At 39.8% G+C, this 67557-nt stretch overlaps 7 protein-coding genes across 9 annotated transcripts in view; 4 read left to right on the forward strand and 3 right to left on the reverse strand.

Moving 5' to 3' along the window:
- Positions 1-1746, forward strand: part of smtnb (smoothelin b) — a 28807-nt gene extending 27061 nt beyond the window's left edge. For both annotated transcript variants that reach the window (XM_083912498.1, XM_083912499.1), the window contains 2 exons: positions 294-470; positions 1607-1746. In XM_083912498.1, coding sequence (XP_083768624.1) covers positions 294-441 — 148 coding nt within the window. In that variant the 3' untranslated portion in view covers positions 442-470; positions 1607-1746. The remainder of the gene's footprint in view (positions 1-293; positions 471-1606) is intronic.
- A 1613-nt stretch (positions 1747-3359) lies between these two features.
- selenom (selenoprotein M) lies at positions 3360-6920 on the reverse strand. The gene is made up of 5 exons (XM_083911912.1): positions 6703-6920; positions 5391-5426; positions 5167-5201; positions 4972-5050; positions 3360-4053 (listed from the first exon to the last, which is right to left on the reverse strand). Exons 1-5 carry the CDS (start codon positions 6796-6798, stop codon positions 3823-3825), a joined length of 477 nt encoding a protein of 158 aa, XP_083768038.1. The 5' UTR covers positions 6799-6920; the 3' UTR covers positions 3360-3822.
- A 5383-nt stretch (positions 6921-12303) lies between these two features.
- inpp5jb (inositol polyphosphate-5-phosphatase Jb) lies at positions 12304-27184 on the forward strand. Its single transcript, XM_083912502.1, has 13 exons — positions 12304-12530; positions 17202-17695; positions 19214-19321; positions 19516-19624; positions 22975-23091; positions 23778-23953; positions 24098-24209; positions 24597-24706; positions 24893-25100; positions 25443-25580; positions 25699-25782; positions 25862-25966; positions 26171-27184. The coding sequence occupies exons 2-13, from the start codon at positions 17214-17216 to the stop codon at positions 26585-26587; spliced, it is 2166 nt and encodes a 721-aa protein (XP_083768628.1). The 5' UTR covers positions 12304-12530; positions 17202-17213; the 3' UTR covers positions 26588-27184.
- A 4879-nt stretch (positions 27185-32063) lies between these two features.
- On the forward strand, positions 32064-36921 carry mat2ab (methionine adenosyltransferase 2Ab). 2 transcript variants are annotated; one of them, XM_083911906.1, is made up of 9 exons: positions 32064-32291; positions 32967-33044; positions 33134-33256; positions 33347-33459; positions 33575-33718; positions 33804-34022; positions 34111-34293; positions 34402-34535; positions 35121-36921. In XM_083911906.1, exons 1-9 carry the CDS (start codon positions 32201-32203, stop codon positions 35221-35223), a joined length of 1188 nt encoding a protein of 395 aa, XP_083768032.1. In that variant the 5' UTR covers positions 32064-32200; the 3' UTR covers positions 35224-36921. The 2 variants fall into 2 exon arrangements, with proteins under 2 accessions (XP_083768032.1, XP_083768033.1); XM_083911907.1 differs by having other exon boundaries at positions 34402-36921.
- Positions 36922-44148: 7227 nt separating this feature from the next.
- cUnh2orf68 (chromosome Un C2orf68 homolog) lies at positions 44149-46534 on the reverse strand. The gene is made up of 4 exons (XM_083911974.1): positions 46351-46534; positions 45199-45332; positions 44976-45121; positions 44149-44879 (listed from the first exon to the last, which is right to left on the reverse strand). Exons 1-4 carry the CDS (start codon positions 46458-46460, stop codon positions 44757-44759), a joined length of 513 nt encoding a protein of 170 aa, XP_083768100.1. The 5' UTR covers positions 46461-46534; the 3' UTR covers positions 44149-44756.
- Positions 46535-47252: 718 nt separating this feature from the next.
- Positions 47253-55620, forward strand: usp39 (ubiquitin specific peptidase 39). Its single transcript, XM_083913220.1, has 13 exons — positions 47253-47416; positions 47979-48051; positions 48164-48258; positions 48685-48821; positions 49077-49229; positions 50210-50435; positions 50543-50617; positions 50866-50933; positions 51110-51298; positions 52808-52950; positions 53112-53247; positions 53385-53471; positions 55425-55620. Exons 1-13 carry the CDS (start codon positions 47350-47352, stop codon positions 55476-55478), a joined length of 1503 nt encoding a protein of 500 aa, XP_083769346.1. The 5' UTR covers positions 47253-47349; the 3' UTR covers positions 55479-55620.
- A 67-nt stretch (positions 55621-55687) lies between these two features.
- On the reverse strand, positions 55688-59623 carry sftpbb (surfactant protein Bb). Its single transcript, XM_083912081.1, has 11 exons — positions 59490-59623; positions 59178-59230; positions 58679-58753; positions 58229-58351; positions 57979-58113; positions 57805-57885; positions 57530-57713; positions 57292-57434; positions 57010-57090; positions 56647-56757; positions 55688-56158 (listed from the first exon to the last, which is right to left on the reverse strand). Exons 1-11 carry the CDS (start codon positions 59539-59541, stop codon positions 56120-56122), a joined length of 1077 nt encoding a protein of 358 aa, XP_083768207.1. The 5' UTR covers positions 59542-59623; the 3' UTR covers positions 55688-56119.
- Positions 59624-67557: the final 7934 nt, after the last annotated feature.

Below are 67557 nucleotides of genomic sequence, written 5' to 3' on the forward strand. Positions count from 1 at the left end.
GATATATTTGTGAACACAGAGAATGTAATGTTATTGTTTCTTTTTGTGTCATTTTCTCTCTCCCATCTATTCACCCTGAATCTTTTTCGTTTGGCCGCTCACTGCTTTATCTGCCCCCCTCCCCCTTCTTCTCTTCTTCTCTCCCACACTTTGTCCTCTTATCTCTGTCCTGTTTCTTCTCTCATCTTCCTATCTGTACTTCACCCTCCTCCTCTTCTTTGTTTCTATCTGTTTTGGTCTGCCTTTCCTTCCTGTCCTTGTCCCCCCCCTCCCCCTGCTGGGTGCGGGCACAGGAAACTAGTGGACTGCCCCCAGCTGTTGGATGTGGAGGACATGGTGAAGATGCGTGAGCCGGATTGGAAGTGTGTGTATACGTACCTGCAGGAGTTCTACAGGGGTCTGGTGACGAAGGGCCTCGTTAAAACGAAAAACTCCTCCTGAGTCGCTCCCAGCCTAAAACTGAACCCATGGTGAGAGAGGGGGGCGAACCTACGAAGGAACCTCACTTTGGTTCTGAGAGACGTGTGTGTGTGTGTGTGTGTGTGTGTGTGTGTGTGTGTGTGTGTGTGTGTGTGTGTGTGTGTGTGTGTGTGTGTGTGTGTGTGTGTGTGTGTGTGTGTGTGTGTGTGTGTGTGTGTGTGTGTGTGTGTGTGTGTGTGTGTGTGTGTGTGTGTGTGTGTGTGTGTGTGTGTGTGTGTGTGTGTGTGTGTGTGTGTGTGTGTGTGTGTGTGTGTGCGCGCGCTGTTAGATTTTAAATCAAACGGGGGTGCTTCAGAAAACTCCTTTATTGGCCGCTTTTGGATATTTGATTCTTCATGTTAATCTGAAGCTACTGAGGTCCGAAGTACCTAACATGGTATGTGTGTGTGTTCATGTGTGTATTTCTGCATAGTCAGACTATGGCCCAGGCAGAGAGCCAGGACCATCTGTAGCTCAACACTTTAAAAGGAACTGCTGTATCACAACGTTTCAAACAGAGAAGTTAAGAAACAAAGCAGGGGACAGAAAGGCTGTGTTTTCCGCTGACTTTTTATCAAGTGTGCATTTACAGGTGTTTATGCTTATAAAGCCTTTTAAAGTGTAATAATAAAGTGCAGAGTGACCCGATATAAACACTTCCTTAAATAACAAAACCGATTTGTTGACATTTTATTTTCTCATGCAAGAGATTTATCGCTCGTGTTGTTCCTGCTCCTCCGCGCTTTGTCTGTGTAGGACGTCTCCGGGGGTTTACAGTAGAGTGGAGATATAATGCCACCCTGTGGTCGCTGCCTGCATGGTTTACTATACATGTGAGGTCTTTGTTCTTCAAACTGTTTATTGAAACAAGCTACATTACTGAAGTTTATTTATAGAGAGCTTTTAAAGGGTTTTCCATGCGGTGCTTTAGAGAAAACAGAGACAAAAAAGGATTTCAAAGAAGAAGAGCATAATAGAGAAAGGACGGGCTGGAGTTTGTCAGTGCAGAGTTGTGTGTCAGTAAATTATTATGAGAAAGCACCTGATGAGGATCTCCCCCTCTCTGCTCCATCTGTGGTCCTCGACCCTGCTGTCTCCTCGTCCTCCTCTTTCTCATACACACCATATCTTGTATGCTGTTCCTCAGGACCTACTGCAACTGCATGCCTTTGCTGGAAGTGGAGGACATGATGATCATGGGTAATAAACCTGACTCCAAATGCGTCTTCACCTACGTACAGTCTCTGGTCAACCACCTGCGCAGATACGAGATGTCCATGGGTCGGCCCTGTGACCTCTGACCTGTGCTCAGAGACCCCATCCTCACCCGATGACCGCCTCCACTCTGACGGGCTGCGTCACAGAGTCTCTCATCTCTGATGGACAAGTTGGGGATTGTGTGTGTTCGTGTTTGTTTGTGTGTGCGCGTGTGTGTGTAAGTTTGCCTATTACCTTTGTTGGCAGTGGTGATGTATATTCATTGTTTCATTAACACAAAGTCCAAGTTTCGCCAAAGTTTTATAAGAGCACCTTTTAAGGTTGAATTTGTACAAAGTTTTGGTGATATTCAACATGCAGTAGCTGTGTCGCTATGCTAGTGTACTGAAAAACACATCAATATTTTTTATAGTATTTCCCCTTTTTAAGTTATTCATAGCTACATTTTTCTCTGCTACACTTTTGTAATAATTGTAATTTGCTGGCATTTCTGTTGGTAATTCCACAGAAAGAAAAATACACCCAACCTTATGACGCGTTATTTGATTTTTATTCCGGTACTTTTTTTTCATTTTTACTAAACTCTGGCTGTATTTGAATTAAGTTATTATGCATATTACTATTTAATACATGAGCACAGGTATGTTCTTGCTCCATTGTTTTGAGTAATCTCACCTGTCTGAACTCGACTGAGAACATGTTTTAGATGATTTGAACATTGTACCCCTCCTGTATCTCTGCATCATCATAATATTCTTCTAACAGCAAAGATGCTTTTTATTCAGGTAGAAAGACAACAAGAGTAGGTTGTAGTCTGTTGTCTTACAGCGTCTAACTGCTTGATTGACAGCATATTTACTAAAAAGTGTGTGTACAGCAGTGCTGCCATCATCACTATTACTGACTCGCCCTGCCCAACACACTCACACAGCTCTTTTAGAGGGCTTCTTATTTATGCTTGAGTAGATTTTTATTTTGTTAGTGTGTACATTATTCTTTTAAAAGCTTTGTTTAAAGTAAGTCAATAAGCTCAAGCTACCACAATGTTTTGTGAAGTCAATTGGACGAGTCAACAGGCCTGATGATGAAAACCGGCTTTCTTCTGTGTAATCGTGACTGAACGTAACTGCCAATTGTACATTTTACAAACATGAAGCTAAGGAAGCATTTTAACGGAAGATTTTTATTCCGATTGTAAAATTTAAGGTTCATTTGAGAAGATGTTGAAAATTTGATCGTTCCAGAGCCAAAACTTGTTCTTTGAAGCTCTGCTTGAGTAGATTTAGAGAAATTATTTGAGAATTATTCCACCGCTGCCAGATGAAAAACCTTCCACGGAGAAGTGAGTGCTGTACATAAGAGCTTAAACACATAATTTCATGTTTCTGTGCACCACAGTTAAATGTGAATTAAAACCAGTTTCAGAAATGAATGTTTGTTGTGGGGATTATTGTTGAATTGTCTCAAAACATTTGCCTTTTACATTTACCAGATTACAGTATTTCTAACAACAATAACATTCTTACATCCATACTCTTTGGAGTCTGCCAAATCTATACTGTGAAGGCACCAGACATGAGAACAAAGATCTTCAACACAGCGAGGCCCCGGGGTTGAGATGATGTTTTTCAAATATTTTTTTATTTTCTACTTTTGCAACGCTTCCACTTGAATCGTCTTGTGTGCATCAGTCCAACCCACCAGAACATGCAGCATCAGCCTCAGGCCAGCCAGACCGTTTTCAGCCTGAGGCTTCATTCGGTTTCACAGTAGGAAGGAAACAATCAGACACACAAAGGGAACTCAAGAGAGGCTGAAGACAGCTGACACATGATGTACCAAAAAAAACAAAACACACACTTCCAGTATTTGTGTAGAGTAGAAAAGCACTCACAGAGCAGCATGTTGTGTTATTTCTGCTGCAAAAATAAGAACAAACAGCAAGAATAATATGTGCAAATTCAGACTGGACCTAATGGCCTTTTGCTGATGCTAAGATTGTGCCCTTGCCCCAGGGCTGATTCACGATCTGCTGTTCTTATTTCAAAATGACAATTTCTGTCAGCTGCAATAACCAGCTGGTCGTGGAGCAGCGATGGGGTTTAGTGGTACATTAAGGTTTCTACTTTTCTCTCCTCTGATGGGTTATAGATCAGTATGCTTCACTTCTGCGTTGGGCTCTGAAGAGGCGTTTTCTGTGGCAAGAGAGGAAGTGGAGGGTTTGTACGCCGGCTCGTCTTTAAAAGGGCTGTCTTTGGCAGGAGAGAAGCGGAACTCCTCCGGCACCTCGGCCTCAGGTTCAGCCTTCTTGTAGAAACCCAGCTCTGCCAGCAGCTCGTTGATCTCAGAGCGCGTCATGTCAGACAGGGCGATCCGCTGTGAAAGACACGGGTTAGATCAAAAAATTCTAGTTTTTATGTACTTTGGTCTTAATGTTACATGAAACACTGCATTACGCATTTTGTTCAGATTGTCAGTGCAGCAGCATGTGACTTGACATCTGCATGCAACTGTTTGGTAGGAAGTTTGCCATAACAGCTTTAAAAGGTGAAGTCAGGTGGGTTTACAGCTTGGTGTGTTATTTTGTTTTTTATTTAACCTGGAATCAACTCATTGAGATTCAGAATCTCTTTTGCAAGGAGGTCGTGGCCAAGAGAGCAGCACAGTAGGTCCACATAAAGTACACACTTGAAAACAACAACAAAGCCAACATAAAAACAGCTAAAACTGTTTGGCAAATGTCACATTACATTATCACCAGCTGCGTTCAGTAACAGGACATGTTTATTCAGTAGACAAATAGTCCTTGATCCTAGCTTTAAAATCTTCCATACTTGGGAGGTGATCCAATTTAAGATGATCATTTATACCAGGACAAGGGTGCGAATGCTTCAAAGGCACTTTCATCAAAGACAGTCCGCTGACGAGTTATAGCGTACAATATCTAAATATCGAGCCTGAGGCGACAGCTTTTGGTGTTGACTTTAGGAGTCAAGAGAACAAAAATAAAAATGTATTGCAAAAAAAAACTGTTTTCAAATTATGCTTAAAGCCCCTGTGTGTAAGATTGTAAAATTGACCGTAGTAACTGGATTAGAAAGATCCACATCCCCATCACTTCAACAAATCTAACGCCTGGACTCTGAGAATGAATGGACTGAAAACAACGCAAAGACTCAGATCTACATCCTAACTGTCACATATCATATAAAAGATGCTATAATCACATCAAAGCCTAAATAAAGGGGCTTTTATATCTTTTTAAACAAGAACAATGCAAAAACAAAGACTTACTTCCAGCTCTTCAAAATAGTGGTTCAGGAGGACAAGCTCAGGGTCGGCCCCAGGAATGTGCTTCATCACCAGGTTATGGCTGAGGTGGTGATGGTCAAGGATTTGGCAAAGAGAGAAAATACTGTACTTTCATAGAATTTATAAAAGGACATATTTAAGAACATGTATCAGCAGTTTAGTTGAGTCAAAGGATACTAAAGAGGAATGTCCTGGACCACAAAGGCTTTGACCTGCGGACAGAGGAAGGGATTAATACTGTTCACTCAGGGCTCCAGATCTGTTGGGGATTATGTGAAACTCTAGACGTAAATGTAAAATGATTCTCAGTGAGCAAACACTTCTAGGCTTTAAGGGCTCTCAGGCCTTCTACTGCGTCTGAACACTGGCTCTCAGTGTGTTTGTTCCTGGCGGTAACTTACCTCTCTGAGCCTGTTCAGCTGTCATCCGCCACACGTCTGGGAAAGAGACAACATATCATGCAGGAAAATGGTTACGAGCAGCTCTCCTACTTTTGGAAATGGGACATCACTTGAATTAGCCACTGAAATGTGTCTTTATGTATGTTTTTCGTGTGGAGCTGGAGGTTTGGGGTTACCTTCCCAGTCTCTCTAATGTTGTGGTATCATGACAGCATATGAGAGCACAGATTTAGCTTCTGTGATGGATGCCTGACCCATTTAAAAAAAAAGAAAAGAAATCTGAGCTACATGTATTGAGTAGCAGGTGTGACTAACACAAATGTGCTTTTCTTCAGTGATTCTGGCAGTGTGGTGAATTTGGTGACACCCTGTCCTGAGGGGAACAGTGCACAGGTTTCCCACAAAACAACGGTTGAATTTCAGGCACTTTTGTGAAGGACTCTGACCTCCACACCCTCAGGAAAAAAAACTGGAAGTCACTGTTGCAGATTTTATGGTTATTAATATATATTTACATTAATGTTGTCTTCACAGCCTGTGTGCACAATTGGGTAACCAATAAACAGTGGTGGAAGAATAACTCCTCCTCCTAACTTTTTACTCCAGTAAAAGTAGTAATACCACACTGTAGAAATACTCTGTTACAAGCAAAAGCCCTGCATTCAAAATGTTATTAAAGTAAACATACAAAAGTATCAGCATAAATAATTTACTTAAAGTACAACAAGTAAAAGTACTCATTATGCAGAATGGCCCATTTCAGAATAATCTATTATCAGATTATATTTTTGATAGATTCATGTAAATATCACTTTAATGTTGCAGCTGATAAAGGTGGGGCTACTTTTATTTACATTATATACTGCTGTGTTGCTTTATCTGTCCTTTTTATCGGTTGATAATATTTTGTAGCTAAAGTTACCAAATAAATGAATACATTACTCCACTAGAGTAAAAAGTACAATATTTCCCCTGAAATGTAGTGAAGCAAAAGTATAAAGTAGATTAAAATGGAATTACTCAAGTAAAGCACAAGTACCCAGACACTTAATTGTAATGTTTGAGTAAATGTAACTTTCCACCACTGGTGATAAACTGTAAACGCACTGAGATCAATCCAGTTTGCGGGACTCATCCTATTCCTCTGGAAGAATCACTCACGCATGCGCCAAGCATCGAAATGTAAAGAAAAAAACGCATCCATCCACACATTCACCCAAATCGGACTCAGAAAATGTCCACCGTAAAACCCAGTCAGCCTCCTCTCTCACGTATGAGGCGTAGTGTCGTGAACGCTGCTGTGTTACTGTACCTCCACCCTCGCTTTCGCCAACCCGTCCAGTTTCTTCAGATCCACATCGTAGGCCGAGGCGCAGTGGATCAAACCGGCCAACACGATCAGCCACATTACTGCTCCTGGTTCAGATCGCGCTCCAGGACTCGCTGTGCCTCGGGTCCAGTACCTGCAGATGTCTAACAAAGCTGAGGAGAGGGTGATGTGCAGCTATGTCACGTCCGGACCTCTTGCCACGTCAAGTGTTTCCCCCCAGAGAGACAGAGAGGCGTGGAGAGCGCGCTCATTGGCCGAGATCCCCATCAAAATACAGTTAATCCCACATGTGTTAAAAGGAAAAAACTCCATTTAAAACCACACATAAGCGGAACTATCGCAAACTTCTTCTCTTGAATTATGTTAAGATCCTGCAAGCAGAAGATGACAGATGGGCTGTTTTATATTTAGAAATAACAATGATGATGATGATGATGGCTGTAATGAAGACATTATACAAACATTAGAGCACAAATAAAGGGGAATTACGCCCATTTCTAAATGTATACATATTATTCACATGGTCTAAGACAACACTACACTGATAAAAAAATATACTGCTTAAATCTCCTTTAAAAAAAGTTACCCTTTTCATCAGATTGTTATGTAGATTGAGCATGTAGACAAGACATTTGCAAGTAAAATAAACTTCATTTCGCATTTGATTTTAACATTCAGTCTATTTTAATTAAACCTTATATTACTAATCTGAAAAGAAGTGCGGCATGAGAGACAGGACCCTTCTATGTCATTCAACACGTGAATCAAAGCCTGTAAAGTAAAATACACTATTGTAAAGCAGAAATGTACAATGTCTTGTGTTTTAAACAAATTGACTTCAAAACTAGATATGTTCTTATGTTTTTATTGCTGATATCACAGATTTAATCATGCTACATTTATATTCACTCAGATTTATTTTTTACAGTGCAAACACAGTAGCAAACATAAACAACTCTCTCCTAAATCCAAAAACTGGAGCGTGAAAACTCAAATTTGTGATGTCATCGAGCACGGAGAGTGGAGCGGCTCCATGATGAGCTGGGGAAGATGTTAGAGATGACACTTAGAGCTCCCAGGGAGATGTTCAGAGTATAGAGGGACATTTCCTGGTTCAGAACTGACAACACTACGATAGAATAAAGCTCATTTGCGTAGAAAAAAAGAAAACAAACAAAAGCAGGCTCCCATTCAGTGTCTGTGGAGCAGCTCCAGACATTAAACCTGATGAAGTCTGAGACTTCCTTCTCTGGTTTCTGGCTTTGGGAGAGAGTTGCTCATGTTCACAAATATTGATTTAACCTCCCTAGGTCATGGAAATAACATATTGGAATTTAGGTGTTCCCCTTTAAAGTCCATGCGTGAATGTGGTAAACTGATCTGAAGGGTAACGAGACAATCATGAAATGCTGTACAAAGTGAATCATATGAGGAGTTACGAGTGATAAAGAAATGTGATATTTGCCATGATAAGGGATTTTATCAATAGTATATGGAAGCACATATATTTATTACAATATACTACAGATGTATCAACTGTATTATCTCATCCCTGTTAACTCTGAACTCACATAATCTTGAAACTCGCTCTCAGAACAGGTTATTGCTTCATATTACATTAATCAGAGCTGAATAGGAAAAAAAAACGCTCTCTTACAGTGCACCTTATATATGGAATAACCTGCAAAAGGCCCTAAACATGGACTCAAATGCCTTATTTCAAAGCATGTTTAAATTGATTGTAAATGCTTTTAACTATACTGTAATTTTGTCTAATTTGTTTAAACTGCATTGTTGTTTTATTGTTTGTTGTTTTGCTTGCACGGATTGTTTTACATCTCGACATCATTGTAAATGAGGATACCGAGAGCAGATAAATAAAGGTTGATTGACTGTGTTTGGCATAAAATGTGGGGAAGTGAGCTGAGCTAAAGTACATTTGTTGAATTGATGACGATGTTTGTGTCTTTAGGCAATTGATGACCGAATTACTAAGGCCTACATGATCATCTTCAAATTAATTTTCTGTCAAACACACACAGTGACTGAACACAAGTGCATTCCAACATTAGTATTTCAGTGTAATGCAACAAGCTTTATAAATAACCACAGAACTAACACCCCCAATGGCTCCGACACAGTTTCAACACAAACTGGACATTATAAGATTTACAGAGGCAATGATTATTAAAGGGTTGTACGTTGATTATGTTGTGGATAAGTATTCTATTATTTTCTGATTTTCCAATGTTAGTCCAGGATTTCAGCCGTCTTAGAAATAAGCCTGTGAATGTTCTCATTTGTCCAGGTCATCGTTATCCGCAAAGCAATTTCAGTCAAAAGCAACTGGACTTAGAACGGAAGATTTCAGAAGCAATTCTGGAAACATGAATTCGGTTTGATGAGCTGCAAAGGAACATCAGGTAGAGGAACACTGGAGCAGCAAAGAATAACCACATAACCACAACTACACACGCACACACACACACACTCACACACACACACACACACACACACACACACACACACACACACACACACACACACACACACACACACACACACACACACACACACACACACACACACACACACACACACGCACACACACACACACATATACACACACACACACACACACACACACTGACCTATATACTGCACAGATTCACTGCAGAAGAGAAAGACATACGGCACTGCTGGTCCACACTGGAATAGGCTCATTGAAATAAGATTTTAGTATTTAGCTTACATATAGTATTAGGGTATTTTTTAAACTTTATTATGTAGTATTATTCCATACTTCCCATAAATTCCCAATAACAAGTATGCACATAAGTTAGTCACCTTTTATCATATAGCAGTGTTGGAAATGCCTCAGTGTATTAACGATATTATATAAAAACAACAAAAATCTTACATCATTGTTGAGTACTATATAGTATATATGCTATTTAAGTGATGAATCATCATATGAGGATACAGTAAATGGGTTTATAGTCACTTATTTACTTCTGCAGTCTAAAGTAGCTTTAGGCAACCATCTTCACTGCATTTATTCACTACATAGCTTTCTCAACAAGCTTTGGGCTTAAAGGGCACATACACACACACACACACACACACACACACACACACACACACACACACACACACACACACACACACACACACACACACACACACACACACACACACACACACACACACACACACACACACACAGAATAGGACACAGTTATTGACTCATTAATTCTATAAAGGCCAAAGGCATTAAAGAGGTCATGAACACTGATGAGGTACCCTCAGGTGTTGCCACAGCAACATCTTATTGCAGGCTTCAGCTCAAAGGTGTTTTATCTTCCTATAAGTCAGGAGACAGTTATATGGCTTTAGGCGTCTTTATTCATTCGTCTTCATTTGTATGTGTAGTAAATTTAATAGTATTTTGGATTATAAATAATCAGCCCTTCAACTTCTCTGATGGAGGTTGAAACAGCAACATTTACGACATCAACATCACCCCGACCTTGACTCTTCCTGAAGAACTTCCAATCCAAGTTTCTAATCCAAGTCTTAGTGAAACTTAATTTAAACACAGTGAAACATGGACGGTTTATTTTTTTTGTTCTGTTCACAATCTTGAGTTTGTTCTCGTTAAGTTTGAAGCCTCCTCTTGTTGCCAAAACTGTGATGCAACTGAGTAACTTTGAAGATCTCTGCAGGAAAACAAACTGCTCAGATCAAATCTGGTGACACAGTTCCTCTCAGCCTCAAAAGTTGTATCACATGCATGTTTCTGGACCCTGCTTATGAATCTTTTCCTGCACAGTCTTGAATCTTAAGTTAAAGTGATAATAATATTAGCAGCATACTGACTTTTCATATTAGATAAATGAATTCCTGAAATCGATCTTACTTGTGCAGGGTACCCGTTACAATGTTAACTACAAGCAATAAATAAACTTTAAAGAAAAATGCGTCATTGTTGCTCTATTACTTTGTAATTTGTGAAAAAAATACATAAAAGGTCCATCTGTGCTATGTTACAAACATTTAAAATTACAAGCACAGAAATACATAGCATGAATTGAAAATAAGGACGTTATGCATGTCACCTGGCTTTAGTAGTTTGATTAATTACAATTTCTTTTAAGAGAATTTGCACCATTAAAATACATTATCAGATAAAGTAGGAAATGGTTAATGTTATGGCCACATGTTGTAGAGGGACACAGCCAAAAGGGGATGAATCAGCCTTTACTGCGCTCAAACTGGGTGCTTTAATAGACAGGATGTAGAAAGATGAGATCTGGAGCAATTTTATAGTAAGAGCTCTTTAAAAAAGGTAGTTTTAATAAAGTTTGGCTCGAAGCATGCCTTGAAGTCAGGCTCTGACCTGGGAAGTTCAATAAGTTAACAGTAAAAAGTTCTGCTAAGACATTAGACCAGCAGACATTTGCACCTGTCATAGTAGGAAAACCACACGTGGCACATTAAGTGTCCCAGGGAGCTATTCCAGGGAGCCAGCGTGCACTAATACCTGCAGACAATGCTGTTAAACGCACCTGGGCTTTTCCTGCTGACAAGTCAACTGCAGCCAGAAAGGCCTATATTGTACAGATCAGCTTGACACCAGGACACTCTTGCTCTTTCTCAAACTGTTTCAAATCTTATATCCGCCCAAAAATACACTCAGTTGTCAAATTGTTACAAAGGGCCGGTTAAAAGATGCAGGTGCTTCTACTTAATTATAAGATATTAGACGTGAGACAGCAGGAAGTAAGCTTAAAACGTATCTCTTCACTTTAGCTTTTAACTAACCCTGGTCACTCTTACACAATTTTAACTGAACTTTAATGCTATTATATATTTTTAACCCTTGCTCTCTTTTTAATTGTATTTTCAACTGGCTCTTATTCATTTGAAGATGTATTTTGGGCTGCATTTCATGTATGAAAGATACAGTAAAAATAAAGTTTATTATTATTATTTAAATTATAAGTCCATGCAGCTGGTGCTCTGTAATTAAGCCCTGCACTTCTCCGTACCAACCACAGGGCGGCAGTAGTGCTTCATCATAGACTTTGACTGCATAGAACGGCCGTCCAAATCCACACTGTCGAATTAGGTAATAGGTAATTATGTGGCTAACGGTCAGTTTGCTGTTGTCATGGAAACGAGTGTCGAGTCGGCGCACGAGCGTGTAACAGAAAGAGAGAGAGGGAGAAACTGACGTCATGTTTGTGATTTGTAATTACCGCGATATTTCCGGTCTACCTGCTGTAGTTCTGTGCGCTTCGGAGCCGGACTTAACCGTCATCATCAGCCGAAACACAACATCGGCGGCAGCTCGTTAACGGAAGCTCTCTCTCTCTCTCTCTCTCTTTCTCTTTTCCTCTCTCTCTCCCTCTCCCTTTCTCTCTCTCTCTCTCTCTCTCTCTCTGTCTCTCTCTCTCGTAGTTCTTTAATTTGAAGGGCACATACAGGACGCACAGGCGTGCTGCCGTTGCCGCTGTGTCTTTAAACGCAGGAGCAGACGTTGGTGTGTGTGAGATGTAGCCTGCCTAGAAAAATCTGCTTCAAACCCACCTGCTCTCCTCCCGCCCGCCTGCCTGTCATCTCCCCCGCTGAGGAAGCAAGGCGCTGGGATGCGGATGGTTTCATTTGAGAGGCGACTAGAAAGGAAAGTTCAGGGTGTTTTTTAACGTTTCACTTCTTCTTGTGGGTGATTCCTGTACATTCACCGAGACTCGCCGACCGCTACATCTGCAGAAACGGTTTACTCGAGACACCGAAGAACCAAACAGGTAGGTGATGACTAATCAGCTGCAAGCACGGGCTACTGTATGTGTGGTGTTAAAACGGGTGCATTTATATTGTAACAGAATTCATGCTTTATTTTGAACATGTCAATTGAGAATACAATAAAAGGCAAATGATTAACATGTCCGAAAAGGAATAGAAAGAAGCAAAAGCCTATTTAATCCTACCCATTCTCCACTACTAGCCTATATAATAATAACAATCATTATAATGAATGGCTTCATATTTATGTCATATCTTGTTTTAACACATTCTTTACAATTTGCTGCGTATGTATATATGCACACACCACAAAGAAAAAAAACAAAACATTGACCATATACATTTTCCTCCCCATACCTTGTGAAAACCATTTATTTGTATGTCTTTGGTGGTCACAGCAGAAACACCAAATCCCCAACGCAGGTTTTGTTTACTTTTGTTTCACCCTGTAAATAAATCCTTGACAGCTGATCCTCCTGCTTAGGGATACTGATACTGTGGTCATGGAAACATGCCACAGCTTTTGTTTTCAACGTGAAAACCGTGATAATTAAGGATAGAAAATAACTAGACATCATACTAGAATTCCAGAGATGATGAATCAGGTTTTCAAACATCAGTGTACACACACATATATTTTTCCCCCCTTTTTCCCCTGCCAGACAAAAATTGTCCTTGAAGCATTAGCGTAATTAGGCCAGATACTGTATCTGTGACCGTCCTCTGTCAGCCATCAGTCATTTAGTTTCAGTATGTAAATATATGCATCCACCATGGGCCAGATAACAGTGTCAGCACCTGTGCAGTGTAGAAGGTGTGCTCTGGTGTTTACATAACAGAGTATACCACATATCACACAACACGTCCTGTCAAAGAGCCTTATCTCGGATTTCATGAATATCTGCATATGTATGTATGTGATCAGAAGCTGTTTCAGATAACTCAGATGTGTCATCATGCTCTGCTAAAATGCTGTATATACTATATATCCTTTATCCTCACGGTCCCGCACAGTTCAGTGCTTGGTAGTATTCAGGATGCAGTAACATGCAATGATGTAATGTGATAGATGCACTGAGGGAGGGAGGATTTAGCTGCAAGCCTCATAATCTGTAGCTACATTGGATTCCAAACGTTGCATTTAATTTTAGTCCAAATGCAGTGAATATACTGCTTGTCTGATAGGTTTTCTCACTAACTTGAGCAGCAGCTACTGAACTTTGATGCTACTTTTGCAGCTTTTTTTTTCTTATTTTAATAGCAGTAACTGGGCTGGAAGTAACATGTCGTCGATGAACTGACAACTTCTCTGTAAGACAGTGGCGTAATTTCATGCACATGCATTGGGCCTCTTTCTCGTGCAAGTCCAATCACAGAGGATTTATTTTTATCATCCCTAATGAGCTTTTTGTTATTGCATTTGAGTGCGTTGCCAGACTCCTTAACAGGACTGAATGAAAAATTCTATCCCAATTAGTTGATATTGTGCAATGTATGCATGTCAATTATTTGGTGAACCAGATGTTGCTTTTGCGTCTGATAACAACCGAGCCTTTTAAGCAGAATGAATGTTTCCATTTGGCTGATTTCTGTAATTCTGAATTGACAGAATCGGAAATTGCTTCTTACAATAGAATTTTGCAGCGCAGACATTATACTCCATCTTGTCAGCACGTCTTCAGTGTTCGACTGTTAGCAGAATCATTTTGACATCCTAGGCCTTGGCTGTGACCTGATCAGAAAGATTAGGGCTCCTGGATACAGGGGAGTGATACTGATCCAGATGTGGCAGCAGCTGCCGGTGTCATTTCTGTCCGGGTCATCATTAGTATCCCTGTCACAGGGGCATATGGCCCTGGAGGCCCTGAGCACCAACACTCTGCTTAGCTGTAATTTCAACATTAAACATCGAAGAGGTGGGCAAAATGTGATCAAAAATCACTGTGTCAGAATAATGCAGCCACGCAGAGCTGAGGATTTAAGATAAAAGGTAATTCTATGTGAGGATATAGATGACTTTCTTTACTTTAACCCCTAAAGATGAAAGCCGGGAAATATGACTCCTGACCATTTGACTGACTCTGTCATCCAAAACAATCTTTGTTGTCAAATAATCCCATCAGAGGAGCCAAGAAGGCTGGCTGGGGCCTGCTGTTTGGGTTACACTACATCCTCCCTGGCTATCACCCCCTCAGGAGGTCGCATGTAAACACTGTGACACATTTGTTATTATCAAATCATTCCACTCTTCCGCTCTACTGCTTGAACGTGAGTGTAATTCAAAGTATAGTCTGTCATCTCTGATCCTGGAAAGGCAAATATCTGGCTCTTGCTCTGTCATACAACAAAATAACATTTGTTTGTGTTAGAAAGATTAACTGCACAGTATGTAGATTTAAGCATGCAGGAAAAAAGTGTCTGAATGGGCTATTTCCATCTTAACCGTTCTATCACGTTTTAACATTTCCTTCTTTCATTATCACCTCCACAATGTCCTACATCTATACCTCCCTTTTCCCAGCTATTCCTCTCATACGTGGTTTGAACGTGTTCTCATTCTCCAGTTTTCCCCCCATATTCCCGAGCACATTACCACTGATTATAATCATTGTCCGGCTGTTTTGACAACAGCTGCTAGGACTGTTGCATGTTGACGTCATTGATAGTGACTTAAAGGTGGTTTGGTTGAGGGAAACGATACAGAGAATGTCGCTGGAGGAGCACAAGCGTCACCTCAGAGCACGGAGGGAATATGAGAAAGATAGTGTAGGCGCACAGCTTGGTGTGAAAGGAATAATGTGGCAAAATGGGAAAAACTAAATTGGCGGGCTGAAGCGATTCAATGCCCATGCATTGAAGGTGGGTAAGACAGAACAACAGAGTCTGGGAGATGGTTGGGAGGGGGAAAGGATTAGAGAAATGGGACGATAAGAGAGAGAGAGAGGGGGATTAAAGCTTGAAAAAATAGACAGTGCCAAAGGGAAGTGTGAGAGGATCAATTTAGAGACATTCTGCAAAGAGACAGTGTTGTCACTGAATGGGCCATCTCTCTCTGCTCTCCCGCTTCCCTCGGCTCGTTTTGCTCCTACCCACTCCCACGTGTGCCCTGCCAACTGCCTCCACACTCCCCCCACTAAATGCCTTACATGGACCATAGGAATACATTATGCCCAGTCAAGCACCAGGTTATTGGTGGACAGAGAGCATGCTTCTGGGCATGTGGACTACAGAAGACAGCCCTCGGGTCATGTGAATAATTATGAGAAGGCTCTGTTGTTTTATCTGTTCCCCAGAAGATAACCCTCTCTCTCTACTGACACTGAAAAATACGTCCCTCATGTAAAGGCCATAATTTCAGCCATGTAGAGAATATAATGTGTTTATGTCTGTCCTGATTTGACTGTCCTCCTTTCACGATCACAGAAAATTGAGATGTGTTTTGGTCCTCTCTCACGTGTTTCACTGCTACCATCACTGACTGATGGCTCTGGGTCGGGCTGCCACGGTTCTGTGCTCAAATCAGCTGTTTTAAGGTCCAGATATGTCCAAGAGCATCTGCTGTATGTGGATTTTTTTGTTTGACATCTGAGAAATCCTTGTGTCATCTTTGGTGATGAACCATTTATGGACTACGTTTTGCGTAGAAGTGGTGCTCTTTTATCTCTTTTTATCTCTTTTAGCATTGTTGGATCTCAGCATAACTACTCAGTTATTTATTCATTTCCCATAAATTCATTGAAGTAGTTGTCTCTGATGTAAAATGCTCCGTGTTTTGCATTTAAATCAGACATTTTTAAATGCAATAGCCTAAATGGCCATTGTGCAATAAAAGCAGTCATTTATTCACGCAATTATTGAATGGATTGTTACTTGAATAAATGGGTCCTCCTTTACTTCTGTCCTCCCCTCTTCTCTGTGTTGGTCTATCTCTGCAGCTCCCTCTCTTTGTGTTGTTGTTGTTGTTGTTGTTTATTCCGTGCTGTTGACTTTTGCTATTCTGGACTCTGCAGCAGCTCCTCATGTTAGTGTGTGGCAGGTGCTCTGAGCTGATATGAACTGACTGAGCATCTCCCTGGTTACTGGCGGCTTAGGCACAAGTAGAGAGGATGATAAACTGTGTCCAGGCTTTTTGTCCTCCAAATCTCCCATCCAAAAGCTCAAAGAGGTTAGGACAGTAGGAGAATACGGTTCTCATTGTCTCTTCTGCTCTCTTTGTAGCTGTTGTTTTTATGTATTTTGGTCTCTCAAAAGTCTTCTATCAATACATGCAGCTGTATTGATCTGTTTTCATGGCCATAGGAAGGCAGGTAATTGGACAGTCACGATTGGGGGAGCTTGAATGACTCACTCAGTTGTCCTGCTGGGTCAGTAGGATCTCATGACAGTCCTGCACTCATCAGCTGAATTGACTTGTCAGCATGTCCTGCTGTCCAGTGTTTCAGTGGTAGAAATCTTCTCTAAACCTTCTTAGCTCCTTTATTTGTTTTAAATTGATTTTCTTTATCACATTGTATCATAATTTTATGGCCACAGAGACTTTAGTCTTGGTCCTCAAATGAATCCCTCCATATATTTCTGATGCTACACTGTTGTTATATGTAAGGGTTAGTTGTGTAAGATGTTCTGGATGAATATTACAAGTGGAAACATTTCTTTTTTTTTCTTTGTCACAGAAATCTTAAGAAATGGACCAAGATAATCCGAGCCAAAGCCAGACGCGAGAAGCAGAAACAACTCCAGCTTCGGCTTCAGATACAGCGGCTCCAGCCACAGATTCCACTGCCGGCCAGCCTGCACTTCCTGCCAGGCCTCGACGGCCCCAGAGGAGCGCCAGGGTAGAAGGCTCTGTTGACATCTCTGAACCTAAAGCTGAGCCCAAAGCTGAACCCGCTCCGGTGGCTAACCAGGGCGAGTGCACTCCTGATGGCACTGTGGGAAGTCGCCCCAAACCCTCTCGTCCTGGAGCAGGCAAGGCCATGGCAGAGCACACTAGGCCCAGTACTAAGGCCGGTCCCAAAGGACCAGGCCACCACCCGGTTAGGGCTGCTTCAGTCCCCCACCCGCCTGCCAGCAGGCCTGTGGCTCCTCACCTGAACCCTCATGCACAGAGAGCCCTCTCTCTGGCAGGTACAGCTGACACTCAGGCCCTGGCTATGGAAGACTTCAGGCAAGTTCCCTCATCTGTGTGTGTGTGTCCCAACATTCATGTCCCAGCAAGTCCTCACATCGTCTCTCTTTCCCAGACAGCTGAGAAAAATAAGCCTGGCACACATGGCATTTATTTATATACACTGACGGTCAACACTGCAAGGCTAACTGATTAGAGTGAACATGAAGCCAAATTGTGATGAATTATTTAACACTTTTTCTTTGTCGGGAGGCGTTAACTTCTACTTTTTCACAAACTCAACAAACAAATAAATCTTATACAAGTCAAGAATTTCTTGTCTTGTCAGGCTACACGAGAAGTAGTTAATTTACTTCTGAATTACATCCATTTGAGGACTAAAATGTTTCCATTTTAAGTCTCAAAAGGGTGACATATTTTCACTTCAATGGCCTGTGTAAGGTCTGTGTCCCAGTTCCTCCTTTTTCGTGGGTGTGTCTCCAACCAGAGCTTTAGTAAGAAGTGAATCACTGTGAAGTAAACTGGATATCTGGAATATATTAGGTTGCTTAATAGGAACCTTTTCACAAAAGTGTTGAAGCACAGAAATCAGCTTCTGATAAAACTGACTTAAGTCTGATTCAATGAACAAGAAAACTTGCAAAGGTATAGTATAGCACATGTATGAAGTTTTATCTGCTACAGCATGCTGTGGCTGTGGGAAGGGTCTGCTGTAAGTGGACGTTTAAAGATAACACTGCACGCATTGTGAGCTCACTGCTTTTTATAGAACATTTTTGGAATTGTCCAGGGAGCTGAACCTCAAGTGCCGTGGAACAACTGTGACTTGATGGACCCAAATGTTCTTTGTCCCGTGCCTCTGCCTTTGGCCCGTAAACAGAGAAGAACTGACTGTTCATTCACATTTTTAATTATCCATTATGCATTACCGCATTAAATATAGATCCTTACAACAGGTGTAACATGGAAGGTTGGGATTTACAGAATTTCATTTAATCCATTTTGTAAACTGCTTGTCCTGTTCAGGATTCTCCCAGTGCACACACTGGGTCAGAGGCAAGGCTACTGGATTTCTGCGTTAATAGTTATTACCCGATAAAAAATGTCTAAATGGCTTATTTGATAAGTGTATATGCGGAATTTCACTTTAAGTGACATTATTAACGACTACGCTTCCAGGTGGCCCAATATGAAAAGTGACATTGCATGAATTAACAACATACAAGGTGTGAATTCATTTTACAACCTTTGTTTTGCACAAGTTCTGTCTGGTTACTGCCCTAATTAATGGTGTTGATTAACCTAATGGAAACAGTAGCTTGTGGAAAGTTGTTTTTAACTTGATGTTAATATTTCTTCAGTCGTTTCCCCAGAACGGACTGAGCTACTGCTGTCCTGCTGCTACTTTCTTCTGCATCAGAATGATTTAATTAATGACACTATCTTATTTTTTTTTTATATAACGGTTCTGCTTTCTCACTCCGAGTGTGTAGTTTAAAACACTGTGTAGGAGACGAAAGTTTACAAGAGATGTTACATAACGGCCTTTTCCAACAGGCTGCACATCATCACTTGGAACGTGGGTTCGGCCACGCCACCTGATGACATCACTTCCTTGCTGGGGCTGAATGTTGGTGATGGAAACACAGACATGTACATTATTGGGTGAGTGTTTTGTGGTGCATCCACTCTAAACAATGTAACTAATGAGCAGTCAGGCTCAGTTCTAAACCACAATAATGAAGTCTCCTCTCACCATTTATTAATCCACCATTACATTATCAAAGCTCCCACTTATCAGCTCCTCTTACATCTCTGTCGGCTGTTGACCCCTGTGTGTTTTGTCGTTTTTCTTCAAGGCTGCAGGAAGTGAACTCTATGATTAACAAAAGGCTGAAAGATGTCCTCTTCACAGACCAGTGGAGCGAGGTCTGCATGGAGAGACTCAGCCCCTTTGGTTATGTGCTGGTCAGTAATGGCTTTTATTATCAACACATATGCACACTCTCATACTAAAATGCTAAACAGCTTAGATTCATACGCATTACATGATGGCTGATGAGATCGCTGCTTCTCCGCTGGTGTTTCGGCTCATCTTTGTTCCCTGAGCAACAGATGGGGTGATAATTTCTAACAGGCATGTAATGTCAGCATATCTGCTATCTTCCGCTGTCTGCCAAGCTCGTAATGCATAAGTCAAGCTCTCACGGTCTCTCAGTCTCCCTTCTGTGTGTTATGATTGAATACCTGCCCCTTTTCCTGTGGGAAGGTAGTTTACTAAGAAATGCAATTTTTTTCATGTAATGCACTTATTGAATCAGATGTAGAAAATACTTTCCAATATGTATCCCATACTGTATATCAAATAAAACCTTAAAGGGGACATTTTGGGCTCATTCCCATTAGTCATGAGTACAGTCTCAACCGCACAGATGGCTCCGTCAAAGGCACAGTTTCTGAATACAGGCTGTGTGCATTAATCTGTGGATTGAGCGTTTTGATCTCTATAGTATTATATAGCATACTAAAAAAGGACATATCGTGGCCCTGTTGGTGTAAGATATCCACCAGGAAATTAAATATATATTTAGAAATCATCAAAATATTTATTTTCTCAATAACTGTCTTGCGTGCTGGTTCCATGTTTCATACCACATTACAACAGCTGTGGTTGGTGTTCATCTGAGTGCATCTGAAACAACGCTTGGCTCTGTTGGCATGGTGAGCCAAAGAGTGTGAATCAGCCGTTGAGCTGAAAGAGCTAGACAAATGTCTCCCAGGATGCTGTTTTATTTTTGGATCACATTGTCAGTGTTGATGAGTCTCTGACAGTGAGACTGATGCTGTCCCCCAGCTGTATCATGGACCGCTATGTAAGCTTGAACCTGATATTAAATATTCCCATGTGACCTTTCTGTGTGCTTCATGTGGATACTAATGCTGTGAACAGGTTTAGTATTGTATAGTAAGGTTTGAGTAGAGGCAGAGATGCATAGTGGTGTCAGTAGGAATCTGTCTAGTCATGACATGGTGAAAAGACTCATAGTTCTTTCCACTTTGAAATACTCTGCTCATTGTCAGGTTGTCTTTTGACCACATAGTTCTCTGATTTTCATTATCATTTATCTAAAGTAAGCGATACAATTTATATTCACAAATTGGCAAAGAGTTTTTTTCCCGTTCTGATCTTTAATTGCAACATGGCACTTTGTGTTGAATGTGTTAGACTTTTTCTATGCAGTGTGGTTTATTGGATGGATTTTTTCTCAAAATGTGGTGACTGATTTGATTCATGCAAGCAGCTAAACATGCATTTGCAATATTGTAGTACATTTTATAATATGTGATTAACATTTAGATAACGTTATCATATTATATCATGTTTTTATAGATTTGTAGACAGCAGAGATGTTGACTTGAGACTTGGACTTGAAGTGACTCAAGTCACTCTTTTGATGATTTGCAACTTTACTTGACAGAAAAAAAAGACTCAACTTGGACTTGAGTTAAAGACGCACATATTATGACTTGAATGGCTTGTCTGTGATAATTTTATGTTTTCAGTTTAAATCTTCAGCATGTCTGTGTGTAACGTTACTTGTTGTCTGTGAGGACTGACCAAGTAATGATACACACACAAAGTTATTTTTATATATATATATGTATGTGTGTGTGTATGTATGTATATATATAAATATATATATATATATATATATATATATATATGTATGTATGTGTGTGTGTGTGTGTGTGTGTGTGTGTATATATATATATATACACACACACACACACACATATATATATATATATATATATATATATATATATATATATATATATATATATATATATATAATTCATTGTCATAGATTTTGAACAGGTTGGATAAATTGGTGAATAATATTAGACATGAACTAATACCTTGTCTTTTCTCTTTATAAAGACCAGATACTGCGGGTAAGTGACTTAACTTGACTTGCCCAAGAAAAAATGACTCGGGAGACAGGACGTACTTGAGACTTGGACTAAATGACTCGAGTCACATGTCTGGTAGACTCTGCACTTATTAGGGCCAACATATTAGATCAATGCCAGTTAAGGGATTATTCTTAGTTTTAAAGATTTACTTGTTAATAAGCACATATATCAATAAATCAATCTAACTTTAAGCTTCTTCCAGCTAACAATGACTAAGACTGGAGTGAGTAAGCTTTTATTCACTAAACGTCTTCCAAATTCCCAGATTTCAAAATTGTTACTTACAGCTCAGTTCTTTAATGGTGTGTGCAATACAAGGTCAAATATAATATCACTCTCACTCACTCACTCACTCACTCACTCACTCACTCACTCACTCACAATCTCTTGTCTTTGGGCTTAAATGTTTTTTCTCTTCTAGGCCTAAATTGTAGCATGGCAGCCTTCAGGAGCTCTCCCAATGTTCACTGATGTCTCAAGCACACAGATACACACACTCATTGTCTGTGTCCACGCACAAACCACATATAAAGTCGATCCACTTTACGGTTCAGTAAAATCTATTACGCAACATAGTTGTTCAAATAGCCGGTTAGTATTATAAGGGAGCGGGTCTCATGTCACGTGCAGAGATGTGTGCCTCCATTACTGGCCACGGGGCATTTTAAGGCGGGGTGTGATCATGCTTCTTCAGCATGTAGTTGGGGGTTGGGATGTTTGGACCGCTGGAGAAAGGGAGAGGGAGGGATGGACATAAATATCGGGTGAGGGGCTTGACAAAGCATGTCATTACCTAGTCTTGTTCCACGATGCACGTGTCGTATTCCTGCCCCTCTTGTACAGCTTAGAAGTACATGTGCTTACCAAATGTCAAAATCAGCATATAATTATGTAGCAGCACAAGAAACAAGTGCTTTTGAGATGATGGTGGAGGGCTTGGAGAAAGGAAAGCCTACAGCATATACGTCATGTTTCCTCTGCAAAGCGGTTTGTTGCCACAGCGCGGGTAGACCACAAGCTACGGCCTCCTCAATGTGTAGCGCTGCATGTAAAGTAATGGGAGAGCCTGGCTGCTGGCTCCTGCAGGGCGAAATGGAAATGCAATGGGGTAGAAAGATAAGGGGAGAGAAAGTGAAGCAGAGCAGCAGAAATTGACACACACCAAAGCCAGCTTAGAGAATTTGTATATTTAAATTTGAATGCTAAAGATAAAGCTATTTATACAGTTACTCTTTTCAGAATGATGCAAAGTGCCTCCTCATAACTCTCTCCCTCTGTAACTCTTCATGTCAACTTATTTTGCGCTTCATGTCTGTCTGTCACACCTGTCTGTCCCTCAGGTGACCTCCCAGCGGATGCAGGGGTTGTTACTGCTGGTTTTCGCCAAGTATTTCCATCTGCCCTTCCTCCGCGGAGTCCAGACTGAGACGACCCGCACTGGCCTCGGGGGTTACTGGGTGAGACAGCTTCTGATCCCATTCTGTGATCAACACTGATATTTCACACATTTCAAAATTTTATATTTTTAGCTGTACATAGGATGACATCTCTGCGGGAGGTTTACTGTAAGCTTGCATGATACCCTGATAAAGATCTGGGAGACACAAACTTTCCACAGTGTCTAGACACTTCTACTGCTCGGTTTGTAAAAAAAAAGAATGCAGGCTGTTTGCTTTTATCCACGCCTGTAACTCTCACAGTTTTACAAGTAGAAAGACCAGTTGTCTTTTAAAAAAAAAGATGTTTGCTACAATATGTTACTAACAGACAATCACATACTTTTACACTGAAACATTCTTTGTCTTTTAGCGGGTCAGAGCAGTTGGGAGAAGAGTGGGAAGAAACCCGCAGACTCCTCCTGTCCCCCCACTGTGCACTTACTGTTAGCGTTAAATATTGATGACATTCTTCAGTGGTCCTTAATGAGTAAACGTCCTGTTTGTCTGTGGCGCAGACACATGCACCACTCAATACAGGGAAAACACTGACATACCTACCAGTGTCTTTAGCCACTTTTCCATCACTGATTATAGTTTAAGTCATTCATTAACTTTTAATGAGTAATACAAAAGCTTTCTTCCTCTTTCAACAGTGTTAGCTTTCTTTTCTTTAATATGATTCAATTTTGCTTGTCGTGTTACAGGGGAATAAAGGTGGTGTGAGCGCCCGCTTGTCAGCGTTCGGGCACACCATCTGCTTTCTAAACTGCCACCTGCCGGCTCACATGGAAAACTCAGAGCAGCGCATGGAAGATTTCGAGAGCATCCTGCAGCAGCAGCAGTTTGAGGGCCAGGCTGCCACCGGGGTTCTGGACCACGAGTAAGTCAGCACGGCCTTTGCACTCTCATAAATCTTTGACAAACAATACCAGCCTTAGTTGTGTATTATGATGAAAATGGTGTCTCAATCGTCACTGGAAAAGTACTTGTGTGTTTGTTTCTTGAAATGACTCCTCTTTCACAGTGTGGTCTTCTGGTTCGGAGATCTCAATTTCCGCATTGATGACCTAGATATGCAAGTGGTGAAATCCGCCATCGATAACAACAAATTTCAAGTGTTGTTGGAAAAGGATCAGGTAAATATAGTGTATAAAGACAGACTACTTTGAAATTCAACACCACTGCATGTGGTCCCTCTTTAAAGAAACGTAACTCCTCTGTACTCATAGAATCAGGTTAACCTTTGATCGAGTTTTTAATTTTGTAAAGAACAAAAGTAGTCTTTACATTTAAATCTTATCTAGGTTTGTTTCCAAAAAAAGCTTTTCACTTCAAAATATAACATAACATCAGAATTCTTGTGAAGACTTATCATTTCAGCTTGTGAAAAAGTCAGGAAGTACATGATAAAATGTCTTATTTTTTGTCTGATGGACTCTGCACTGTGTAAGTGATTCCACTAGAGGGCAGTAGAGAAATGCTAAACCGCAGTGAGTAATGTCTTCTTATTGTCATTGTTACAGCTCAATATGGCCAAAGACAGTGAGACAGTGTTGGAGGGTTTCCAAGAGGGAGCCCTGAAATTTCCCCCCACCTACAAGTTTGATGTTGGAACCGATACATACGACACAAGGTTCGTGATGACAGAGTTAACCACCAGATATCACAGAGCCCAGATTGGCAATACTTATTCCCTTCTCTGAAAAGGTCCTCACTAGCCCGGGGGGAGAAATCGAAGTGGCTCTTCTTTCCTTCATGTACTGATTTTGAACTGTTTTCTCTCGCTCCACCTCTCTCTCTCATTCTGTCTCCAACCAAGTGGTAAGAAGCGTAAACCGGCTTGGACCGACCGGATCCTGTGGCGGCTTAGAGCCACTGCTACTGCCGCCATTAATCTCAGCGCAGGGAAGCGTAGCTCTATTTCGGGGCTGACCAGCGGGACCAAAGTGACACAACACTACTACCGAAGTCACATGGAGTACACCGTCAGTGATCACAAACCAGTCTCCTCCATCTTCACCCTGCAGGTTTGTAATCTTTCTTGTTCTGGTTCTAATTCAATAACAAAATGTTGTTCTGATGCAAACTGCTGTACAAGAACTTTGCTGAAGTAAAATATAGTCTAAAAGTATGTTTTATATAACTTGTGATTTGAATCTGCTCAAATATTACCTACACAAGATTAAGAAAACAACCATGCGTTTTTCGGCCAACTTTTATTTACTTGAGTTTTTAATTATATTTAATTATAATTGATGCTGATTTTGATCAGTACTGAGGTTTGATACTCAGCCCTTGTTATCATTTAAGTTTATCTTTACAGTATTTTTACACTCTATATAAATGTTTGTGGTAAATGTTCTTTTTAGTTCCCGTACAGGGTGGATGTTCCCCTGGTCACAATCATGGTGGAGGATGAGTGGAATAGTATTGCTGATGCCATAGCAAAATTCACACTGGTGCCCAACTACCCTCGCAGCTCCTGGGACTGGATCGGACTGTACAAGGTAAACACTTTTACCTCTTCTAGCCTAAAAATACGTTGTGTCTGAAGAATCCACGTCAACAGATCATCAGAAGTCGTATAACAAATATTTCTGTGCGTTACCCACTTTAATCATGTAGGTGGGCTTCAAGCACCATAAGGACTATGTTGGATATGTGTGGGCCAAGCAAGAAGAAAATGACTTCACTCGGCAAGAGCATCAGGTAATCTGGTTGCATGCTGAATTCTCTTCAGAGATCATTTTCTTTCACATTTAATAGATGTTGACTAACTGTTTTCCAGGTAACCTTTACTGAGGAGGAGTTGCCCAAAGGCTCAGGAGACTTTATCTTGGGTTACTATAGCAACAACATGAGCACCATTGTGGGTGTAACCGAGCCATTTCAGGTAATCATGGCACTCTAGCTCTGCTTCCTTGAGGTTAAAAGAATCAAATACGTTAGCTCTAAGAGGAAGACATTACATCAAGTGTACGCTATTACTACTGGTGTTGCATCTTAACACTTTTTTTCATTACCTTTACCAACATTTTGCTGCTCTTTCCCCATACTCTACATTCTGCTCTTATCCTCTTTTTCATCTATCTTTCAGATCCAACTTCCCACTTCAGGTCTTGACGCCAGTTCTTCAGACAGCTCGGACTTCAGCTCAGAGGATGACAGCACCGTCGTCCTCATGAAGACAAGATCCCGCAGTCCCAGTCCACGTAAGGCCAAGCACCGCAGCCATCACAGCCATCACAGCCATCACAGCCATCACAGCCATCACAGCCATCAAAGCCATCACAGCCACAGTCGCGGCAGTCGCAGCCGCTCTGGCAGCCGCCCTGGCAGCCGCCCTGGCAGCCCCACGCAGGCCAAAATGAAAGTGCTCAACATCACTGATGGCTCTCCATCCAGCACTGCAACAGCTGAGAGTGAGTCCACAGGGTGTCCAGCAGATGGCAGCAGCAGCCAGGTGTCTGCTCCTGTGGAGAAGGAAAAAGACATGGAGGGTTCAGGGGTGTGATGCACAACCTAGTCCTGCTGTTGTCACAGGTCACATAGTAAACTGTTGTGTCTTTTATTCTATACATCCACTACGCTGTATGTTTTCTGTGATGAAAATATACAGTTTCTGATGCCATCCTTTTCAGGAACTGCCATCTGGTTTGTCCAGAAGGCCTACTTTGCCTTGAGTTGTTATATTAAGCTGTGCACATTGTATTTTTTTTATTATCTGTAAACCTTTCACTCCATCCTGTGTTTCTTCTACCTTTGTCCGTTCTCAGGTGTGGACAGTACAGGGAGCTGACACCTTGCATTAGGAAATACTCAAGGACGCTATGGTCATGTAGAGTACAAAGAGTTGAAACTTAATACTTTTTAAAAACCATCTTTTCCATATTCTGACAATGCTTTGAAACTCTGCACTGACTTACTGAGCAGTCATGTCAGCAGACTGCACACTAACAGTAAACACTTTTGAGACGAGACCTAAGACAGACAATGCTTGCAAATCAGTTTAATTGTGGACCATGTATCAATTATGAAACAAATCTGCTCAGACCAAGAGGATCACAGAGACATAATGAAAAAAAAGCATTTTACTCCAAAACACCACACATAAGCATCACCAGCTTTGTCAACAATCACTCAGATTATTAGCTTCTGCAAATGTGCAAATGGAGATAGCCATGCAATGTGGCTTAGCCGTATGGGTCTACTCTTGCTGATACTTTTTGCTTTAGATATTCAATATGTATTAACATTATGTAAAACATGCATCCATGGTGCATGAAAAAAACTGAGCAAAACCAAAGTGGGTGGAGAGAATGGGGTTAATGGGGCTCAACCACCAGCCATGTCAGTGGCACAGCACGTCAGTTTAGAAATGTGAGTGTAAAGGCCTTCAAATAGACTGCCAAATCAGTGCAGTGGGATGTGATGGGTGTGGGTGGCTAGGCATCAGCAAACACAGCAAAGCTGTCTTGCCAGAACAAGTTGATTTATGGTTGGCCACTAACTCTGCACTCAAGTGGTTACAAACAGCAATATCTGACCCAGGACACTTACACAGTATATTGCATTGACACACATACCTTTTATGTGCTTTAATAAGCCTTATCTAAATCTTGCTTTTCACAGCAGCAAAGTTACTTTACTAAATAATTTACCAAGAAAATAAATCACATATTTGATTTTATTCTATTTTTAATACATATCCAACTAAAAGCAAGTAAAACTCATAATCTGACAAATGTGAGCAGGGACTCTACTATGTAGAGATGCTACAGGGCTTTGCATTATACTGCCAGTATGATACAAAGTATACATGTTCCACTATTGTGAAATATCACAACGCTAATGTGATATTTCAAATACATGAAATGGTTCTATGTAATGCTATATTGTTTGTATGATTTTTGAGTCTTTCTGTCTTTTTTCAACTCACTGTTCCATTGTTTTGGTTTTGTGTGTTCTTGTGCTCAGATTCTCCCTTACTGATCCTGGTGGTTAGCTGACAGTGACGGTAGTCACAATAGTCGTGTTGCATTGTTACCGTGTGACCTCTAATGCACCATCTTAGACACTTTGTACTTTTGGGCTGTTAGTGTAGGACAGTGTATACTGTTGTAGCTGTAACCTCAGTGTGATTGTCTGTTATCAGTTTTTGTATGTATGTGTTTTTATGGGTGTGTGTGTGTGTGTGTGTGTGGCTAGCTGTTGCTAGCTGTGGCAATGAGTGGTGATTGACTGTGTCTGCATGGTTTGCTGCTGGACATACTCTACATTCCGGTACTGTGATTTTTGTGCCGTAAAGTGCTGTTTTTGACTCTTCTTTGTTATAATCGTGGCTGTGAAAATTGTTAAAAAAACTTGGTAAGGACAGTATAGACATTTAACTTCTGTGTAAGTGTTAGGTGAAGAAAATGCAGGACAGTCATGCTTGCATAGATCTAAAATTGTTCAAATCATTTCATAGTGCATTCATGTATTTTCTTGTTTTCAAAATGAAACATCTAATAGAGCTTTGTTTAGAGTAACATGATTTAAAGAAAAAGATTGTATAACTTTGTCCTACTTTAGGTAACTTAGATAAGTATGGTCAGTTCTGCAGTCATGACCAGTGACTATTGTGAAATGTTAATAGAAAAAAAGCTCTGTCTACAGAATGTTATTGTTTTGTATTTATGTGGCTCAATAGAAGATATATGTATGTAAAGGACAAATATTAAGTATGGTAGAAAACAAAATAGGAGACAATCTATGCCACAAAGATTATTTTACTTAAATTATGTATTTATTTTCTTATTTAAATGTTAAATGAGCCTGAATTCTGCTGGCCAGTGAGGGAGCATTATTTCGACAGTTATTACAGAATATTGATAATTATTTTCTTGTTCTATTAGGAACTATGAAAAGAGAGTCTGATTTGTCCAGTTTCCATATTAGTAAATCCAGATCAGATGTTGCTTTTATTGTCTGAAGAGTAGATTGTTTAATCTACCGCGCTTTTTACAATTGTGAATGAAATTGACAAAAAAAGATATATAGCCTGAGAGATACTAATTCTTGGCTTATGAGAATTGTTAATTGCTGTGAAATCATCTGATGAGTAAGGTAAGAATGTTTTTTAGAGGTTACTTGCTTTGTTCTCTAACCCAAAAACTGCAGTAGTGAAACACTGTCCAAAGAAATAATAAACTCCCCTTCAAATTGTGCTGTCTGTGTCTTTCCTGAGTCTCTTTATATTTATTGCATGTGTGGTAAAAGAGTCACAACAAAACTGAAACTGACTGAAATAATGTGGTTTACAATAAGTCAATAACTAACTAGTAATAAATCTAATTCCTTGAGAAAATGCAGTCTGTGCTGCTTAAACCTTTGCACAAATAAGTGCAAGTAATATTTCCATGAAGGGCATTAATGCGACAACATTTATGGTCCATGCATTACATTCGGTTGTGTGAAACATCATTCAGTAATAACCAGTGGCCCAATCTACGATTACTTATCTTTGAACAACCGCTCAGCTCTTTGTGATTTATTGCTGGTTATGGTGGATATTGCTTGCTTCTATACTTGTTGAACGAAAGTGGGCAACAGAAAGAACAACACATCCTGCAGAAGGCAACAGCAGGTGCATCTTGCATCACGCTTTTGCCCTCTGAAAAGAAAGTGTCCACCCGGCAAATTCATGGTGACAAATGACTGTACCGCTCTGATGCAACACTGGTCAGGGATTGAGGTGCTTGGTTTAGTGACAATAAACAGCATACTCGTGTAATTAAACGAACTGACAAAAAAGGTACAAGCTGACAATACTAATGAACCTGCAAGTGGTCATTGGGGTTCAGTTTTGGCTAATACTAATAAAATAGTATGTGTGTGCTGAAGGCAACTTTAGAATTTTGACATGTTGTAGTATCTGATATGAGAATATGAGTCTGTGGAATAACCCTTATCAGTGTCCATCTACTGCTGGATATTGATGATACCTTTATTTTTTATCTCATATAATGATCATTACCTAACAGACACTATTAAAGTTAATTGTTTAAGCACCATGATCATGTTATATCTCCTCACTGTAGGTAAGATAGAACATCAGGTCTGCTCTATGATGCAACTCAGTGCTTTGATTGAAGCATGACTGTGTTTGTGTGCCCCATATCTTCATAAATGCTTTGTCACTGTTACTAGCCAAAAATTTAAAATGTAAAATTAATGGGACGGTCAATAGGTGCAGGATGTTAGATAATTACAATGACAAGCAAAATACGATATGCAGGTACATGACGTCGGGGAGACATTCATTAAACCTGTCTGTTGGCCACAAAGGTACAAGGTACAGCGTGTTCCCAACGGTGCCTGAAGGGTAAAACCGAGATGAGAGCTTTTTAAGTAAAGGATAATCAAGTTATGTTGAGATATAGTATCTCCAGCCTCTGCTTTTCTCTCCACTGGTTTTACTTTGTTGTATTTCCAGGTTATTTCACCAGGGAAACACATGTTCTGATGTTCTTGGGATAGCTAAAATGGATGCAGTTTATCATATTAATTATACCAGTATTGATTTATACTACTATAATAATGGTTTCTGTGAAACCTTTATTTGTTGTGTGGTACACTTCTGGTACACACAAAGCCAGAAGGAGTGTTATACACATCGTGAAAAACAGATCATATCAATGTCAATTTACAAAACAAATGTTTGACATTTGAACTTTTATAAGGCCTCTGAAGTCTCTATGTATTATCTAACTCACTGATTAAATATTAGCTTTTACACTGATCCTAACACTGTGAAAACACAACTGTCACTACAACAAACACTGCACTGTTGAACAGGTGACTGTTCCTGTATTCATTACAGACGGTCACCTGCTTAAAATACAGGACATAAAGTTGGTATTTTTGCAAAGAAAGAATACCTTGGCCAGTCTTAACTTCTAAAGAAGCTATTTAGGGCTAGGGATTGATGTTAATTTCGATCTCATAGTTAGAATGAAGAACCAATTTGTGTTTTAGTGATGGTTGAGGTATGGGGTGTAGCACTGTCAGATGTTATCAAGGCTGGGGAATGAAGACATACAAGAAGGATGATTGTGGGAGTGTGGTGACCACATGTGATGGTGGAGAAGTTTATGATTTAAATCCAGTTGTTGTACAATCAGGACAGTAATTTAACAAAAGTAGATTTTTCATTCAAGACTGGTAGGGTTTCTAGCTTGTACATCCCCTGTAAAATAACAATAGAACATAAGGTTGTTTTTTTTTCAAACTTTATTGAAAAAATGATATCCATTAACAAAATGCATGTCACCCAATTACAGCACATGCCCTAAACACAAAGTGCAGTTCAATTCACTTTATTTATAGTGCCAAATCATAACAACAGTTATCTCAAGACACTTTCCTTTTGTCTTTTTGTTTTTATTCTATTAGGTTCATAACGTATTTGTCTATTTATTCTTAGTCACTCTTTCTTTCTTTTTGTCATTGTGCAATGTCTGTTCTACGTGCCTTACTTAATTATCCCCTGGGGATAAATGAAGTTTGTGAATGTTGAATCTTTACATATAGAGTGAGACTATATACTATACTATATAGACAATATTAATATCCGTATATATACTGTATACAGTATTTATCCAGCTATCTTGTGCACACAGTGGCATCGAAAACATTCGTTTGAACAGGTAGGGACTAACTAACTGTCTTTTGGTGGGGTGAGGTACTTTCTACGGCAAAATGCTGATTGAGAAAGGCTCTCGTATCACTGTAACGATTTTTTAAAAGCACATGGTTACTGTACGACTTCCATTCCGCAGTACACTCTGATGACGATAGCCACACCCCCTCGATAGGCTTTTTGTATTTATTTTTTTTACCCCTCGATAGGCTCGATGGTACGGTCCACCTCCTAGTGACGTCAGCGCGTCTGACTTCACTGGATAAATAGTGGAGCTCTGCGCCATGAGGCTCAGCTACAGGAGCAACACACCGAGAGACCAGCGTGCCCTTTGAGACAGAGAGGAGTGCAAACGCAGAGGCACTGCTTGTAGAAAAGATCCAGAATAAGGCTGATATTAACATTAACATTTGTACACGCTAACAGCAGCCGTTAACGACAACAATGAACGGACAGGTGAATGGTTTCCATAACTCCCTCATTGACGAGGACTGTTTCTTGTTCACCTCGGAGTCGGTCGGCGAAGGACATCCCGGTAAGAAGACTCTTACACACTGTTCTTTTGAGTTTGTCCGAACAAATTAAGCTATATGTAGAACATGCGAGAGTGCGGTTTCACTTTACATTAAAATAAAAATGGAACATCAATCGTTGTCAACGTTACGGCCTTTTCCGTTAGTTACGTCAGTGTAGCTGGGCCGGTGTCGAGCACGCGCTGCTAGTAGCTAGCTAATCTCTGCAAATACACCAGGCAATCCCTGTTAACGCTACTTTAATATTCTTTCATTACAATGTTAGTGTGTTTTGTTGGTAAACATTTTCCTGAACATATCAAAGTATCCTGGGATACAATAGATATTATTTTTATTATTATTATTATTATGCATATAAGCACAATGACTGCTGGCGTTAAAGGCATCAGCTGGCCCGAATAACTGCATACGGTGGTCGAAGCAAGTAGATACAATTTATTGAATGTTTTGAAGTGTGTCGTGCTTTCCTTCCGGTCCTCGGGTTAGTTGCGCGCCTTATCCATCCCCAACACACGTGCACATGCTGAAATGGCGACTATTAGAGGCTTGAGAGCCACTCCCACTGAGCACGAGACTGTCAATGGCGCTAACGTGCAGCGATTTACACCATTGCTGCAATCGGTTGTTTTTGTTGCTGCTGCCGCCGGTGCTAAGTTGCGTTGTTCTTGTTTTTCCAGACAAGATCTGTGATCAGATCAGTGATGCAGTTCTAGATGCCCATCTCAAGCAGGACCCCGATGCCAAAGTTGCATGTGGTAAGTAAAAAAACCGTTTCTTTTTGTGTCAGTTCAAATCCGATGTTTGCATTGACAGTGAAATATATTCATTTTCTTTCCTGGCGCAGAGACTGTTGCCAAGACTGGGATGATCCTGTTGGCTGGTGAGGTGACATCACGTGCCACAGTGGACTACCAGAAAGTTGTTCGTGATACAATCTGCCAAATTGGATATGACGACTCATCCAAAGGTCTTGCATGTTATTGATTTATTGTTATGGATCTGCCATTTGTTTTTAATGCACTCTGTTTTGATCTGCTGCTATATTTCTCATTCACAGGCTTTGACTATAAGACTTGCAATGTTCTTGTGGCCTTGGAGCAGCAGTCTCCTGACATCGCTCAGGGTGTTCACATTGACCGCAATGAGGAAGACATTGGAGCCGGGGACCAGGTCAGTATTTAATAATCAGCTTTTTGGTCTACTGTGTTTGTTCTGAAGCGGGATTGAGGTCTTGTATTTTCCTCTAAGGAAATGTGTGCACATATTGATTGCCTCTACTCTGCAGGGCCTGATGTTTGGATATGCCACTGATGAAACAGAGGAGAGCATGCCTCTCACAATTGTCCTTGCGCACAAACTAAACGCTAAGATGGCTGAGTTGCGTCGCAATGGCACCCTTCCATGGCTTCGACCAGACTCAAAGACACAGGTAAAGCTGTTATACTTGCTTTTATTAACTTGTATAAATCATCTTTTTGTTGCGGTTTTGCTCATTTATATTAATTTTTTTGTAGGTTACTGTCCAGTACAGACAGGACCGTGGTGCCATGCTTCCAGTGCGTGTGCACACAATTGTCGTCTCTGTTCAGCACGATGAGGATATTTGCCTGGAGGAGATGAGAGACACTCTGAAGCAGAAGGTCGTCAAAGCTGTTGTTCCATGCATCTATTTGGATGATGACACCATTTACCATCTGCAACCCAGCGGGCGATTTGTTATTGGTGGCCCTCAGGTAAATGTTAAGAGGATGTGGCTTTCAGCCCCCCCCCCCCCACCCAAAAAAAGTTACTTACTTGTGTACCACCTAATCATTATCACAGGGTGATGCTGGACTGACAGGACGCAAGATCATTGTTGACACCTACGGAGGCTGGGGAGCCCACGGCGGTGGTGCCTTCTCTGGGAAGGATTATACAAAGGTGGACCGCTCTGCTGCTTATGCTGCACGCTGGGTGGCCAAGTCTTTGGTGAAGGCTGAGCTCTGCAGGAGAGTTTTAGTCCAGGTAAGTGGTAGAACCTATCTTTTAATTTTAGAGAAGGGCTGCAAGAGGATCCTACCTGAAGTTTTATCTGTTTTATGCTTTATATAATGTACATGTGTGTTGTACTAGGTTTCCTATGCCATTGGAGTTGCCCATCCCCTTTCCATTTCTATCTTCCACTATGGGACCTCCCACAAGAGTGAGCGGGAGCTGCTTGATATTGTGAAGAGGAACTTTGATCTCCGCCCTGGAGTCATTGTCAGGTAATGTTTATCCTCCAGAAGCCACCAGTCACTCTGTGAAACAGCAGATTGTTTCCTGTTGGTGCCTTTAGTTTTGTTTCTGTTAAATTATCTTGTCCTGGATTTAGATTTAATTTAATTAATAATGTATTTGAAAACTCTTCAGAGCCAATGCCGTTTCCTTTTGCTACAGCTTGCATTCTCTTTGCCCTCGGTGATCAACAGCTTTGATATAACCATATCACTTTCCACTGGATTGAATGACAGTGTCCATGGTTACACGTTATTTGGTTAGACGTGTATGGTATCTTTTGTAATGACGCCCTGTAGTGCATAGTAAGAGAGGTGTCCTTTTTGTAAATGGGAGTGGTTTGCAGCTGCAGTACCCACGCTACGCAGAGATGAGTTTGGTTGTCAGGGTAAGTGTCCAGGCTTCACGTCTCCCTCTTTACCAGCTGGTCTAACAAACCTGATATTTAATTTTTTTTTTTGTGGCTCGACACTCCCCACCGGCTAATGTGAGCGTTATTCCTGTGTGAGTATGATTGTGTGCATTTGAGGTCACTGGGTGTGACTGCTGCTAAATATGTTGATTATGTATTCCAGGGAGCTGGATCTGAAGAAACCCTTGTATCAGAGGACCGCGGCCTATGGCCACTTTGGCCGAGACTCCTTCCCATGGGAGGTGCCCAAAAAGCTCAAATACTAAACATGTTAAGCTTTTCCCCCCAGGCCTGTTGGTGTATACTACAGAGAAGCCTACAAGGTTCCGGGGGTGAAAGTCCATTCTCTCTCTTTCTCTCTCTCTCTCATAGTAATGCTTTCATTTTAACACATGACTCCCTTCCTCACTCCAACTCCCTCCTTTGTCTTGCTGTTTTCGGCTGGTTACAGTATCCTACTGGGTCATAGTAGGCATGGCTTAGAAACTTGATGTTTAAAGAATTGGATGGGTTCCTCAAACTCATGCACCGTAGTACTTCATATTCTCCCAGGTTTTGAGGTTACGATTTGTTCCCCTGCTTTTTTGTTGTGATAGACCCTGAATAGCTGCGTTCAGTTGCATTCCACACTCGTCAATATTGTTAGCCTTCTATTCAGTGTTACGGCAGTAGCATATTAGGCTATATGAGATACCATTTTCAATTCACTGGTGCTACTGATCTGAGGAGTCTGCGTGACGTCTACATTTTTCAAGCCCATTTTAGAAGAATAACTTGATGGTCAGAGGATCATCTGATCTGAAACCATCTCAACAAGTCTTTCTCAACATTCCTCCTATTTGGTATAATTATTCTCTGACCCAGCGTTCTTTATCCTTTTTGTTAGCTTTATTCCCCCTTCTTTATGGAGGATGCTAGACTGGCACAGTTGTAAGTGTTGCTGTTTTCACAAAAAATGCTATGCATTGCAGGGTAATGGGCCAGCCAAATCCTGATTATTCAAGCTCTCAAATGAGCATGAAGTGCCAGATGCCCCTACAGACCTTTGCTGTTTTCTGACGTCATACAGAAAAGTCAGAAGCTGCTATGTCACTGCTCTGGTCTGCAGAGGTATTTGTTATACTTGACAGTAATGGCAAAACTTGGATTGCATTAAGATTAAATTTTAAACAAATCCTTTTTTAAATGTAGATTCACTTGCTTTTTTATGGTTTGAAGTGACTAAAGGTCCTTTTAACTCCTTAAGTATATTGATGGCAGGTGTAGCTACAGAGAAACCTGGTCCCCATCTTTATTCTTAAAGGAGTGCGTTCTTTGCCACAGAGTCTTATTGGCTTGACGTCAAACTGTAACACTATTTATTTGTTCTCTGAAACACGGCGTGGATACAGAGAAGCCGAGATTTCAGAAGGCAGCTTTAAACACACATGGCGATTGAATCTTGAATTCCTTTTGACTTGACCATTTTTCAGTGTTTGGCTTGAGGCTCCAAAGTGTCTTACAGAAAAGCTTTGGTCCGCCTCAACAACGAAGTGTCACTGGTTACTGTTAATGAATATTTTAAAACCTCTTGTTTTTGGACTGTAGGCTGTATTTTTAAGTGGGTTGGTTATGAAATCCCATTCAAAAGCCTGGTGCAATCATTTAGTTCTTACCTATCCTCACTGGACTGGCAACGTTTGGCTGGTGTAGTACAGAGAAACCAGCCTTGTTTACACAGCCTTTCCATGTGTGGGATAGATTCAAGTTTTGGTTTTTTGTTCCCTTTTACCACTCCGAGATCACCCCCCTTGGTTACAGTAAGTGTAAGAGTGCCTTTTCTATTTCCTCTACCCCCCATTTGCTTTTCTCCCCTCCTACCAACATGCGCTCAACTTCCAGAGGAACAAGTAGCTCATACTGTGTTGTGCTTCATGTTTAGACTGGGTAGTTTTCTTTATGCTCTGTAATAAACAACTACTCCTTCCAAATGTCTCTGTCATCATGGTTTTTTTTCATTGTCTTCTTCTTTTAAGGTATGTTAATTAATTTTACAGTGCCCAATTTGTTTTAAAGATGGTAAAAGAAACATTGCAATAAAGTATATGAGCAATAACTACTTTGAATGGAAAAAGTAATGGGGGTGCCGGGCTAGTAATGTTGGTCAATTGGCAAAAATACATTAAAGTGGGTCAAATAAATTGCACTGAATAAAAATGCATTTAGAAATTGGTGTTTCAAGGTACCCCCTGATGTTTTTATAGCCCTCCATGCTTTAGTACCTGGGATGGAGTTCATACAAGCTAACTTCAGAGAATAAAGCTTTTTTTTATTAAATCAATTTATTGAGGAAACGTGGACATGAAGATTTCTATATTGAACTATAAACACATGGACTTGTGTTTTTCAGTTCATTGATAGTGCAGATTTTTCACTTCTGAATTTAAAAGAAAAGGCTTCACTAAGGAAGAAGGGTTGTTATACTGACTACAACTATTGATCCTGATGGATGTTTTTCGGTATCTTTTTTTTAAATCCCCTATCCTCGTTAGTTCCGCCCGAAAGTGTTATTAGGGGCACCTGTGCTCGGTCAGACAATGGTTAAAAAGTTCTTTTCCACGTTGAGGATCACAAGCCATTGCTGGTAAAACGAAGAAAAATACAGTACCAACTTTTAAGGATATTAATCCACGTCAAGTCATTTGTCATAATGACCTATAGATGTTTGCAGTCATTAGGGAATGTCTGCTTCCCTCTTGGTTTAAGAATCAAACATATTAAACCCTGCTAATGCTGTACTGTTTAGTCCCCCCTTTCAAGTGAGATTTTAGATTTAACAAAGATGACTCATACATGAAGACAAATTATTGCATTGGCAAAGTCCTGAAGTGGTCCAGCAGCATATCTCGAAGCTTTTAGGGCCCTCATTTACTTTGCATCATCCGATGTCCAGTTAAATAGTGTGTCAGACTGCCGAACAATCTTATCAGAATTTAAAATTATTGCCAACTAATAATTCCCACACTATTCCTCTGTAGCGTGGTGACTTTGAAGCGTAATATGGACCAATCTTCAAACTTTTTGATGCCATGCAGCCACAAAAAAAGTTGTGAGAACTGGATAAACTTTTCTTTTTGGTGTGTCGAAAGAAGGGCATTCAGTATTTGCAGCCACATGCACTACACTCAGTTTATGGTACGTTAAGTGTCACTGGAACAATCCTCAAGAAGTGGTTTTGTGACAGTTGTTTTGTTCATCAACCGGGTCACTGGTGAGGCCGTTGGTGTGTCTTGCCAGAGGGAAATGGTTTAAAGCAGGTTCTGGGGTTGTATTCATTAAGCACATTGCTCCTGGACATTGTGAAGCCCTGAGCATGTTTGAACCTCTGACAGCTGCCTGAAATACTGAAAATGTCATTATACTTTTAGTGTGATAGGTATAACTCCTGGTTTTAATGACACCTCTTGCGACGTGTTGGTTTTTCCCATTAGACCAGTTAGTCTCCATCTGTCTTTGACACCTAACGTCATTGTGTATAATGTTTTTCAAGTATGACGCCCTAAATACTTGAATAAAATGTAACTGCATGCACTGCAAAATAACTGACATCACACCGTATAGGCCTCTTGAGCAGAATTTACCAGCACCCCCAGTACTTACAGTATTTGGATGCCTCAGTAAACCATGTTTTCTGTGATACTATTTTTTAAATGGACTTTAAACGGTCTTAAAAGATCCCCATTTCACAGAATGACTTGCAGTCAATAAAGAATGATCCTGAATACATGTAGATTTTGTAGGCCAGTTACATACCAAGCTTATCTTAGTTGCCAACAGACAATGATAATTGTAACTTAGTTGTTTCGTCTCTGTTAAATTCTTTTCTCATCTCTCTCAGTGCATGCAGTTATTTTACCTTCAGGGTTCCAAACTGTGGCACAGTTAACAACACATAATAACAGGAACAGCAGGCCGGGATGCTTGAGTGACCTTTAAAGATTAGCAGAGAAATTCCCATGTGTCCAAGTGAACCTTGAATTGATAACAGAGATTAGACACAACAGGACAGAAATGCGTACTTTGTGACTCTGTGCCCGTGCAGTTCACAGAACTTCAGCAAGGACATTTGTCCCTTTGGATACTGTAACTTAAGCGCAAAGCCTTGTCTTGGTGTAAGCAAACATTCATGTTACAAAACAATATACTTGTAAATGTCAATGCAGGAAATGGAGCAAATGGCAAAATGTGATAAAAGAGAGTCTCAAGATCGACACCAATCCAAGAAAGTGTAATGCAAAAGAAACCTTTTTGGAAAAGGACTTCCAGAGATCTGCTGCAGTCGCCTTAAACGTGTAGTGGTAAAGTATTTTTAGAAACAGCAAGGATTTCTGGAAGTTTGCTCAAGATGATGTCAGCAGCACAGCTGTTTACGTAAATACCCCGCATGAAGCATAGACATACATTTCAAAAGGCATCAAGTTGGTACTTCCTGTTCAGGGCGTATGCTGAACTTCATATAACACTGTGCAGAATGAACAATAGAGAAGACAGATGCCAGTAGAATGTTGCAATCCATTCTGGACAGACTTTAATAATAACAATAGTTGACACGAGTTAAAAGATGAAATAAATACAAAGTAATACTGCATGGCATTCTGGTGCACATAATCAAACTCTTAAAGCCAAGCAGCTGCTACCTGAGCTTTAACAAAGTACATATGTTTCTCACATGCAGAGTTAAAACGATGCCTAATGCACGCTTGTAAAATTCTGCAGTAAAGCAAATGCATAATGTTGGTATGACACGTAACACCTCTCAGGTAGGTGTTGAAATATCCAAGACAAGACAAGTTGGGCCAGTCCTCTCTTGTCAGCGCCTTAAGGGTTTACTCAAGATAACTGCTATGTTGTAATGTTGCGTAAAACTTGAGAAGAATGCTAAATATTATATGGCAATGCCTGGGGAGAATCTATGATCTGTTATATATATGTAATACATATTTTACAAGAGATTCTAGCATCAAATCCAATTCGAGCTAAGATCTCTGGAGCCTTTTCAATACTGAACTGGTAATCCAATTAGCTTTTTCACTATAATTAGCTTTGTTACTGTACCACATAAATCCTGCCAGCTTTGCAAACCAATGACTGGATTTTGTGGTCTGCACATTTGGTCACCATAAGCTATTGGCTCAAGAGTTTGTGTTACAGAGATACTTTTGAGGAACTTTTACCTCCCATGACACGACCAAAGACTCAAGATATAGCATGTTTTCTGGTAATTTAATGAATAAATATTCTATATGATATTTTTGTATAATCCTAAAAAAAGTATTATAGTATGGTCAATAGCTTTACTGCAAACTGAACACAACTCCCAAGAATCAGAACCTGAAGTGTCGCCATCGCGATAGAAACGATACGGAAAAATGTATACGATCAACATTTTAACATCGCTCTTACAATATATATCGCCCAGCCCTGATTGTATTACTTAGAAAATAAAGTTAATAGAAAGCACTAATTATACCATTCTGTTTTGTAATAGGTTTTATTTCCATACATGAGCTGAAGGTGAAGGCGTATTGATGTGGCGTTCAGGGTTGAATTACAAACTCTAAATACATGCAAGCTGGCATTGAATACTCATCTACAGTGGAAGCATATCAAGCTAGGATTGATGCTCAAGTAACGTCATCCAATTCAGACCTCATGTCCCGTCTGCAGTTTGACTACAGCAGCTGTGCATTTCCACTACCACATTAGCTCAGTCAAACGTCTATATTTAACTGTGAATGGAGAGGGGGTTACACTTCCACAGCCTTGAATGGGCATGATCACTCACAGTGATCAGTGTCACACCTATGACAAGGCAGCTAAAACGCACTGGGCGTTTATTATAAAATTCAGGGGAACTTACTTAAGAGGATTGCACAATACTCACATTACACTGAACAATCAACGGCCTGCTGACAAAGCATCTAACTTCTACATGCACACAAGCACAGTGCCTCTGCAGTCTTTTGGTACATACAGTGTGTCTTTATTTCTCCTTAGCAAAAAAGACTACTCCTACCACAACAACAGCATCTGAGACCAAACAAAGTACTATGGACACCTAAACAGAGCACTACATGGAGACCAAACATTTGCAGATACACAAACACGCACACGCACATCCACACACCTGTCACTGTGTAAAGGGCAGAAGCAGATCAGCTGCTACGCTGAACTCGGAGTTTCTTGTAAGGATTGGGTGACAGCTGATGCAATACCTGTGCGAGCTTGCTGTTGCTCTACTGTACTTTTGCAGGAAAGTGAAATTAAAGCCACACATTGTTGTTGTAGGTTATTTTTGCATGTGTTGAACTACTCCAATAATTTGTTAATTTGATGCCAGTATTGCACTTAAATGATGTTGGTTCAGCAGGCATTCTCAAAATGAAAATTTTGACTTTCCCTTTCCTGATTCACCACCAAAAAGGAGGAAGGAAACAATGTTTTCATGACTGTTTTTGTAATTTGTAAAAGGATATACATTTGCTTTTACTGTAGTTGGTAGTTTTTTAATAGTCTAATGTGGAATGCAAATTTGTTTTTATGCAAAATAGAATAAATCCCTTTTCAACGTGACCTAATTATGTCACTTTTTAAAACGCATACCGCTTGATTGCACAGCCTAGGCCTTTGAAAATAAGGCGTGTGGAATAATAACATCTTATCATCACAAGCTTCCGTCTTGATGAAGGTGCAAGGGTGCATCTGAGTACATCGGCGCCTTTGAATCAACCTGCATTGTTGTCACCTCCACAGTCATGCGAATATGTTTAAAGTAGTCCTGAAGACATTTCTGTTATTAAAATGGTATTAGACTAATTTTGTCATTGAAACCAGGCCAGCCTAAATCCTACAGAAAGTTACGTAACATCCGTCTTCAAGATTACTGCACTCGGCTGAGTAAGTTTGAAAGCCTCACAAAAAACAGTCCAAAGTACAACTGTGAGGTAGATGCGTTGATCCTATTGCAAACTGCAAAATGTGTGTTTTGTTACTCTGGGTTCCTCATGAGCAGACTAAAGTAGTTAATTTCTGTTTAGTTGCATTAAAAAACACACCCAAGGGAAATCAAGAGACAATGCAAGATGATGAAGGAAAACTGGGCCCTTGGCCTGGAGTGCCATCATTTTAGTCAACACTCAGAAATACAAGAGAAAAAAAAACTATGTAAACATACACATTCAGCCCACACGGTAAACATAACTCTATAGACCCAGATATGGAGAGAGAGATTACAGACACGGTGTACTTTTGTGTTTAACAGTGGAGCTTTGTGTACAGTATTTGCATAACTATTCAAGTTCAGAACCTCAATAAAATGATCAGTAGCAATGTGATGGAGGCCATGATAAGCTGAGATATTTTAACAGAAATGCTAGCAGCCCATCTAGCATTGGGGCAACATGCTTTTGAACATCTGCTGTAAGTGAAACAATTGTTTAAATACAAACACACAGGCTTTAAATACAAACCTTTATATTGTTTTAAAAAGGAACAGACGGTTCATGGTGGCTACACAGTTCCTTCAGATAATAGTGCGGTGTGAAACTCAGATTCACTCAAATGTAAGTACACAGCAGTGCCATGTTATCCAACTAGATGTGGGAATATGTTACATATATTGCACATCCCCAAAAACCTGTCAGGCAAAATTGACTTAACGCAAAATAAATAACTGCCAGTCAGAACAGGCTCCTCATTAAATTGCAAATGCCTGTGCTTTCAAAGCATTTGACAGGTGTTTCCTGGGGGCAAACAACTGCACGGCAGGTTGTGCGTTATATAATAATGTTAATGTTAAGCTGCACTAAGAGGGGAAGGTGCGAAGGTGTGGGTTGTGATTGGGTCATTGGCCAGCCAATTGAGAAATGGTGAAACTGGAGCTGATGTGAGGAGCAACTGAGGGGCTAACATGGGAATGTGTCTCCCCTCTCATAACCTCAGTCACATGCTGCCTGGAGAATTAAAAGTGAGCCAGAGAAGGGCGTTGACATCCTAAAGGGGAGTGTCTGTTCCACCAATCGCACAGCAGAGGCCGCTGCTCCTTGACAAGGCTTTGCATAACAATGTGGAGACTTGGCCCGCCATGTGGCCAGAGGATGAAGTTTGCATATTTTCATGCATTTATGAAAACAGTGAATTAATCTCCTACTTTGGTGTAGCTCAGTGGCTTGTCTAGCCAAATGTCAACTCAACTTGTATGGTAGTTGAACTCCAGTTTTCAGCATTGGGATGGGATGGCTGTCTGCTATTTATCTGTTTGACGGGACACTGAACCATATGACCTGCTCTGCTGGTTTCAAAGTGGAATGCTACCCTTTCTAAAAAGTCATTTTTACTTAACCTTGTGGCCCAGGACCATTCTGTATGCAATCCACAGCTAGACATCCCTCTCCTGGCTTGTGTGTTTCAGGGTGTCCTGAGAATTTGAGTGGGGGGTTGGTGGTTATAACTTGCTGGGTTTGTCTCAGGAAAAACAGGCCAAAAAATAGGCCACCAGGTTGGAAGGTAGTACAAGAAATGAAGCAACTGATACCAAAACAGGCCTCTTTATCAGACAAGCAGCTTGCAATATAATACGTCAGTCAGCCTGGAAATCCAAGGTCTACTTTACTGCAGTTTATTTCTACCTTTTGAATAAAAACTTGTGTAAGTTCAACAAGTAGTGTCCACAATTGACAATAACTGTCTTGTGTATAGAAAGTGAAAGTTTGGCCATTTGCCTTTAAAATTAGAAACCACTGTTACTATGCAATACGTATGGATTAAAAATGTAATTTGACATATTAAAACACAAGTTGAGACACATGGAAGATAGGCCTGCAGAGTTGAAACGCTGATACTGCCACCTGCTGAGGACATGACGTTAAGAGAGACTGATACAGTATTTTGCTGTATTGTTTATACTATGTGTATATATATATATATACCAATGTATTTTTCAGGATAGAAGTGATCAAAGTCAGTTACTTCCACGCACAGGTTTGAGTGTTTTTATAACATATAAAGACACTGAGAAAAAACATTCACATTTTATGGCTGTTCAATTCCAAAAGTGCCATTTTATACGTAAAGAGTTGTGTCCTCAAAAATATTACAGTATCAAAAATAAAAGTATTTCAACAATCCAAAATAAATTAGAATACTGAAAACAATGAAACACAATTTGCCACACAAACACATTATCATGGCTACATCCACTAAACTATATTCTCACATTTCTAAATTGCTGATGTACTGATGTTCAGTTCAAAGCATTTTACAAAAAAATATATAAATCCTGTTTATAAAAACTAGAACTTTGTAAACAAAAGAAAAACGGGACATGTTCAACAGCGGAGGAAGGGTAACAGTGCTCTCTGTCAAAGAGTACCTAACTCCTTTCAAAATGTAACTGCAACATCAGTTTATAGGTCCAGTCAACTTGAAGGTGTTCAAGTGTCCTTGAAGTTATGAATGAGGGGATGAGGTAACAAGCCGAGCTGAGCAAAACGTAGTAAACGTGAACCTGACAGTCGACTCCCGAACATACTGTCTTTGATAAGTGCTGGTTCTTCTCTTTTAGAAACAAAGGACGGATTGATTGTGGCTCATCGAGTTGGATCTCCGGCGCTGACAGTCACTGTACATGATCCCAGAGTCCTCATTATGCCCCCAACACTGTCAACAGTGTTACTGCTTTGTGGGAGTGCAGAACTGCAAATGAACTATTGCTCCTCTTTTCCTGTAGACCCTTTGTTCTCATACTGTTTGAGTGTATCACTCAGCTTTGGTCTCGTCTTTTGTCAATTTCCATCTGAATTCGAGCCTCTAGAGCTGCCCTCATGGCTGAATCCAGGATGTTCTTCTCTGCTACACGTCCCGCCACCGTCTCAGGCTTATCCTCCTGTAGAAACAGAGAGCGCACGAGGCAATTTAAGATCAAGGCATAGTGAAATAGATCAAAGAGATAGAAAAATCAGTCAAAGGGATCTGCATTAACCTTGTGCACAAGGTAGGAGGTGATGGTACCAGAGTCCGCCTGATAGTCGAGCCAGAAGAGTTCAGTACCGTGGGTCTCCGTCTCTGTGCTTGATCCGCTCTCATTGGACTCTTCAGCCTCAGCACCGGCCCCTGGTTCTGATCCGTCTGCAAAATGAGAACACGTGAATAATCTTTACTAGATTTACCGTTGGCAATGACACAACAGAGCGCATCGCACTTACTTCTGCGTCGGGGATGGTACACTTGGATATCAGGTCGCCGAGGTCGTCGGGGGGTCGTTGTGTTCCGCTGCCGCTGAAGCTCTTTAGCTTGCTTCACCTCTTTGGCTTGCTTCACCTCTTTATCGTAGTCATCTCTTAAAGAGACAAGAAATCGACATTTAGTCATTGCTTGGAAATGTACAATATTTCATGGGTTTTAAAAACATGCAGTGCAGCATATCACTGACCTTTGAACCTAGTTAGTTAATAAAGCTGCAAAGATTGATTGATTTTATGTCAACTGTTAAATTAATCCCCAACTATTTTTAAAGTTAGTCATTTTTAAAGGTTTTTTTTTATTCTCTGATTCCAGCTTATTAAATGTAATATTTTCTGGTTTCTTTACTCCTCTGTGACAGTAAACTGGATAATGTTGAGTTGTGGACAAAACAAGACATTTGAGGACGTCACCTTTAGGACACACTTTCACCATTGTTGAGTCCAAACAACTGACTGATTCACTGAGAAAACAATTGATAGAATGATCAATAATGACGTTTTACTTTAGTTTGCATCGTGATTATATATATTAATATAAAATATATTAATAACTCTAAAGTTATGTGTATCTTTTCAATTCAACTCTTTTTTTCTACCTCCAAAAAAGTATAGACAAATACTTTTTTTTTGTTCTACATCTTTGCTTTAGACACATGCATTGTTCAATGGTTAGCAAAAAAGTAATGTTTTATTGTGCCTTAAGGTCATACATTAAATATCTGACAAAATAATCAGAGATAACAAATAGATGAAGACACATCAAGTGTTTGACACCTAAATATGTTACACCTTTTTATTTTCACATCCATCATCATGGAGGAAAAAACATGTCGAGCCTATTACACTGATAATAGTATGCAACACTGGAGCTTTGGTTTGTTTACTTTTTGCAGTGATATGTTGTCTTGTCTCCAGTGTGGCCATGGGGCCTGTGTGACCTTTCTTTACATTTTCATTTTGAGCTTAAAATAAGGTATGTAAGTCATTACCTGCCCTACTACTGAACCTTTCGTCATCAGATCAACTTCTATACAAATGCGTGGTTGCAGCTCTACGTGTTGTGTCTGTTAGGTAGCTAATAGCATTAGTTAGACGTTGGTTAAAGGAAATCACCTAGCAATCTGGTTCCTCCGGATATGGTGCAGGAAGCCATGGCTCATATCCAAGCGGCCCCCACGTTTGTATTTCAGCTCGTGCGCTTCATCGTCCCCTAAAATATCCATTTCAACAATCAGCTCTAATGCGGTGACAGTATTTGTGAGCTAATGACGCAAATGATGGCAACAAGTCTGGTCCAGGTCCATTAGACACTGACAAAGAGCTACATGCTAGCTAACGGTTAGTTGTTGTCCAAATGTAACACTCCCGGAGTTAATGTATAAGTAAAGCTAGAAAATATAGTATTAAAAAAGGGGAATTCTTAAACACGCCAACACATACATTTTACATGAATTAAATATAAAAAACATCAGGTTATGCTTTCACAAAACAACCCACGGTGCTAGCATTTAGCAGTTGAAGAACAGTCGTTAGCTCAGAACTCCGGGAGAGTTTTTAGTTTGCTTTTTGGTAGATGCGCGACGTACAACCAAGGCTAAATGAAGGAGGCCGGGACACACACACACACAAAAGCCTGGGCTTTTATCATAGACTGTACTGTTTTTAAAGTCTTAGTTTTTACGAAAAAAAAAGTCTGAGCTTTTATGGAAAAAAGTCTGAGCTTTTACGGAAAAAAAGTCTGAGCTTTTATGAAAAAAAGTCTTAGTTTTTACGTAAGAAAGGTCTGAGCTTTTCCGAAAAAAAGGCTTAGCTTTTAAAAAAAAAGTCTTAGTTTTTATGAAAAAAAAGTCTGAGCTTTTAAGTAAAAAAAAGTCTGAGCTTTTAAGTAAAACAAACTTTTACGATAAAAAAGTCTGTGTTTCGGCAATTGCAGCCCAGATGTTACTGCGCATGTGTCATCCCCCCGAGCTCAGACATCCTTTTCCCCAAACCTCCTTCCTTTTGACTTGGTTTCGAAGCGCGCTGTGCCCTGACCCATTCATCTCTTGTACAACTAAAGTTGCACCTTTCTTCGCTATTTTGCCGCGCACACACACTCACGGGCTATCTGCTATGATGGTTTCTCTAAAGCGAGAAAGAGAGGCTGAAGAAGTGGACGATGACGAAGACGAAGACAGACGTAAGTTGCGTTTATTTACGTCTAACGTGTGTGCTACGTTTTGGTTAGCATGTAGCTAACTGACGCTACTTGAAGCCAGATGAAAGTGGGTTCGATTTAACTCGCGGGTCGGTCCAGTCACACAGGCGGGGCTAAAGTGCCAGTAAATCACATGTTAACGTAACGTCACCGCCCCTCCGATTCAACCTGCGGATCAAATCCATCATCCTCTAACAACTTCACGGTGAACGGTTGGGTCAGCTAGCATTTTTAGCTTACAAGTGATTGAACACAACCTGGTTCAACTGTGTTCGTTTCACTTAGAATTAAGACTTAATCATTTCTTTATTGTCATTTTTTTTTCCTTTAGCAGGTTTCAAGAATTGGCAAAAATATAATACAGTGAAATATGAAATAGTAAGATCAAATATAAGAATCAAGATAAAGGTATATACAAATACAGTGAGGTTTTATTAATTCAATTCAATTCAAAAAACTTTATTTGTCCCCGGGGGGGATTCAGGGAAATATTATACAGATATTTATAATGTAATGTTATTATACTTTAATGTTTCATTGGCAGCCAAAACAGTCCGAGGACGTGTAATAGAAGACCGAAGAAGCCGCCATTGTCCTTACCTCGACACCATCAACAGGCAAGATAAAGTTGAATCTACTTAACGTTAGTTCTACATGCTCGTTAGCCTTGTCCTCCTCTGCTATTGCTCTAACAGCTGATCCCCCTCTTCTTGTCTGGTTATCCATCAGGAGTGTGCTGGACTTTGACTTTGAGAAGCTCTGCTCCATCTCTCTCTCCCACATCAACGTGTACGCCTGCCTTATATGTGGGAAATACTTTCAAGGTAGGTGAATGAGATATCAGGACAATCAGGACCAAAACAAACTCACTGTGAATCAGCGTCTACCCCAGAGCTGCGGCCTCCATCACCCCACTTCCACCATAATGGACACTGTTACATGGATACATGTTACATGCACATACATGCTGCTGCTATTACTTATTAAGTTACACTGACACCTTTCTATTGCACCAACACTTTATTTATTTACTGCTGCTGCTCCTGTTTTGGTTTGTTCATCTCTTTGTCTGTAACTTATTTTATTTCTTATCTTTCTTCCTTTGTCTTACACCAAGATAAGTTGAACAACGTTTCGTTGTACATCCTGTATAATGACAAAAAAGATTAATTAATTCATGATCTGACTTTTAACCCGGGATCACTTTGTCCCTTGGCTGATTTAACCATACTCCTTTGTGCGTTTTTTAGGTAGAGGTTTGAAGTCCCACGCTTACACTCACAGTGTGCAGTTCACCCATCATGTGTTCCTGAATCTGCACACGCTCAAGTTTTACTGTCTGCCAGACAACTACGAGATCATCGACTCTTCACTAGAAGATATCACGGTAAGGAAAGTCCCTGCGTTAGAGAGAGGCTCGTAATTATTGTAGTATACTTTTGATTGTAAATGTTAAATTCATTATAATGTTGTTATGAATAGAACTGAGAGGTAAATAATTGCTTTAATATTGATCATGTGTTACAAAACTATATATTTTGAAGTTCAGTTATTCATATTGCGGTGCTGCATCAAAAATACTGCACGGTACAAACTGTAGTTCTGTTAGTTATCTGCTGACACGTTCTTATTCTCTCTACAGTATGTGCTGAAACCAACTTTCACCCAGCAGCACATTTCAGGGCTGGACAAGCAGGGTAAACTGTACCGAGCCTACGATGGTACAACCTACCTGCCAGGCATTGTAGGGCTCAACAACATCAAAGCCAACGACTACGCCAATGTGGTGTTACAGGTATGAACAACTGCCACGGTGCACAAATGTGCAGCTGTGTGGTCTAGACCTACTCTCTATGAAAATTGTCCCGAGATAAAATCTGTTATGCAGACTGCAGTCTTGCTAAAACACTTCCTTAGTAGTCGCATTCTGTAGAGATGAGTCTAGAGTTCTGCCTAACGTTTGTGAGCGTGTTAGTTTGGAAAAAATTGCGAGTGCAGAAGTGCTTCCGCTTCTTTTTGCGGGGCTGACCCTAAAAAAGAGTAAATACAAACATAAATAGGGTAATTGTGCGTTATGTGGTTGGGAAACGTGCTAATTGAATCACTGTTCAATGGGGTCACTGGAGAGACCGAAGCCTTCGCTTTCTGCTGCAGAAAGAATGACTGTTCTAGCTACAATATCTTTTTATTTTAGATCGTTTTTATAGAGCATCATGTAAACACAAAGATCTCCTGTGGTCGTTACGGGGTTTATACTCTGGCACTGCAGGAGTTATCAGCTCGTTTTTTGAAAGCTTTCTGCAACAAGAAGAATGAATAATCCTGCTATAATAGTTTTTATTTTAGATAGTTTTAAACATGTAAACAGAAAACTAAGGGGTTAAGCTTAACGATTATTATTTAAATTCTCATAATGAATCTATGAAATCTACAACAAGCAATAGTATTTAAAATAACTTCACTTACATTTGAAAGTGTATTGTTTCCCTTCCGTTATTTTTAAATACTTTGCGCAGCGTGTGAACGCAGTGGATTGTTGGTATTTTAGCTTGATGAGGATCCATCTGTGCATCCTTGAGAATTCTCAAAAACAAAGGATGCAAATTTCAGAGTGTTCTCAACATTGGAACATCACTTGGCGACTTTCTATGACCTGCCGTCTTTAAAGGACGGCCATGAGCAATCTTCCTTCACATCGGAAAAAAGCCCTTCTCTGGACTTGGTCATAAACATTTAAATAATCCCAACTATTTCACGTTTGTCTCATCATCCTAGGCTTTTTCAAATGTTCCACCGTTGCGAAACTACTTCCTGGAGGAGGAAAATTACAGAGGAATCCGCAGGCCGCCGGGGGACATCATGTTCCTCTTGGTGCAGAGGTTTGGTGAGCTGATGCGCAAACTTTGGAATCCAAGAAACTTCAAGGCTCATGTGTCTCCACACGAGATGCTGCAGGCTGTGGTGCTGTGCAGCAAGAAGAACTTCCAAATTACCAAGCAAGGTAATGCTTTAGTTACCAGAAACTGTAGTACTTCACTATGATGGTAAACACATGCTGCTCTATGAGGACTAGGTTGGGATGCTACTTAATTGTTGTCTGTTCTGCAGGAGATGCTGTGGATTTCATGACGTGGTTCTTGAATGCTCTGCATGGTGCTCTTGGAGGCACAAAGAAAAAAACATGTGAGTCGGAGGAGTTTGAGTCCTAATGGGATATTCAGATAGGTATTTGGCATGTTAATGTGTCAGATGAAGAAAAAACATACATACATTTGATATGATATAAAATGAATGGTGATTATATTTTTCTTTCTTTTTCTAAGGTTGAATTTAATTGAGTTAGTTGGAGCCTGTCAAATGTTTCATTTATTATTAATGGTTAGAAAAATGCAAATTAACTTCTGTCCTCATTTTCCGTTCTGCTCTAATAGCAAGCATTACAAAAGCATTTCAAGGCTCTATGCGGATCTTCTCCAAGAAACTTCCACACCCAGATTTGGTGAGTTTCCTTCTTGTGTTGTGAAATCATTATTGACATCTGTAATATGAATGATGGTGTTACTAATAGAATAGTTCAGGGTTATTCCTAAATACTTTTAAAAATATCTGACCAGTTTTGTAGATAATGATACATTTAGGAAAGGATCCTTCTTAGATTTATTTATTTATTTTCAGACACCAGAGGAGAAAGAGGCGCTGCTCGTGACAGAGGAGTACCAGGAGCAGATGTCCGAGTCCACCTTCCTGTTTCTAACGCTTGACCTCCCAACAGCTCCACTGTACAAGGATGAGAAGGAGCAGCTCATTATTCCACAGGTCCCTCTGTTCAACATCCTGGGCAAGTTCAATGGCAACACAGAGAAGGTACTGATCATCTTAAATATAACATGCAAAAGTGGGAAAACCTGACTTAAAACAATGTTGAAATTAGTTTAGTCACGATACCAAAATTATGACTTCGGTACGATACCTGCCTAATATATCTCGATACCAATACTGAAAAGATACCACGTAAAATTAAATATCATCAGAAGTAATGGGAAAATATATTAGATGACAGAATGTGGAACTTTAAAATTATTTTTTTTTTTATTTATTAAAATTCTTAAACTTAAAAAGTCAAAATAAAGATTTAAAGGTATTTATGTCTATTATGTTTATATCTATCTTTAATCTGCAGCTCCCTGAACTCTTTGAACAAGTCCACATGTCTGTCAGCTCGATGTTTTTCCGAGTTGGTCGTTGGTCAGACGGGCTTTGTGGTGTCCGTGGGCTTGCCCTTACTGTCGGCAACGTCTACTTCCTCATTTTGCTCCGTGCGTTTGCTTTTTCAAAAAAGCCTAGGAAGGTCGGCAGGAACACTCAAGCCATTGTCAGCCATGTCTGTCTCGCTCATAGAAGGTCTCGCTCTGTGAGGGACATGTCACTATGAAACCCCGCCCACTCTGGCTGCAGACAGTGATGAAGCAGAGAGCAGCTGCACACAGACACGCTGCTCCACTGTTGCACAGAGTTCATAAAGTAACAATACTAATAAAACGTGAAAAAGTATTGTTCTTTACGGCTGGTTTGCGCGGTACCTTTCCAGTACTGGTATACGGTAAGCTTTGGTGTTGAAGATTTTTTTCTAAGCCCAAAACTGGATGATTACATTTTGACATGGACACATCCAGTGGCGTTTTTTGGTGGAAAATAACGGTGGGACACAGCTACTCTGGACAAATACAAGATCTGAGGATTACACAATTCGCCACAATGTACTATTTCACATTTCACATACAGTTTAACACGGGTAATAATCTGATGACACTCCCCTGTTCTCTTCAATGTGCTATTACATGTATGCACGTCTGTGCAGTTTGCATAGATAAGTAAGCTCAATTTTACGTTGTCCTGCCATTATCATGTTTGCTTATCCTCTCAGAAAGATGCTTTGACCCTGAAATCCTGTTCTTGACCAACTACCATCCCTTCTGAAAAACACACACAGGAAGAAAAAGAGCTTCTCTGACAAGCTAGCAGTTAGCCATTTTTTCCCTGGAGAAGCAGGCCATGTTAATTATGATTTTCCAGCTGCGGCGGGTGGGCTCTATTTAGTCTAATGTTTTTCTTCAAAAGGCAGATTTTGAATGTGTGCTATGGAAGACAATCCACATTGTTCATGGTGGCCGTGGTTACTATCTTCTTTAAAAGAAACACACTTATGCTAACTACCAGTAAAGAACAGTACTGTACCTAGCAAATAGCCAATCAAATTGCAGTGGGGCAACAGGCAATCAGCCCTTCATCAAATCTATGCCAATAACTTTCTTCTTTATTTTTATTGAGTACTCTAAATATCCATGGTTGCTTTCCCATCTAATTTCCATTCAGGAGTACAAAACCTACAAAGAGAATTTTCTCAAAAGGTTCCAGCTGACTAAACTTCCTCCGTACCTCGTCTTTTGCATCAAAAGATTCACCAAGAACAACTTCTTTGTGGAAAAGAACCCCACAATTGTCAACTTCCCCATCACGTAAGTGCTGTTCTTATATTGTAATACAAAATGTGCATGTTGATAATATTAATAAATGTGTTTTATTATTGTGTAATGTTACTTGTGTGAATGATGACGTGTATTTTCCTCAGGATGAATCGGCTCTTGTTTATGTTGTCACTTTGTGTTTCCTCTAACAGGAATGTAGACCTTCGGGAGTATTTGACAGAAGAAGCTCAAATTACAGAGAAACACACAACTTATGACCTCGTCGCCAACGTAGTGCATGATGGGAAACCCACAGAGGGAGCATACAGAATACACGTTCTGCATCACGTAGGTCGCAGTCAGATATTTCTGAAATGATTTCTGGTGGCGTTAGTACAAACGATATAAATATGCATCAAATCATGTTTTGACCAAGCCAGTGTTGTGTTATTCTACATTAAAATAATATCTTTGTGTTTAATCAGGGAACTGGAAAGTGGTATGAGATGCAGGACCTGCAGGTGACTGACATTCTCCCTCAGATGATTACCCTGTCAGAGGCCTACATCCAGGCAAGTCTTCTCCTCTCATCTGATGGGACTCACAACACTCTTGTATATATCTTTATATATATCTTTCACTTTTTAAAGGCAAAGCTTCGGTACAAAAGACAGTTGCAGTTTTCGAAAATGTCAGAGACCATTTAAGATGCATTTAACTTGCAGTGTTGGGAGTAAAAGTAGTGATGTGAAAAAAATAAGTATTACTCTTTTCAACACACAGGTTACTTTTCAATCATTTCAATAGAAACTGTAATGCCATGGCTTTTTTGTATAGATATAAAAGAGTGAATATATCCTCATTATTAATAAATGAAGAACAAGGAGCCACATGCATAAACAATGTGTATGCACAAAAATACGCTCTTTCCCAGAGATTCACTGGTATCTATGAAGGAAGGCTGTGCAGTGAGATCGTGCGCACCATGTGCATCCTTGAGACTAGAGGTGCAAAGATGAATCGATAAATTGTCAACCATAATTGGCAAAATCCTGTTTCTTAAATGGGAATATTGTCTGGTTCTTTACTCCTCTATGACAGTAAACTGAATATCTTTGTGTTCTGAACAAAACACGACATTTGATGACGTCATTTTGGGAAACACTGATCAACACGTTTCACCATTTTCTGATATTTTATAGACCAAACAACTAATCTAGGAAGTGATCGACAGTTTAATCGATTTGAAATATGATAATGAATAATAATCGAAAATAATCATTAGTTGCAGCGCTACTTCAGACCACGGTTTTATCTGAGATAGCTGAAGGTTTTTTTCATATTATTGGTGAATTTCATCGTTCTTTTTATTTCAATTTTAGCCGTCATCTCTGTTAATGATCAACATGAGCGCTAGTACGTATGAAACACCGATCATCATCTGACGTTTACTAAAGATGGTTGAGATTTTACTCCAATGATGGGTTGCAGAAATGTGATGAATTAGTGGTATGGATGCTATAACTAGCCACAGCTGTGTGCGACCGCAGCACTATGGAACCATCTGTGAAATTGTACTTTCTTTGCCATATTTCTCAGTTACTCTTCTAACGAGTGGGTACAAGTATCAATATGTAAACTGAGTTTAGGTGTGTTTCTTAAACCACTTGTGCTGAACTGTGGTGTGGCAATAAAGCTTGGGTCCTCTGCTCCATAATGGTTGAGACTTATAAAACCAAATCAGGCGTACATGCAGATTTATACAGGGTTTCCTAAGGGTGCTAGAAATCCTTTAACAATTCAATTTAAATGTGATGTTTTCAAGGTTTGAAAGGTGCTTTGATTTTGAGTAAAGTGCTTCATACTGTTTGAAATGTAGGGTATATAGGATGCCAAGTCTACTTGCAGACAGGACAGAAGACACATTTTAAAATGTGAAAACTTTGTTTTCCTCTTGTCATCCCTCTGGATGGAAACATGTGAGGAAACATAATTTTGTTTTTTTACAGCACAATAGTAAACTAAAATATAGCACAGTGATAAACAAGTGCAATAATTGGTTTACTGTTTGTTCAGTACATAAACATGTAATTTACTACAGCTCTAAGGTGCTGGAAAAGCTTGACAATGCACTTTGAAATGCTTGAAAAGTGCTTGAATTTGATCTTTTTTTTAGGAGCCCGTTTGAAAAGACTGCATATGCGTATTTCTACCTTTGTGAATCTAAAGAGTTTTGTGCATGTGGCCCCAGATCAAGCTTCCCTTAAAAAAATATATTAATCCAGTGTTTCCCTGGTGATTTTTGCTGATAAACTAAATGGGCTTAATCGTAATTACTTAAAAATTGTCAAAGTTAATGATAATTATGGCAAAGTATTAGTAGTTTCCAATAAAGATAGCATAGCTTCAAAAAAGGGTATCAGTTGAATATTTTTTCATGACAGTTTGCAGTTTTAAATCATTGTAAAAAAAAAAGAAGAAAAAAGTAATTGAATGTAACAAGTCTTTTTTTCCCTCTCTCCTAGATCTGGAAGAGACAAGAGAGTGACGATAACACAAATAACCACACAGGGGTGTAAGTGAGGCTGCATTTCCCTCTGTGTGAATGGCCAGAAGTGTTGTCACCATATTGAAATGAACTGTGTATTTAAGTGATTGAAAGTAACAGAATATAGAAATGAGTGACAAAAGAGCATCAAGACTTTTTTTTTAACTGTTTTTCTTTTCCAATTTTATGTTTTTACTATGGGGAAGTATCCAAATAAACAAACTTCAGGACACATGTCTCTGTCTGTACATTGGATTTTAATGACAAGCCTTTTGATTTTAACTTTGTCGCACAAGATAGCAGAAGAAGAAGCTTTGTTGAGTAGTCAGTAGTGCAAATGCACACAAAGAGCTCATCCTGTGTGACAAATGTTTTTTTTTTTTTGTTGCAATTTCCACATTCATTATACATACATACATACATATAGCAATCTACAAAATAATGGTATTCACAAATCAGACCCTGCCTCAGTCTTGTGACTCCTAATGCAACGGTAACACTTTATGATGAATATTTATGGCTCACTGATTGAAATGGTATATGAGATGGGGCATTTCCCCCCATAAAGTAAAATCGTTTGTGCAAATGTATAAAAGTTTAACATTTGATCAGTGCAATACATTTGTAAAAAGAAAGCAGTTCTTTGTGTGCACACAGACTTGACGGTTTGGTTCACTCGTTCCACATATATTTCTCACAGAAGGCCTGGTTCTGCAGATAAAAACAGAAATAGGAAGTGAGACAGAGATTGAATTATTCACAAATCACGTTAGTATTTTAAACTATTCCAAGTAGTCAGCAGGTCAGGGCAAGGGGGAGGGTGGGGACCCATGCAAGTTTAAATGATGTCCTTTTCAGAAAATAAAATGTGTTTTATTTAACCCATTTAACTTTTCAAACACAGTGTTTGAAAAGACCCTGATAGTTCTATAAACTGTTTACTACAAAACACAGTATTAAATACTTATTCATCATGAAACAAATCATTGAAAACCTGAATCAACAGGCTAAATTCTCTACAAAAGAGAAGTTGGATACAGTCAACTCAATAAGAGTCCTGTAGATAGGGAAAAAAAGCCTGGATCATGTTTGATGGTTGTGAAATATCCTCAGTATATGTGATTATTTGGGTTGCTGTTGCTGCAAATGGCAAAGAAAAACAACTATTGTACACAGTCATTTACTCGTATATAACTTACGCCACACTTCTGAGCAGTTTGAACGTCTTTGCACCAGTAGCTCGGTCCCCAAGTACAATGATTTTTTCCTAGCGGCTCCAACTTCTTCGATGCAACGCACAGATCAGCTCTCTGCAGGGCAGATGGGAGAAAAGAGTGAACCTGGCCGAAGAATATGTGCTCATGAGCACGGGAGTGGTTACACTGCGTTCATGCTTGCTGTTGCGTGGATGAAGCCTTGTCAAACGGATGAAGTTAGTAAATCAACTAATGTTTGTATATTAGTCACCTAAAGAAGTCTACTCATTTCTCTGTTGTAGATATTTAGTGAGACAGGTCATTGTTCATGTGCATGTTCGTGTTTTTAAAAGCGCTCATTCTTACTTCACAAGCATTTGGAACGTCCAACTGGTTTCCCAAAACCATCTCCAGTCGGGAGCCGTACATTTTGGTGAAAGCCTCACACTGAAAAGAGCACAGAGGAAGAGAGTGTAACTCACAATTTCAATTCAGTATGCTTGATTGGCATGGTTGTAACAGACAATATTACCAAAGCATAGAGTAATAAGTAGAAAGATTTTCTTTGGTTAGTCAACCTGAGTAAAAACTGTTTTGCTAGTTTGGAGTACTGAGGGATATTTTGTTAGTGGGAGCAAAGGGTCAGACCTTGGGAACGGCATTGGGGTGATGGACACACACAGACTGGAGGAAAGAGGAAGTCTGAGGTTCGGTGGAGTTGAGACCCAGGTGAAGTCGGCTCAGCACAGCCAGTATGCGGCACGACTCACAATCCGAGGGAAGGAACAACTCTGGGGAAGCATTAAACGTGGTGGAACTGTGAGGTTCAGGTCAAACCGATGAGCGAAACAACGGCCCAAAAGATTTCATCCTAAACATGACTGACCTGGAACAGGCTGCTCCTTGAACAAACAGAGGTGCAAAAGCATACATATGGTGTTAGGTGCAGCTGACGATAAGAGGAATTCGACTATCTGTGCGCCGTATTTGTCGACAAAATCATCGCACTCGTCCTTATAACTCTGCGGTAAGAGATCACAGACCTCGTCCATGAGCTTCACCAAAGCCTCCTGCAGGGCAACAAAGAGAACATATTTACATGATGTGATCTATGGTGAGGGATATGTGCCTTATGTTATTAAATGTTATTTAAAAAGTCACCTCAGTCATATTTTTGGGCAACAGTGTCTCCAGTTTCCTGATGATAAACAAACACAGGGTGCAAGCTGGGTTGAACTGCCCCTAGAGAGAGAGAATAACATGATGAAAGGGCCATTTTTAGTATGAAAATAAAAAGCACAACTTTTATTTCAACTTCCACTTCTGCTTTCTCACATTAACGTGGGTGCCAGTGGCCATGTCGAGTGCAGAGCTGGATACGTCTTTATTAGTGGCGTGGTGGGGAAGTTTCAGTAGTTCCTCCTTGTGGGCAGCACAGAGTCCAAAAACCTTACAGGTGTCTCCTGGTTTCTGCATAAACATATTATCTTGCATTAAAAAGGTGGTCATTGAAGGCCAACGTGTTAATTATTTTCCCCATGTGTCTATAAAGAAGCGAAAGAGGAAAGAAAGAGGGCAAACTCACCAGGGGACCAGGGGTCAGCTGCAGGACTTTCGGCAAATACGTTTTCACCTGTAAATCACAATCTGATGCCTGTTCTCTTGGGAGGCGTTGGCACAGAGCGTGCAAAGTTTCATATACATTCTCCTGCAAAAGCACAGTATTACCGTTATGTCACGGCAATAATACCGGGGCGTCTACTCTGCAAAGTAGAAAGCGAGCATGTGTAAAATATACAAACCTGACATTAAAATGTTGGAATTTCTCTCGCTGAATCTGTGCATACGACGGGCAACTACCTCATTATAAAACATCGGTTTTAAGATTGAACTTTTAAAGATGAAGGGATCCCATCTGCAGGTTGTCTGACCGTTTCCTCATTAAACAGTTCAACAAACCCAGCACATGTGGTCAGTACAGTGAAGTGAATGTAAAGTTAAACTGGTGCGGTGAGTGAGTCGCCAACATCCTCACCTTGGCATCTCTGCTGGCGATCATGTTGGCGGACAGCTGGATGGTGTGGCGGCACTCTGAACACACATCCAGTGTCTAATAAGAAGATGCAACAGTGAGCTTATTTATTTAGACCTGGAGACATTCATGTCAGCACAAATGTCATTCAAACACAAAGCCAGAGTTTACGCTGTTTCCTGTGCAGATTGATACTGTACCGTTTCTCAGTGTTACTTTTAATGGAAATTTTGCTGAAGTGACAATAACATCACCTTTAATGAATTATTTACACACACACACACACACACACACACACACACACACACACACACACACACACACACACACACACACACACACACACACACACACACACACACACACACACACACACACACACACACACACACACACACACACGAATAACAATATCTCAATGAGGCTAGCATTTTTCTGACATAACTGAATGTGTTAGGTACAGTACAGCAGGTCTGTGTGTGTGTATTATTCTCAAACTCACCAGAGATTTCTGTTTGATGAAAGACAAAGGGTCTGTGATGAACCTGGAGTCTCCTTTCAGCAGAAAGACATATGATACAGACAGTGGAGAGAAATTAAAAGAATTTTAAAAGCAACCTTTAAAAAAAAGAACATATTTCAGAAGTGGTCAGAATACAGCTGCATCCTTTATTGTGCTTGTTTGTTTGAGTGTAGGCTCGGATTTCATAAATCCCACGATAACAACCTGATATTTCACAACATAACTAATGGCGTCCAGTCAGGTGACAGTAATGCAGACGTTGAAGTCGGTGCATGTAAATGTGCATCTTACCGGGCCATAGAGACACCGCGAGGACCACCAGGGCGAGGCCAGGTGCTGACATGGTGTGAAGGAGCACAAAGCGATGTGAAAAGCAGATGACTGTGTTGACAGAAGAGGAATCTTTGTGTGAGAGGGGAGGCGTTGTTTCTCTTCCTGGGATGACGCATGACCCGCCCTACTCCGCCTCTGATTGGCTCAGCCCTCTCACCGATCTCACGCCCCCTCGTGGCTAAACCGAGCCTCACATCCAGGTGGGGACCGTCCCCTCCATGAACCTTTTCATACGGTCTATGCAGTGGCGTATTAAGGTGGTCAGGGGCCCTTAGGCTACTGTTTGTTTGGGCCCTCCACATTATTAATCATGCTTTATCAGAAAAAACAACAGCTAGAACAGAAGAAGAGTCAGCAACCTTGAAAAATTCTGTCAATTTAGGATTTTCTTTAGTAGATCTTGGTCCTGTTGTGCTTTCAGTCGTTGTGTGTTTCTTTGTCGTGCTCCGCTATCACATTTCCTTTCTGACATTTTGACTCTATAATGTTTGTTAACAGCGAGTGACGTATCATTTGACATAAAAACTTATGAACCCGGCCACATGATGAAGGCTGATTGGGTAAATGTGTCCCGTTTATATACAATCAGCGACTTAATTGTTTTAATGTTTCTAAGGCAACTTGCAAGTTGTTTTTCTTCCAGTGTAGTGTTCAAAGTCAAAGTCAAAGTTGAAATACGTTTCACTCCAGCCCACGTTGCAATAGTACAAAATATATATACATTAAATAAATAATGTCTAAATTCTAAATAGTGCAAGAGAAATAGAAAAACAGGACATTAAAGTGTGCCATGTATTGGACAAACTGTACTATATATCAACTATATCAATATAACTAAAAATGAAAAACACACCTGGGACCCCTAGGCTGCAGCCTAAGCCAGCCTGTTCATTAATCTGCGTCTGAGTCTATGATATAAACATATATAAACATTATATACTGTACTGTATATCTATGTTCTCCTCCACTGGCCCCGCCCTTCATCACAGAGGGATAGAGACCAGTAGAGCGGGAGGTTACCTAGATGTTTGGTTTATTCCTGGGCTCCGGTTTCTTCCACATTCATTGCATATAAATATATCTGATGTAAATAAAATTGGATAAAAATACATTTCTGCTAATTTCTTATAATTTGCAGTTGTGGAAAGTAAGTCAGTACGTTCACTCAAGTACTGTACTTAAGATCTATTTGAGATACTTTCCTTGAATAATTCCATTTTAATTTATTTTACACTTTTACTCCACTACATGTTTTGGTAACTTTAGTTACTTTACAGATTCAGACTATAACTATAAAATATTATCAACATATATTGTAATAGATGAAGTTACACAGAGTTCAAACTATGGTGAAGCAGCGTTTAGCTGTGATGCTGCACACAACTGGAAGAAACTACCAGCAGATCTGAAATCAGCCCCAACTGTGAGCACTTTTAAACCCAGGTTAAAAACATTTCTCTTTTAGCTGAGCTCTATTTAATAACTTTAAACTTTATCTATTTTCTTTTTTGCTCCTGCTTTTAACTGTGTTTTTTGTTTTTATGCTGTTTTTAAAAATGTTGTGTCTTTATGTAAAGCACATTGCCTCGGTATGAAATGTGCTATATAAATAAAGATGCCTTGCCTTACACAGCAGTATATAAAGTAAATAAAACCAGCCCCACCTTTATCAGCTGCAACATTAGACATTTACTTTATAATCAAATAATATACTTTTCTGAAACAGTCAATTCTGCACAATGAGTATTTTTATTTTTTGTACTTTAAGCACATTTTAGTGCTGATACTTTTGTGCTTTTACATAAGTAACATTTTGAATGCAGGACTTGTAACAGAGTATTTCTACACTGCTATTACTACTTTTACTTAAGCGAAAGCTCTGAGTACTCCTTAGACCTCTGATCATTTTTAAAAATTCAACTGAAATTCAGACTTAAATTCTGCCGATTCAGTTTAATTCACATTTGTCACATTTGTGCAAAGAAAACTGAATGTTCTTTTGCAACAGTGTTTTTTAAAAATGGGGAAAAAACTTGTATCAGCTTTAAAATTACAGTTATCAACCGAATAGGGTCAAACTGACCCCAGGTCTGTGATCATACAACTGCGTAAACCTTCTTTTAAAGACAATATAGACTAAACTACTTTTACGAGACTTACTTAGGTGTTTGACTCTTTGTTGCACAGTTGGGTAAGGCCAATAATAAATGTCACAACCATAGACTGTATATGGTCTACTGTTGAAACAAGAGGAATATACTGGTATTAATTCATACTCATTTTCATTGAAATGGAGTCCATAACTCAAAAATAACAGTTCATGAAGGCTTCTGAACGGACCAATAGATGGCAGCAGAGCAGAGGAAATACACAGTGCTTGAGCTAGAGTTCCCTCACAGAATGTTATTTCTCTGAAAAAGATATGACACTAGTCTACAGCTGTGACACTTGCTTTAAGATTCAAGTACAAGATGTAAAAATAAATTTTACAAAAGCCATAAAAACAGAACATTTCTCAGCTGGTGATGCATGGAGGGCAGCAGGACGTACACAACGTTGTATCGATTGATGAATTATCTGATATGTCTAATACTTTCTTATCTTTAACTCTATGTATCTTGTCTGGAGGCACCTACTGTAGCAGGAACTACCTCAGAGGTGGGTCTGAGTATTTTGATAGGTGTTTATATGTCCGTCTGTCTGTGGACAGATTTTGTCACTGCAATAGCTTCGTAACTGTGTGATAGAAAGTCACGAAAAAGGCAGTCATGCAACTTTACAGGCGTGTAGTCAAGGTCAAAATGTAAGACTGAGTTCAAAGAGGGGTGTCGTCGGAGCAAGGGGGGCAGAAGTAGATGTTTAGATTGTGTGTGTGATCCCTCATTCTTTCCGTCACTACCAAAAGCTTATGACCATGGAGGTTCATGAGGGTTGGAACATAGACCTGACAAATCAAAAACTGCTTTCTGGCTCAGCCCCGTCTTAAAAAGGAAAAGCTAAATTCTCATGCAAACAATAATTCAGATTCAGACTGGGTTGCTGCGTGAGCAAATATCATAGTGTTATGAAACCAGAAATGATGATGCAGTTGTCTATGAAATATTATATAATCACATGGTAGCCTTGTGAAAACTTCCACATTTATGAAATCTCGGTGATGTACTTTCCAGAGGGCTTATATTGTTGTACCGCATTACATTCAAGGGTGTCTATGTTATTGAATTTGTATATGTGCTCAAACCAGCTGCACTTGTAGGTCATGTTTAACAGCCTGTTCTTTGCTTAGAGTTTACAGTTAAGTGGCAACAATGATGCCTATATATACTCAGTTAATTAATTGGGCCTTTGTAATAGGTAAGTGTATTATAACAGCTGCCACATACACAAAACCAAAAATCCCTGAAATAAGTAGCAAATAAATGTTAGTTTCACTTTCTTATCTCTCCGTGCTCCTGAGGAGGATTATAAAGTGTTGACCCATTCAGGTCAACGAGGGTTTAAGCTGCGTCATGATTCCCTTTGTGCAAGATGATGCGAAATGTTGCAGCTTCCTCCAAATCTCAAGCTCATTTAAAAAAATTAAATCAAGCAGAAAATGCCTTTATAACCAAAAATCTCATCCTCAGACATTCGAAAGAGGTATTGTCGAATGAATTAAATACGTTCACACATGTATTTCTCCTCTTACAGCTTTGGGGGTTTGAGGTAACATGGGTACAAATGTAGAACTAATGCACAAATGAATGCAGGATGTATCATGAGTCCCCTTTGCTCATTATTAAGAAATGATCACCTCACTATGAGTTTATGTAATTTGTTCATGCTTAGTGGATCATCATCATCATTAACTATCCACCTGTCTGTTTGTGCTGGAGATAGCCGTCACCCAACTTCACTGGGCGTTTGCACAGTTCAACACATTTTATATCCTAGTTTAAGGGATTGCAAAGAAGCTGTGGAAATTTTTTTTTGTTTAACAAAACCAGCCGTGAGAACCACAGTGATGACTCAGTGTTGGAACTGTGTGGTTTTGCATTCTCTTGGCTGCTACAAAATCAAGTTATTAATATCTAAGAGTCAGAAGGTATTGGTCCTTGCGGTAGAATGGCAAGGGTGGTGCTTCTACAATTCATACTACATGCATTCGCAGCATCTCTTTACCAGCCCTTAGGCAGTCACAAAACCTTACAGGCGTGTACTTGCAATATTACTTCATATAGTTACAGGTATGAGGAGTGCATGAGGACAGCCAGTAGTTGAGATCAAAATGAGAGAACAAATCATGAATTTTTATGTATTTGTGTTGTGGCATTCTCATATATACAAAGAAAGAAAGGATGAAGTATATTTCAAAATGTCATCCAAAGCATGCAACATGTAGAATTAACCACCTTTCCCTTATTTCCATATATGTTTCCATTATTTATAAAGACACTTCCTTCTCTCACAGCCCGAGGTAAGAGCTTCCCCTGCATGCACTGTCAAACAGCTTTTGTCATTCTTTAACTTTTGCCTCCAGTCCTGTACTTTCTGTCTTTGTGTCGATTTGGGCTGTAGGTTAATAGGTTAATGACTACAGACAATGCAATTTTCATCATTCCAAGTCATTATCAGAATACTACTGCAAAAACTCTGTTACATAGGTTTACAGATTTCCTTATTGTTTCATGAATTTATTATTATTATTTTTTTATTATTATTATTTTTTTTTTTTACAAATAATCCACCTGCACTGTGGAGGCTGCCTAGCACTGATCCGGACAGCTAGCACCACGCTGTCCCAAATGTGCGGACCAAATGAAACAGAAATGAATGAAATCCACAAGGAAACGTATAAATCCATTTGATGTATTTTGCAGAAAAACATCATATGCAAATTTTGAACGATGAACCTATAAAAACGGCTGTGGAAGTTGGGTCCAACGTCCGACCAAGTTCGCAGGTCATTCTTGTAGTTCACGAAAGCAAAATAAGCAGGTGGTCCGTTGTTTGAAAGTACTTCTCAACACACACCAAAAAAAAGTTTTCTCCAGAAGGAGGTCGACAGAATCAAATATGAGGAATTACTACGAACTATTATAAAGCAGACGACTATAAAAAGAAAAAGTAACATGAATCAGAGAATCAACACTTGAAAGTTTAGCACCGTGCTGTCCCAAATGTGCAAACCAAACTGAAATGAACTGATTCCACAGATGTTAACTTATCATATGTTTTGTAATAGTACATATGCAACTTATACAGTAATTAAGTAAGCCTACATAAAAATGTCAGCTTTCCAGTGAAAAACACAGAATTTGCACGTTAGTATTAAACTCTGTGAACGCAAACAGGCAGTCTGAGTTTTTTGAAAGTACTTCTTGACAGGAAAAACATCTTTGGTGCAGATGGAGGCAGACAGGGCAGAGAATGAGGAAACTAGAGGACTTTCCCTTTGTCCCCAGCTGCAGTTTACCAGAAAGAACTGCCCACAAAAGAAGAAAATGATGAAGGCGTAACAAACCTTCTGACTGAGGGGATGGACACACACACACACACACACACACACACACACACACACACAATATAAACCCTAACCCTAATAATAATAATAATCTAAATTCCCATCAACAGCAAACACTTTATTTTCGGAAAACGTTTTAGACAACCCTATTTACGGCTCCAAACCTAATCAAATATGCATGTGTTATTTTTGTATGTATTGAAAATGCAGGCCTGAAAACCCCTAACTTCTTATTCACAAAACCACAAACAGGTTTTAATCATGTAGCCACAATTACAAAGGCTTTGTAAACATTTCTACCTAATTTCACATTTCAACATTTCTTCTAAATCTTGATTTTCTTCTCTCTCTTGTGAACATTGTTCACATCTTTGTGCTGAATCATGATCAGATTCAAGGAACATTTTGTCAATGTTTTTTTATTTTGTTTAGTTTTGTCTGCATGTTGACCTTCTAGCCTTTTGTCTTCATAGCTTTGTGACAATTTGTTGTGCAGGCCCCCATGGAAACCCTAATCTCCTCATCTAAATGCATTTAACTACAAGCAGGTGTTTTGTACTTCCAGGACTGCACTGAAATTGGAAAGTGCATTGTTTATATAATCTATATTCATGCATTTGTGTACTAATCAATATACCAAAATACACTATACATGTGTTCTTGCAAAGGGGTTGTAGTAAATTCTTCACCATCATTTCATCATAGGATACTCTTGTTTGTCTGTTGAATGCATCTGCTCCACACAGCAGGCAATCCTGCTGAACTAGGGACTTTTCCAGTTTGGCAGCTTTGATTTCCTCATGTCTACCATGTTTCTTTCCATTCCTGTCAAATCATATCATTATTTCCTCGAAAGATCCATCCAGTCTGTTCTCCACTGTCTCTGCACATCCTTAAGGCAATTAAAGGTTAGATACTAAGAAACTAAGTTATCTTCCTTGTTATTTTAAATGTGTTTGTCTCTAACATTAGACATGTTTTTCAGCTCCAAATGGTTGAAAATTATGACAAAATAATTTTTAATTTTGATCATTAGGGGCTATTTAATATTATTATTAATCTTCTTCAGAAATGCTTTTGTAAGTTCCTGTGAGATGGTACAACAGACACGTGACCATTAAGAAGTTATAAATATGACCCCAATCTGCCTGAGGTAGTGCAATAAAGGCCAACTTTTAAGTCATAACTTCTTCGCCATAAATCGGTTTTACACAAAACTTTGTACAGACATCCATCTTAAGTCCACTTAACCAGTTGTTTCACAGAATTGACTAAACATCAGTTTGTGATCGACATCGCCAAACATGGTGAATATTTTTAATTAAGCCGTCGGAGCATTTCCCAAAATGTTTTCGCAATAGGCCGACAGGGGGTGATGGAGTAGCAGAAGCTTGTTTGGTTTTGTAGTTGCATAAGCATATTTGTGACTGTCCTCAAACCTTTTAGTTGTATAATGTATAATGACAGGTGTCTGTGACTGCCAAAGGTCTTGATCATTTTAACAGCTTTCAATTACTTCCTTTGTTGACTTGAATTCAGTAATCACTGTCATGGCTGGATTTTCATTATTTGTTTTGGCGAGCCAGGAGTTTGGCATCATTAAAACCACCTGACATTTGATATTCAGACACACACGCACACATGATGGATGCACCCAAACTCTGTCAATCATCAAGCTAAGGTTGACTGAAATGTTGTTTACTTACAAGTTAAACAATAATGGGTGTTTATTGGAACAGATATGAATACTTTCAGTTGCATGCAATTTTTGTCGGTGACAACGTTCGAGTTTAAGCCTCTAGATTTAGCAGTAGATTAGTAAGTACCTAGGGACATTTGAACCATCCAAAACCAGGCTTACAAATCTCTTTGAGAAGTGCACATAAAATACAACAACATTTTCAGGTAATAGTCAAATACAAAATGTATAGACTGCAAACTTTTCTACAAAACATAAAACAATCAGAAGGGGGGGTGGGGGGTCCTTCTGCATTCTGCTGCATTCTGCATTGTGCAGGTTGCAGTTACAATATTCGGCTCCAAACACCAGACGAGCAATGTACACTGGCCAAACCTGCCTGTTCAGTCGTCTTGTCACTGAGGTATCAAGTACACTTTCTTTTTTCAAACTACTATCTGTGCTGGGTTCAAACTGGGACCTGTGTTGACCCTGTTAATGCCTGCTTGCAGGTCTAGTTATTATTATTTTTGGATTAGCCTGCTGTTCAATGGTCTGGGAAAGCTGTGCCACATGAACAACAGATTCTGATGAATTTGTATGAACTTACTAAGGTGTTCATTGTTTTGGGAAAAGCCTGTTATCCTGTGCCCAAACTACATTTTCCAGCCTACAGGGAGGACATTTGGGTTGTTAAACTGACACATAAACTCGGACGACAATAATAATATATTATAATTATATTCAGTAAATGAAAACCACAAAATCACAAACCATTGATATGGATTTTATTTATAGATAATTAAAGGTAGTTTTATAAAACTGTCGGAAAAAAACACTAGTGA

This window comes from Echiichthys vipera (genome assembly GCF_963691815.1).
Source record: "Echiichthys vipera genome assembly, chromosome: 4".
NCBI lineage: Eukaryota > Metazoa > Chordata > Actinopteri > Perciformes > Trachinidae > Echiichthys > Echiichthys vipera.

Coding starts and splice junctions, on each gene's coding strand:
- sftpbb (XM_083912081.1), bottom strand. CDS start 59,541: ATGTCAGCACCTGGCCTCGCCCTGGTGGTCCTCGCGGTGTCTCTATGG. Junction 59,231..59,489: donor CGCGGTGTCTCTATGGCCCG/GTAAGATGCACA, acceptor TTCTGCTGAAAG/GAGACTCCAGGTTCATCACA. Junction 58,352..58,678: donor TCGCCAGCAGAGATGCCAAG/GTGAGGATGTTG, acceptor GTGCTTTTGCAG/GAGAATGTATATGAAACTTT.
- inpp5jb (XM_083912502.1), top strand. CDS start 17,214: ATGGACCAAGATAATCCGAGCCAAAGCCAGACGCGAGAAGCAGAAACA. Junction 19,625..22,974: donor GCCCCTTTGGTTATGTGCTG/GTCAGTAATGGC, acceptor TCTGTCCCTCAG/GTGACCTCCCAGCGGATGCA. Junction 24,707..24,892: donor ACCGATACATACGACACAAG/GTTCGTGATGAC, acceptor TCTCCAACCAAG/TGGTAAGAAGCGTAAACCGG.
- mat2ab (XM_083911906.1), top strand. CDS start 32,201: ATGAACGGACAGGTGAATGGTTTCCATAACTCCCTCATTGACGAGGAC. Junction 33,045..33,133: donor CGATGCCAAAGTTGCATGTG/GTAAGTAAAAAA, acceptor TTCCTGGCGCAG/AGACTGTTGCCAAGACTGGG. Junction 34,294..34,401: donor GCAGGAGAGTTTTAGTCCAG/GTAAGTGGTAGA, acceptor GTGTTGTACTAG/GTTTCCTATGCCATTGGAGT.
- usp39 (XM_083913220.1), top strand. CDS start 47,350: ATGATGGTTTCTCTAAAGCGAGAAAGAGAGGCTGAAGAAGTGGACGAT. Junction 50,618..50,865: donor AGGCACAAAGAAAAAAACAT/GTGAGTCGGAGG, acceptor CTGCTCTAATAG/CAAGCATTACAAAAGCATTT. Junction 53,248..53,384: donor GAATACACGTTCTGCATCAC/GTAGGTCGCAGT, acceptor GTGTTTAATCAG/GGAACTGGAAAGTGGTATGA.
- cUnh2orf68 (XM_083911974.1), bottom strand. CDS start 46,460: ATGGATATTTTAGGGGACGATGAAGCGCACGAGCTGAAATACAAACGT. Junction 45,122..45,198: donor GTACCATCCCCGACGCAGAA/GTAAGTGCGATG, acceptor CTCATTTTGCAG/ACGGATCAGAACCAGGGGCC. Junction 44,880..44,975: donor CCTCCTACCTTGTGCACAAG/GTTAATGCAGAT, acceptor CTGTTTCTACAG/GAGGATAAGCCTGAGACGGT.